Source organism: Ixodes scapularis, unplaced genomic scaffold (genome assembly GCF_016920785.2).
Source record: "Ixodes scapularis isolate PalLabHiFi unplaced genomic scaffold, ASM1692078v2 PGA_scaffold10__122_contigs__length_95168666, whole genome shotgun sequence".
NCBI lineage: Eukaryota > Metazoa > Arthropoda > Arachnida > Ixodida > Ixodidae > Ixodes > Ixodes scapularis.
In genome coordinates, this window is record NW_024609836.1 from 47,557,176 (window position 1) to 47,629,264 (window position 72,089).

The 72,089-nt window shown below is 44.9% G+C and overlaps 1 protein-coding gene across 1 annotated transcript; it reads left to right on the plus strand.

The window, feature by feature from the left end:
* Positions 1–3,104: 3,104 nt before the first annotated feature.
* LOC8042335 (potassium voltage-gated channel protein eag) lies at positions 3,105–35,011 on the plus strand. The gene is made up of 9 exons (XM_029991064.2): positions 3,105–3,136; positions 7,789–8,012; positions 15,061–15,189; positions 16,672–17,078; positions 18,524–19,076; positions 23,783–23,982; positions 24,469–24,687; positions 27,250–27,480; positions 33,812–35,011. The coding sequence occupies exons 1-9, from the start codon at positions 3,105–3,107 to the stop codon at positions 35,009–35,011; spliced, it is 3,195 nt and encodes a 1,064-aa protein (XP_029846924.2).
* The last annotated feature ends 37,078 nt before the right edge of the window (positions 35,012–72,089 follow it).

Sequence of the window (72,089 nt, forward strand, 5' to 3'; positions counted from 1 at the left end):
GCTGGAGTTAGGTTGCTTTTATATGCCTCATTATTTGTATCTCATCTGAGCTACCAAAATTTAGCCCGGGGTGCGACAACCAAAATAAATCTCCAAAACCTGTTTTTTACTACAGAAAAGAGTGAAGAATCGTGTGCCGTGTGCTACGAAACTAACGTTTTAGGGAGCTGTTCTTTTATATTTAAGTACTTTAAATTTCGACTTTGTATGAAGTATACACAGAAATGTCTTGAGACGAATTAATTTTTTTAATGTTTTTTGTCATCAAATTAGGGAAAAAAACCTATAACATATTCCACTCGTCAATCTGATCTCTCGGTAGTAGAGACTTCACGCACAGATTATGGCTTTCAGATCACTAAAATCACCTTTCTGAAATGTTTAAACAACCTTGTGCGCTATGAGTTTGATATAAAATCTTTTGGCACGCGTGAAATTGGGGAATATTTTGTTTTATCAAAACAAGCAGTCTATACTGTTGTTGATTATTCGGTAGCCTTTTTCTAATTTGCTTTAATTTTTGCCAAGTGTTTGCATTATATAATTTCTTGTCCATGTTTTTTGTAACTGCTGTGTACCTGTGGAAGTCGAGGACCAGTCAAACTGCTTGCGCAACTTTCTCCTCCACTCTCGCCGTATGTATATCGGAAATAAGCGTTATAATTATTATATTATATTATATATTATATTATGTTGTTTCTTATACTCTACCCTGGTTAGTTTAAACAAAAATACAAATATTTTAATGAACTATTTTGGTTCATAGGGTAAACCATAAAGCTTTAACTATAAATATTTGAAGTTTTTTTTTATAGGCGAGGGAGAATAAAAAACGTGTTTCTTTTTGAAAAATTAACAAAACAGTTAAAGTAAACGCGAAAATTTTTTTCTTTCATTTTAGATTTTGTTATGAACAATATATACCTCTTTCTATCTGGCATTTTTTTCACCGTCTTTACTATTCCTGTTTTGTGTATTTATTTATTTTAATATGTTTATTTTTACCCTTTGGTCGCAGTAAATACATGCAATAATGTACAATATTTTACAGCGGATAATTCTAGCCCGCCGGAAGGCATTACTGTAGTACGTGTCTTTCGAATTTGGATACACGTCCGACAAGGCACGTCAACGTTATGATAAATATTTAAAGATTTTCTGGATGCCGTAACAAAGACCCAAAAGCAAAAAGTTTTTTTTTTCAGTGGTTGCACCTTTGTGCACAGTTCCGTATAGTATTAGAGCTGACAGTAGACATTATGGTTAAGCCGTAGCTTCCACGTTTACAACAGTGCTCGAGCTCCTATGCCAGAAACGTTGCGATCCTTTTGTGAGTCAATTTAAATGTTTCAAAACACCGCGTGGAGATAGGTTCTCATTTTTATTGAAAATCTGTAAAAAATTTCAGAATAAAAAAAAAAGTTCTACAATGTAATATCTGCAACTTAGGGTCATTTCCGAGATCCAACTTTTTTTTTATTTGTAATTTTCCTCACGTACTTCTTTGCCGTGCATTGCAGACGCTCGAGTAATGTTCCGAGGTTACAAGGAAATCCTCTTTTCGAAGTACGGGCGTTTGTGTACATGCAGTTCCACGGCCAGTTCCGAGGGCACGCCGGCGTATGTCTGAGTCGCTGCCCAAACATAGATTGTTCCTGCACGGCAGTGTTTTTGTGTGACTTTATTTTTTACATACTATACTTTGCAGTGGACGTGCTGGAGGAGATAAAAATTGTATTTGTTTTTGTCTCGAATATTCATTCCAGGTTTTGACCTTCTTTGAACAAGAACACCTCTTTTGACCACTGGATGTGTGCCTGGTAGTGTAGCAGGCATTTCTGCGTCGGACACGAATTGGGTGGCGTAGTTGCGAGCCCTCTTGCAGGTCGTTTGGTAATTCGCTCAAAACTAGAGTTTGCATCTATAGTGTGGATTTGTATAAATGATACAGCATCTTGCTCTATCGAGCGTGCACAGAAGCGTTTTATTCGCATCGTTTTCGATCGTTTTTTTGGACTTAAGGTTTTTCATAGTCACGATCGGCTGCTCAAGTGACTTGGTTTACGTACCCTGTTTGACACACGGCGTTGTCGGGATATCTTGTTTTTACACAGTCTTGTCAACGGGCTTGTAGACTGTCCTGTCTTGTTAAGCGCTGTATGTTTTCACGCCGCACCACGTTCGAGCCATAATCGCTACTTTTTCTATCCATCCACGTTTTTTCAGATGTATCCCCTAATACGAATGCAGCATGACTTTAATAAGTTGGATTGTTCGCTCCTAGAAATATTAAATGACAAGTGAACTTTTCGGCGTAATCCAGGGATATATTGTTTGCAGGATCCCAGTGGTTTGTAATTTTAAGCGTTTTTTTTTGCTCTTTTGGGGTTGCTGTATTTGTATTCTCAGTACCTCTTCTTCTTTACCTCATATTGCTTGTCAAATGTCGCTATGTGTTCTACATTTGTTTTGTGAGTGCTTTCTTGGGATAGCTATGTTTTCTTACTATTTATACTTTTATTTTCGCGGCATTTGCTGTGTAGCACACAAACGGCCCTGTTCTGTTTGTGGACGCATAAAATAAAGACTATTACCATTCGCCTCCACGGGGTACAATATTTCCACCTCACAAACTATTTTTTCTTGCGTTTTTATTTATCTTTCTCGTTCTCATAATCTCTCTCTCTGTCTGTCTTTCTCTCGCTTTCTCTCCTTCTTTCTGCCGTTCTTTTAGGCCGGAATTTATTAAAGTACGTAATATATTTGTTTGAAAAAAACCCACTAATCCCAGATATTTGTCCGTTCGGTCATCTGTCCGTTCGTCTGTGCATATCCCCGCCAAATTTAGTGAGATATTTGACGTCACGTGAGGGGATTGTATCACGTAACGCCGCCACTTGAGATTGGTACGCCACGTCACATGACCATGCCACGTGACGTCAGGACGTCAGGGGAGGCATGGGCAGTGAGGTGCAAATTTGATCGTTTCCACGTGCATATCTGCGAGGAAAACCAATAAAATTTGAGCCTCACTCGGTGAGCATTCATGACCATCCGCTTACGAACTTAATAAGACCCACCTCGTGTGTATGACCTGACTGAGCATGCTCCAACGCTCTAGTTCGATAACAAACACGTTTGTTTGTTGCCTGTTCATGTTCAATCTTTTAGAGATTGCTGAAACGAGAGGTTGATTGTCGCTCTCCCGAACAAGACAACTTGAACGTTCCGGGCAGGTGGCAGAATTAAGCGGAAAAACGTCAAATCGCGCAGTCAGCGCTTTAAACTGCCTGTTTTTACTAATAGAAAAGTAAAAAAGAAATAACTTTTTGTTGCGCTTGAACGTCACCAAAGAGGACAACAGAACTTGTTGGCAAACAAACGCTTCGGTTGAAAAAGGTCTGTTTTTTTTTTTTTTTTTTTTTTTTTTTATAAAGTTGTTTTTTCGGCGGACGCGATTTAGTGTTTGTAGCGCTGCTGGGGACTTCTTATGACGCCTTTACACTTGCGGATTCGCGGGCGGATCCGCGCAGGTGGAAAGTGAATTTTCGAAAGCCGGAATACGAAATCGACTCGTCGCTGGCAGAAAATCAGGATACGGGTCCCGGACCGATTCAGATACTCCGCCAGCGACAAGTCGACCCGGCTCCCAAAATCCACTTTCCGCCTGCGTGGATCCGACCACGAATTCGCAAGTGCAAACGCGCCATTAGACCACGAACATACCACAGATGTTCACGTACCACGTACACACTAACACACGCACACACACACACGCGCACACACATATAATAATATTAATGATAATAATGATAGTTTCATTGGCTACAGAGTGATCATAAAGTTCTAAATACCCGTCACGTCTGCGTTTCTTCCACTCTAAGTAACTATATATAACAACTCACTGTTTACAAACAAGTCAGTGTTTGCCCATACCGGGCAATACGCGTGCACAGAACCAAGCATCTGCGCATGCGCAATGCCGACAGCAGCGCCACCGCAGTGCCGTGACGTCAGAGAGTGGGTTGGTCGATAGCTGACGCGTTTTTTTTTTTTCTGCCCTCGTTCTTAATCAGAGCGCGAATCTACAAAAGTAGCAATTTGGGAAGTCACAAACATCCGACTCTTTCTTCTCTCTCTCTCTCTCTATTTCGCCCTCCCCCAATGTTCTTAACCCTTATCTTTCACTCGCTAACGAGTTCCTCCTTCATTATCTCGAGAACATAGCGGAATCGTCACCAACTCCGTTACTATTCCAGTTTTTCTCGAGGTCACCTCACCTTGGGACCAAAACCAAGCATCCTAGCTTCTTCGCAACTATTCGCTCGTGATATCTCACCGTCAGCGAGGGAGCGCACCGGAACCAAAGTAAAACAGCAAACATATATGTTTTTCTTTCTCGCTCCCACACATCCACATGCTCACTTTCTTCTTTTCTTTAGTGATTTAGATTTTTTTTGTGTGTCGTGAGATGGTCAGGCGAACGTCGTACTGGCCCACGTCTAAGCGTTAGGGTACGTCTATTTCTGCGCAAGCTCCTGCGTGCGTGCGTGTGTCTCTGAATGTGCACAGAGGTGTATGTGAGTCTTTCTGTGCATGTGTGTGCGCGCAGATTCCGGCGTCCGTGTTTGCGCACTTATCTAACTTTCCCCGGCATGCGGCGTGAGTATACGCCAAGGTACGTCAGTCTTCTGTACACGTTTTATTTATTTTCCGCAACGTACGCACTTTCCCGGGAGTTCGGCGCTGCTCTTTATTGCGGAGGTATTTTCGTTCTACCAGCTTAAGTTTTTTTTCTTTTTTGTTTGTTTGTTGGTTTTTATCTGGTGTCGGGAAAAAAAGTAAACCTCACGCGAACGTATACATATTATTCTATGTCAATTTTTGTATCCATTTTGTAGTCTTGTCTCGCTTGTTTTCCTATCTAGACCCAGCTCCGTCTAAACGTCTGTTTGTTGAGAAGACACGTTTATGTGTAACTTCTTTTTTTTTCCTTACAGTTACAATATTGCGACAATTCCCTGTGTGTGGTATAAAGCGTCCGCTTACTTTATTTGCAAGAATGCGGTTGTCACGAACGCCTGTGCCCAGAAAGGGAAGAGCACAATGGCGACCCAGAAGACGTTGTGTGCAAGGTCGCCCCTCAGCGCCGAAGTCGGTCAGACATTCCGACCTACGCAGTCAGTTCTTCGGAGATGCCAACTAAGATATTAAAAAAAAAAAAAAAAAAAAAAAAAAAACGCAGTTGCCTTTTATCTTGCTTGAGGAGCGGAGGCAGTGTTTGACGTACTGACTCCCTTCGTTTTTGTTTTCTTTATTTTTCCGTAAGGTATAATTATCTTTGTTGTGTCAATTTGTATCCTAACTACGACTATGAGCTCGCACGAAGCAAGTGCTTTTTCTAAATGTATATTGAGCTGTAGGAGCGTATGTTTGTTAGCGTGGGTGGTGCGGAAGTTCATTCATTAACGGGCCCGAAAAAAACAATAATAAAGAGAGACAAAGCCGAGTTCGGTTATGATTACCCTCATTAGCGTCTGCAGAGCGAAAGCTCATTACAATTGTTTTTTCTGTTTTTTCTAGATGCGACGAAAGCGTAATTTTCTTGATTGTTTCTCCAGGGATGTTGCGCCTCATAATCAACCATTCGCGAAGGTTCTGATAAGCTGCTTCCAAAATAGAAACGCCGTTATGATCGTTCTTTTTATGACTTCATGACGTCGTAGTTACATTGCTCATACCTACTAGTGGTGACGGCTCCGCATTCTGCTCGTGTTTTTGTTCTAAAAAACGTGCACAATGCTCAACCGAACCCCTACACAATCCGTAATATTTTCTTTGTATTACGTTGAACCGAATATTGAAATATATAATACTAAAGAATAAAATTGCCGATATATTTTTGCGCTAATATATGAGAATCCGGATTATACAAGTATGGCTTCTAAAGCTGGTACACGACGACTGCATTTGAAGGTTTTCATTTCGTTGACGCTGTTTGTGGAATGTCCAAAGCTTTTGCACCATACCTTGATGCCCTGCATTATGATTTATCGCCTATAGGCTATGACAACACTGTAGATTTAAAGCAACGCACGACTATGACTTCACGCACCTGCGGCGCATGCGCGCACGCCTTACTCCCCGCAAATCTGTTTTTAGCGCTCGCGCGGGCCCGCATATCTGGTGTGGGGTGAACAGACGTGGGCTCGCTTGTAAACAGCGTATTGGCGTATAGTCCTTAGCTACACGAGAAAAAAAGTTTAACGCCAAAAAAAGTTATTAATTCAACTGGTGTCGCTGCAGTAATGCTTTTAAAGGGATGGTGAACCGAAATTTGGATTTCAAAAAAACAATGCAGGAGATGTAGGTGGGACGCTACAATCCCTGCAACACTACTAGTAAAGCGATATCTGGAATGGACGGCCGTATTTTTGGAAAAAGAGGTCGAGATTGAACCAGGCCGACGAGGCGCGTGACCATCAAGATACCTAGTTGCCTTCCTCTGTTCGCTTCACTCCCTCAAGACAGCGAGGCGGAGAAGACGCCAGGTCGTTCCCTCTCCTTCTCGGAGAAACATGACGTCAACATTTCTCCCAAATGCGCCTCCTTTTTTGAAAAATACGGTCATCCGTTCGAGATATCACTGTATGAGTGATGTTTTTGCGTTTGTAGCATCCTGTTGCACGCTTTTGCCGCGTGTTTCGGAGAATCCAAATTTCGGTTCAGCGTCTCTTTAAAAAGATTCTAAAGGGTTTCGTTGCACAACCCTCTATGAACCCTCAGGAACGTGACACCGCGTGGGGTAGAGCTGGACTCCTGCTCTAGGGTAAGATAGCTTAAACTCGTATTCCACTCTTGTCCTCTATGAGGTTGGCTGGAACTCTCCGCTGTGTATTTGTGATTTCGATACTGCTTAAACGGGAATTCTTTGTGAACTTGAGGCTGCTTCAAGCAATCGCCACTGGTTACGACCGGAGAGGCTTAAAAACGGTTGTAAGATCCTTCTTGTGACTGCTTGCGACCGGCTGCTTTGCTGCGCACATGATCGTAAAAGGCTTACAAACGGTTGTTAAGCCTCTCCGGTTGCAAGCAGTCACAAGTCTGAACCACCCTTCGGAGTTACCGCAGACATCTTGCTAAGAGACCTTGCCTCTTTAGCGGTTTCCGTTTCATTGTAGATTACGCGGTTCTGTCGACCGCTTAGATGTATCGGAAACAATGTGTTTCGCATTTCCCTTTTTGTATAGCTGCGCCTGTCGGTGTGTCATCGTTTTTTTTTTTTTTGATAATATGTTTCTCTAAAAAAACAAATTTTTGCAACCACAACAAAACATATGGTGTATAGGTGGTCGAGTGTGCTAAGGCAGCACAGCTTGGAGCACGCGGAACGAAAGCTCGCGCTGCAGGACTCGGGTATACCATGGGTTAACCCCCAACACCGCTCCGGTCCGATCTGAATGAGTACTTTGCCGGCTTGCTGTCGTGTATAACTACTGCGTGATGCACGTTAAAGACCCCCCAGGCTAGCAGGGTTACTACACTTGCTAAATTTCTTATCTGCAATGGAAACAGCGGACGCCCTTTGGGCCTGACTAACTTCCCCTTGTCTAAACATACAAACAACACAATTACTCCAGCCTTTCTGTCTATAAGGTGTTGATGCACCTTTATTTTTTTTTAAACAATAGCTTTTTGGAGTTTCAAGAACACACTGATCATAACTACTGATTCCACAACCCTGACCTATTCTTGTCTTCTTTTCTTGTAATCGGCAGCGGATTGCAGCTTCCTGTTGGCGAACGCCCAGATCGTGGACTACCCGATCGTGTACTGCTCCGAGTCGTTCTGCAAGATCTCCGGCTACAACCGGGCCGAAGTGATGCAGAAGAGCTGCCGCTGCAGCTTCATGTACGGAGAGCTCACCGACAGGCCCACCATCGCCAAACTCGAGCACTGCCTCGACTGCCACACGCAGGATCAGCTCGAGGTGCTGCTCTACAAGAAGAACCGTGAGTGGCCCCGCCCATAGCGAACAACGACGCCTCCTGCACTTGAAGCTGAAGAAACCCAATGCGTGGAAAGCCCCGAGCATTAGAGTATATCTCTGCAGCACAGGCTTGTATATGGTACTAATTACAAGTAGTCAAATTACTTGTAATCGATCACATTATAAAAAAATTAATTTCGTAATAATTTTGAGTACCCTCATTAGGAAGTGATTGCGAGCGTATTCCGATTACTTTTGGAAGTACAAAATTACTTGTAACAGTTGCTATTTTTCCCCCTCTACTTTATAATGGCGTCCTTAGCTTTTACACTTTTCTTACCGAAGAATGCTCGTCCCAAGTACTCGACAAGAAAATGGCGCACCAGAAAACGGGTGTATTGACGAGAAAAGTTAGGAGAAGTTTATCATTCGGAAATTATAGTCCAATTTATTGGAAAGAGAGAAACCCCCACCTGCAGAAAAAAGAAGTCATGTTGTTTTAAAAATCTCAAGTAACGGAAAAAAAAAAACGTTTGCTTAAAAAAACAAAAAAAAAAACGAGTAATTGTAATTGCAATTGCTTTTGTTTTTCAAGAAACGTGTATAATGTTAATGCAGCCAATTTTTCGCATAGGCCGATAAGGCTGCCAAAAGAAACTATCAAGAAGCAAGAGGTAATATCGTAATAAGCCAAGTCCTGCTTTGTTTAGTAAAATGTCAGAAACTATTGGCGAAAAGGCCGAATGTTTAGAATTTCAACGCCACCTAATATAGGCCAGAGCGGAACGCAGATCGGCGCGCTGCGTCAGCCTGTTCTCGCTCGCGTTCTCACTGACCGAACACGAGTCTTTATCCAACACCGACGCAGCACTCGTGTCCCTGGTAGTTGACTTAACAATATAGAGCTACGACTTTGTTGTTTCGTTTCATTTGATGTGCCCTTAAAACACCATTATAGCGTTTTTCATGAGGTGTTTCCACAGAAGGTGTTGATATGTCCTTCGGCTCGGGGTTTAGAAAGATGGAAGGCGATGGGGTATGGGGTTTGTGTCACTTACAATTTTCCTAAACTATTTCTCTAATGCCACACTCCCTCAGTTCTAAAATATTGCGTGACGAAGAATATCTCCGTGAAATATCCACCTCGCGCGAGGCACCAAGTCCTTTCCGCAGGAGCGTTTATGACTCTTGTTCACTTTTTTAGGAGCCGATTTTTGGTTGAAAGTTGCTTGTGCGTTAAAAATGGCGAAAGTATCAGTGCAAAGAGAGTCGTGAGTTTTATTTATTTTCATCGCAAAAATAAACTGTGCATTACCGAGCGATCAGTCTCCGTCCCAAAATGTAGTGCTAGCGACTGGTATAAGATGACAAAAAAGTCGCATCATGCCGATATTTTATTTAGAGTTTGAAGCGGATTTTAAAACGTTCTATAAGACCATTCCAGCAAAGAGTGCCTGCAAAAACAATGAGCTGATTAACGTCTCCTGCCATTTTCCCGTTTTTTTTCGCTGACATTTAAAACATTTGCTTTCGAGTTTTTTATGTTTAATAACGTGAAGTTTTAAAATTTTAAATGTGGTCCCAGCCATTCACGCTGCATTGTGTCGGATTCTGGGCTTTCTAAATACTACTTTCTTTTTACTGTGCAAAACACTTTTTTTTCCTTCAAACGCCATGTTTTTCCTTTTCTTTTCTTTTGCAAATTACGACGTTGTGTGTTAGAAGCGAATGGAGTGCTTTCGTACACACGCCCTTTTGAATAGCCATGATGACATCAAAGCAATTTTACAGCCCTACAATTTTTTTTTGTCTGGATGGATGATTGCATACAGCTGAGCCCATTTAGTTGGGTGGAGGCTTGCTTCTCCTAGCCAATATATTTATCGAAGCAAACGCGCTCTGGCATGTCCCGGCGTGAGCATCTATTTTCGGCTAATGCTTCAGTGTGGTTCCACCATTTTCCCACCCAGAGTAAGCACTCATATTTTTTCGCACACACTAACATATCTAACTTTGACAAACGGTGTCTCCACCCTGATCACAAAGATTCAGGCACCCTGACCATCAAATTGTTGTAAAATAAAAGTATCGGCGGAAGGACCGTGATACCCGGTAGCCCAGGTTTTTGAGGAAACATTTTTGTATGGGAGTTTAGGGCCTTAAAAACCACCAAAACAAGCCAAGGAAGTGCCTAACTTCGAGTTTTTTGGCTAGAACATGGTTACCTTCGCACTAATTTGCCAGACAAGCTTCAAAGTTAGGCTTGACTTTGGTTAGTTTGGCTATCATATCTGGCATCTTTGGGTATAAAATTCCAAACAAGTGCCAGGCTTCACTGCAGGTAGTCTGGCTATCATCTCACATCTTTGGCTGCAGTATGGCACTTTGGCAGTTATGTGCCGCATCAAAGAAAAGCCGTTGAAACGGTCAAGAAAAGTACTCCCGTACTAAATAACGCCTTCAAACAAAACTATATTTTGACCAAGTTAGGGCCTTAGGTCGTGGAAAAGTTATTTTAAATTCCTCACGAAAAAATAGGTAATTAAAATTGTGGCTACAAATAGTGTGTGGGTGAGTGTGTAATAGGTATGCTCAGGTTTGTGTGTGCCTATGCTTTGGTACGTTACACCTGTTTTGGTATGTGCTTACAGCTGCAGTGTGTGTGTGTGGGGGGGGGGGGGGGGGAAGGGGGGTTGGGGGTGATTGGAGAGAGAGAGAGGTATTACTTTTCCATACCGAATTCAGGAAGTGCAGCTGGGGAACGGCGATAGGCGAAATGTTCGAGAAAACGACTCCCTTATGGAACGACCTTTTTTTTAATATTTCACTCCATGAGCTCACTAAACTCGGAACCCAGCAAACATCTGGAAAAACCCAAATGAAATAAATGATTAGCTTCAATGGTTCGTCACGTACATTGTAGCTATAAAAAAGCACGATAGGTTTTCCTCGCTCGCGGACATTTTATGGATATTTTAATATTTTTTAGCTGGAAGTTTGTAGGCGATGTTGTTGTTGTTTTTTGTGTTTTTTTTAATTGCACAGACACGCATAAAAAGACATGTGCAAGTTCGTGCAAGGGTGCGTAGAGGCTACCGCGCTCATTCATCCCCGTCCCACCCGCGTCATATACGCACACACAGCCGTGCACAACCAAAGGCTCTCGAAACACGCAGGCAGGCATCGTCAAGTGCATACATCCAGACGTGAAAACACTCGGATTCCTGAGAGACCAGCTCACAAGGTCACGTGCGCCGACAAAGCCTATAATGTACAAATATAAAGAGGAATACACCCATTCACGATGCATGCACGCTTGCACGGACACGAATGCCGATTCTTGTGACCTAAAGTTGACTTCCCCGCAAATACACTCTCTATGTGGTAAAGCACGCTTGCAAGGACGCGTGTAGTCCTCTCGGGAAAACGACATTAAAAAACAAAAACACAAAAAACGTTAATGTTATGTTTGTGTTCCCTCTTACAAAAAAAAAAAAAGGCGAATTTTTTTTGAAGTTTATTTTCTGACAGGATGAAAACGTCAAGGAGGTATTTTATGCTTGGTAGAAGAGCGTGTTGGTTTAAGTCATGGATGAAGAAAGAATAAACAATTAAAACAGGGACAACACAACCACATCTTTCAACTAGCAACAGACGAGTAAACTTTCAACAGCGAGCAGCCGACTATACCCAGTAGGCGTAGGGGAGAGAAGGGGAGAGAAGGAAAGATAAAACACGCGAAGTGCAAGTCAGGGTGGTAGGTTTATCTCGGATTTTAAAAATTCAACCTCAGTTTTCGTCAGCAGGAGGGAAGGGTTTGACACGTTGTGTTTTGCTGTGGTCATGGCGAATGATTCTATGATTTCCCTGCCGAAGCTGCTGTCATGCCCCCCCAGGATTTTTGTGTCATCAAAGAGGGGATGACAACGCAAACACGAACGGGCATGTATGACTATGGGATGATAAGAATCTGGAGAGGCCTTAGAAACTTCGTTGTGATGTTCGCGGAGTCTGTGATTGGTGCATCTGCCGGTCTGTCCTATGTATTGATGGCCACAGCTCAAGGGGATGGAGTAAACTTTCTTCTCTTTGCATGGAATGAATTTCTTTTCGTGTTTGACAGTGCAGCCAATCGGAATCCGGTTGTTGTTCACTTGTTGACAGAGTTGTTTGAGACGCATGTGGCACGAGAAGACAACATTCGTGTCGAACTTTGAGGCAATGGATTTTATCCGGTGGGCTGAATTGTGTACGTAAGGAATGACGGCGAATCGGGCTTTCTTTTTTTGTGGCTGGTGACTGGCGATCAGGCCTGCGAATCATCCTTTCCATTACAGATCGGAGAAGGTCGACGGGAAACCCTGCCCTGACAAGCCTCATGTGCAGCAATTTGAAGCTATCTTCTGAAAGATGACAGCAAGATTCGTGAAGGATGAAGAAAGCAACGATTTGATGATACCGTGTCTTACCGACTTCGAATGGGCGCTGGAAAACGGTAGGACAGGTTTGGCAGACCTTTGTTGAAAGGCCCAGCAGAGTCCAGTGGCACTGACATGAAGCCGCAAATCTAGGTACTGAAGACCTTCATTCGATGGTTCTTCCTTCGTGAATGTAAGGCCTGACGAACAAGCGGAAAAAACAGCTGTAATGCTATCTGGAGAAGTTCGAGCAGGATGAATGATTAGGTAATCGTCTACAAATCTGAAAACATGGCAGCCAGGCGCGGAGATGTCCAGTTGTGCTTTTATAGCTCTGTCAACGAATAAAAGGAATAATTCACTGAGAACAGGAGCGAGACATGAACCGATGCAAACTCCCTTTTTTTGGCGGTAGATCCCTTTCTCATGTTCGACTAAGGTGGACTGGAGGTATAGATGAATCAGGTCCACGAATCCAGCAACGGAGACACCGGAGGAATTCTGAAAATCCACAGCTCCGTGCTCAAAGATGGCGTCGGAGATTGGGGCAAGCAAGGCGGTAGGGTCTACATTGAAATACATGTCTTCTACGTCAAGTGAAAAAATAGAGTGGGGCAAGGAGAAGAAATGTTGGGAACTGCTGACAGAGATTAGTTCTATTGAGTTAGACACTCTAAAGGGTTGAGGGAGGTGGATGCAGGACAGATGCTTTTGTAGAAAGAGCCCGAGCTGCTTCTGCCAACAACCCTTCTCCGACACAATACTTCGGAGGGGAACTCCGGTCTTATAAGACCGGAGTTCTGGAAATATGTCTGACATCTGGAAATATGTCGGACATCTTTCCCCATATTTTTGTAGCCTCAATACGTAAGAGTATTCTAGTTATCAACAAAGTTCTACCGTGGCTACGATGAACCACTGCTTTCGCCCATTCCGGAATCGACGACATTCCACATAGCGGCGCTCTTGTGGAAAAGGTGCATAGTCACCGACAGCCAACGTTACTAGAAGAAGTCAGTTGGGAAACTGCTACAGGAGCCTGCTTTCAAAAAGTTGCTTCGGTTCGTCCTCAAGAACCGAACTAGACGCGATCGCAACGCCGCCATTTCTGCCGCAGCGGCCACTCCGGGAACTGCATGGCTGCACGTACCGCTGCAGTCGAGTTGCGCAAGGGCCCTTTAACCGGTGACAGCAAACGTATAAAAAGCGGCGAGCGACATGACGATGCACTTTTGATGCCGCTTGATTGACTACGTCGAATCGTGGCGCCGCGGCTGCGGTCTGAATTAATGTGAAACGAAGTGTATTCGGAGCGCAAGTTCGTCTGCTTCTTATGGAGGGGTTGTGATGACGTCCGAACGCCGAGCTCTGATGGGCTCTGATTGAAGGATAGTGGGTAGACTTCAAGGCAGCTTGCTTGGAGGTCTGCCCACTATCCTTCGAATCAGAGCCCATCAGAAGTTGGCGTCGATCTGGCGTCACTGCAACCTCCGCAAAAGAAGCAGACGAGCATGCGCTCCGCATATAGGCTTGAATTCGCGAAATCGTCACGCGGTTCGGTTCTGCGAGGCGTAATCTCGGCGCATGGCTAAAACAAAGAAAGGTGTATAAAATAAGATCGAGGCAGCCTGTAGGGCAAGGTGGGCCGCCCCTGAAGCGTTGGGGGAGTGAAGGGCAAGCCATCGATTGACGTCGTCCGTGGAAGGGGGACCCGTTTTCACGTCGATTGCCCTCGTTGCCGACGTGTGATCCGCATACCAGACGACGGCACACCGACTACTACACTGTCGCTGCTCGGACACCGGCCTCATGCGTATCGTCCCACGCGCGCCCAAACCAGGGTCATGTGCCCCCCTCCCCCTCCCCCCCTGGCTCCCCCGTGGCCTCCCCCTACGCATCCTTAAAGCAACACGATACCTCACATTCGGGTTCTCAGTATACACTACATACCAATTTATCGTTTTTTCTTAGCTTGGGAAAGGGGTGGGGGCGTTGAAAAGAACAATAGCGTCACAGTTACAAGTATCTTCGAATAGATTAGCGGGCTATGCGTTCGTTGGATTTTATCTGGAGAAAGGGGGGGGGGCTTGTGTGTGTGTGTGTGTGTTTGGGGCGGGGGATTTTTAAAAAAGAGATGTAATGTCACAAACGGAGCGAGCGTACATGGTTTCGTGACGGCATGATGTCACGTGATCACGTGACGTCGTGACGTCAGGAGGCACTCGTCTCAATGGACGTCGACTCCTTCCTCTTGCGAGGCATTGTGAAAAGTGCGGCACATTCTGTAAGTTATTAGCTCCCATTATATCGTATGACGCATGCGCGTCATACGATATAATGGACGGTACGTGTACCTCACTCTCCCGTGCATGCGCATCCGTTTCAATGGAAGGACCTAAATTTTTCGGGAAAAAGGAAGACTAAAGGGGGGGGGGGGTGGGGGGAGGTGGGGGCAGAGAAGTGTTACCGTATATAAAAGTCGGAAACATCACCCAATTTGTTTTCCTTGTTACATTTACCTGACTGATATAGCTTCACGGAGAAATGCATGTTAAAAAAAAGAGACATTGTCCAATAATGTAACATTTTATTACCACTGAAGTGTCGCACGTCACGCCGCATTCGTCCGTTCCCGCTCTCTCCCGACCCCAGGAACTCCGCTATGGCTGCTCCTCCACGTGGCGCCCATCAAAAACGAAAAGGACGTGGTGGTCCTTTTCCTGCTCACATTCCGGGACATCACGGCTCTCAAGCAGCCCCTGGAAGACGACGTATCCAAAGGTGGGTCCTCGTCGTTCCCCCATTTATACCGACGCCCGTGTCACGTTATTTTCCCGCGATCATTTGGGCTGAGCGAGTAGTAAGTTTTTATACTTGCTTGGCCCGAATGTCATTTAGAATACATGTTGCCGCTCCATCGGTGATGACACTTACAAAAAGTAAGACTGTGTTTCGGCGATGAGCCGCAGTAGACGCTACGAGCCATCCCAGCCAATCCATCGCTGTGACGTGTCACGTGATCATATGCCCTGCGCTCGGCTGCATCCCTCTCTCGAAGTACACGTGAAGCTCGCACGCCATTAAATTGGCCTCAATGGCTCGTACTGTCCGCTGCGGTCATCGTTACATCAAATGGAGTATGCATGGTCTTCCTTTTGAAAATAAAATGAAATATTCTTACATAGTTTGTGTAATAAACTTATCCGAAAGTATATAAGTCATATAGGGTGGATAAAACATATATTGTCACGAATGAACAGGTGAAACAAAGAATAGCAGGGGAAACTGAAACGTTTAATGGGGCGAACTTGTGCCCAAAAATAAAAGGGGAACAGAAGAAAGCCGAGCACCGCGGGTGTCGAAGTCGGCGTGACAGCAGAGCCGAACGCTGGGGTGAAAACTGACCGCAGATCGCCACGCGGAGCCCCTTATGTACGCGCGGTCGCTTCTGGAACAATCGGCCTAGAACGTTGGGCGACTAGAACATTCGAAACTCGATCAGACGATAATGTTCTCGAACTCACAAGAACGCAATGTTGAAAGAATATATAAAAGAACATCCTACTGACTGGAATCGAACCTAGACTTTCCGCGCGACAGTCAAGCGCGGTAACCACACGGTCACGCACGCGGTCGCTCACCGACGAGCGTGGCAATACACATATATATATATATATATATATATATATATATATATATATATGTTTTTTTATTTTATGTCTTCATGCGTTTATTGGACACACTCATACACTTTTTTTCCCACTGAGGTAGTATAAGTGACAGTAAATCAGCCCCCTCACACCCATTTTTTATAAGACCTTTTCCCCTTGATTGCACATTCTTTGCATGCGCCTCATACTTCAAGCCTTCTATTCCCTGTATCTAAGGCACGCCCCTAACGATTTCATGACAGTTTTTTTGGTTTGTTTGCCCAGTGAGAGATATACTTCGTCGTCTTTCAGATTCCCACGTGATCGTAGAGCTCCTGAGATGTTTTATGTAAATGTAGCGTTTTAAATCTGAGTACTTTTGGTTAGAAGTAGTACCGGAAAGGCTCGATGATAATAAGGGAGCCATTGCATTTGTGGCCATACTTGTCCGTGTGTGAATGAGTGAACAATCGAGCGTAATAAACGTGCAGTGACCAACACCCGCACGGCTAAACTATTATTTTCAAAGTCTTTTAAGATAGAGGTTTGTGCGGGTCTCTTTCCCCCGTCTAACGCCGTGGCGCCTCCTTTTCTGCTTGCTCCCGAATCACAGCGGGGTTGAGCAAGTTCGCGAGGTTGGCGCGCTCAGTGACCAGGAGCCGGTCGGTGCTGGTGCAGTTCTCGTCCCACCTGCCGGCCATCAAGGCGGACACGTCCCGCCAGTCCCAGATCGCTCACATGATGAGCCTGAACGCCGAGGTGCTACCGCAGTATAGGCAGGAGGCGCCCAAGACACCGCCGCACATCCTGCTCCACTACTGCGCCTTCAAGGCCATCTGGGACTGGATCATCCTGTGCCTGACCTTCTACACGGCCATCATGGTGCCCTACAACGTGGCCTTCAAGAACAAGACGAGCGAGGACGTCAGTCTTCTAGTCTTGGACTCCATCGTGGACGTCATTTTCTTCATCGACATCGTGCTCAACTTCCACACCACATTCGTCGGCCCAGGAGGAGAGGTCATATGCTTGTCTCGCTCTTGTCTCTATTCAAAGCCCCTATATGTTATGGGATCCTCTCAGCCCTTCAGGCCGGTCAGCCGTTCAGACCTCTTCAACCCTTCTACCCCTCAGCCTTTCAGGCCGGTCAGTCCCTCAGCCAACCAGCCATTCAGACCCTTCAGTCTGTTACAACGAACCGTTCGTATAATGAGCAGGTTAGAGCCACTGACTAAGGTATGCGTAGAATATAACTTCATTATTTTGGTGTTTTTTTGTAGGCGCTGCCACCTTAGCAATTGGAGTCCGTTCGCACACTTTGGATAGCCTACGATCGACTGAGACCGGTTTTAAATTCGTCACACGATGCTTAAAAACCAGTTTCAGCCGGCCGTAGCCAAACAGAAGTGTGTGAACGTGCAGAGGGGGTCCAACAGGTGATCGGTATGATACAAATATGCGATCTTCTAAGTTTTAGATACGGTTTCAGGAAACTCAGAAGATAGCATTTTGCTATGTCGCCGACTTTTTTTTCAGATTTTATTGATGACGAAAGCCCGTTTACTGCAATCTCGGGTAATGTTTCAGATGACTGGAAAGCATTGGTTTTAAAGGGTCATGTAAACGATTTTTCCGCTTTCGCAAAATACTACACAGAATCACTCTCTAAAGTAATAAATAACCAAAAAAAACTCGCCTTAGTTTTCCTTTCTAAGCAGTGACAGTCGGCAAGTAAATTAAAGAAATATGAGCATCGTTTTTATTTAGCGAAAGCGTTTTTAGCGTGCTTATTTAACGAACAAGCGGCCACGTGGCCTGGTGCCTATTCTATGCCGCCAACGTTAATCATAGGTTGCGTTTACATGGATGCGACTGTAGCGTATGAAATCGAGATTTCACTGTTTCAATTCATAGTATATGAGTAGAAGAGGAAGATATAGAGAGACGAGGTGCGTGTGATTGGTCCTTGCTCGATTCGATGCGCTACGATTGCATTCATGAAGCCCAGCCATATCCACGCGCTGGTATCGGCAAAGTAGAAAACGCGTGCTGAGCTCCAGGCATGGTTAGAGTTCGGCTATTCTCATCACCGCAGTGGTTGGACACGAGCCACTACCCGAGTGTCCGTCAAAGATTTGATTGTTAGGAGCCGAAGTCGCGTGTCCAAGCAGTTTTCGTGTCCAATTCATGAGTTGCGGTCGACTGCCGTCAGGCGGGTGGCTTCGATCCCAGAATTACGCCATCAAGTTTTGTTAAGGCGACTGAGAGAAATAGACCCCTTTCATCCTCGGAATTTTACCGCTACCAAGAAGCTTCTAAATCAATGGCGGTCCGTGCGAGTGTACTTGGTCCAGACTAGGACCAGTACGCCTCTGTAAAGTCAGGAACGTTCCAAACCGAGATCGTTTCTTGGAGATGGTTTCTGATGAGTGGTTTCTTTGATGGCTCCCTTTTCCGTCGCGCAGGTGGTCTCAGACCCCAAGATCATCCGAATGAACTACCTGAAGTCCTGGTTCACCATCGACCTCCTCTCCTGCCTACCATACGACGTGTTCAACGCCTTCGACAACGGCGAAGACCAGCAAGGCATCGGCAGCCTGTTCAGTGCCCTCAAAGTGGTGCGCCTGCTGCGACTGGGACGCGTGGTCCGCAAGCTGGACCGCTACCTGGAGTACGGCGCCGCCATGCTCATCCTTCTGCTCTGCTTCTACATGCTGGTTGCCCACTGGCTGGCCTGCATTTGGTACAGCATCGGCCGCAGCGACGCCGAGAATGGGGTACAGTTCAGCTGGCTCTGGAAGCTGGCCAACGTCACGCAAAATCAGTTCAAGGTCCGCTACGTTAACGACTCCCATCTGGGCATCAAGGCGGAACTGGTCAACGGGCCGCCAAGGGGTACCATGTACGTCACGTCGCTCTACTACACCATGACCTGCATGACCAGCGTCGGTTTCGGCAACGTCGCTGCCGAGACGGACAACGAGAAAGTCTTCACCATTTGTATGATGATCATCGGAGGTGAGCAGGGTGTTTTGGTTGGCCTTCACGTTATAACTCTCGTGCAAGGTGATGGCGTGCTCTGCGTCATCAAAAATCACACACGTGCAAGTTTATAAGGGCTTTCTTAAAATGTTACGTTTCAAGGCCTCATATAAGGAACACATTCCGCGTCATATAGTACATATATTATACAATAAAGCATAAAAGACAATACCATCTATCTTGACAGCGACCTTTCCCTTCCAAGTTCTTTAATGCACCAATCGCAGTATTTCAAGAGCTGACATTTAAAGTTGTTTAGAGGACAATAAACAGTCGTTTTCGGGGAGTGAAGAACCTATATTTTTATCAGTTCAGCGAAGAAACTGACATAGCGTAATGGTCACGGGACATAAATTTCCTAGCCAAATTTAATAAGAAAAATGAATTGGTGCATAGCTCACGTGACGTCAGGTCAAGTGAGCTATGCACCAATTTTGATGTTACGTGACGTCAGGTCACGTGGCAACAAAATTTCCGCTAAATTTCGTGGGGAAATTTAGCTGGTCTATAGGTCTCGTGAAACAGACCACGTGACATCACTTTTATCTTGCCAAGTTCAGCGGAGAAACTGAATTCGTGCATAGGTCACGTGGTCTGGTCATGCGACGTCAATTATCGCGCTAGGTTTAGCGGGGAAACACAATTTGTTAATAGGCCTCGTGACGTCGGGTCATGTGACATTAATTTTCCCGCCAAATTTAGCGGAGAAACTAAATTGGCGAGTATTTCACGTGATCAGGTCACGTGACGTCAATTTTCCCACTAAATTTAGCGGAGAAATATAATTGCTGTATGGGCCTCTTGACGTTAGGTCACGTGATATAAATTTTCCAGCTAAATTGAGCGAAAAAACTGAGTTGGTGTTTAAGTCACGTGACGTCCATTTCCCCGCCAATTTAGTGGGAAATGCACGGACGCATGGACAAAATTTTGGGATAGGGAGTTCCTTTTAAAAGCATGTTATGCTTTAAAATTGAGTTAGAAGATGATTGAAAGGCAGCGAAAGGTTAACCTGAGCGCATATGGCTCTAGTAGACTCCTCTACACTGGAGGAAAGTGGCAAGGGGGAAAGATTGGTAAGATTGAATAAAATGAGGAATATAAAACAGACGATGATGATGGGCCTAGAATAATTTTATCTCACACCGTAAAGAGATCGTGCCCCCCCTGTGCCCTACAAAAAATATGCCTAATCAGTGCGTTGGTTGCCTTGACGGAGCACTGAATGAGCCCCAGCCGACGAGCACTTTCGCGACAGTAAATGGCCTATCATCCAGTCTTGAGAATGCCACCCTTAAAGGGCAACTCTGGCCTATACTTTCGATTTTGGGATTCTGACTTTTTTTAACGCAGTCAGCGTCCCTGAATTACAAGGTGTAATTTTTTTTTTTCGTGCTAATGTGCGTAGTTTTAAAGATATCGACGCCTCAAAGTTTTGTTTGGGACGCTGCCGACAAAACCGAAACTAGCCGCTCGAGGCCCCGGCAACACTGGAAGTCAGCCCCTATGTGGACGTGACGTCAGGATCGTTCTCGTTCAACGAGTACTCGGCCCAAGCGGCACCTGCCTCTTTTGCGTTAGCCGTCTAAAGAATGAAGCTCAGCTTATTTTGTTTTAATTCTGTATACATGGTAGTTATCCAGCATATGTAGCAAGGGTTAGTGCGTATACCTAAAGGCTAGCGACTGGAAACCCCGTGAACTCGTTTGGTGCCGTATTCGGCGGCCGCCGCCGTACGTGCGCTCTGCCGTACTCGTCGCTTGTATACCCAAAAGCTAGCGACTGGAAACAAGTGAACTTGTTCGGTGCCGTACTCGGAGGCTGTCGCCGTACGTGCGGTCTTCCGTACTCGTCGATAGGCCTAAATTCTCATCAGGGCTCCGTGGATGGAGCGGAGTTGCTCTACGACGCGCTGCCAGTAACGTACAGTACTGGGGGCCCTCTCGCTTTCGCGCTGCGGGTCAGTCCCGGACACGAAGCTTTGAGACTCTCCGGCGCGGGCCGCGGCGCCCGCGCCGGCCCGCGCCGGAGAGTCTCAAAGCTGGGCTGTACACGTCTGTTTTTTCGTTCTTTTTTCCTCAGGCGCGTAAAAGCAGAATTTGTGAGCTACGACACTAATTTACCACATAAGTTCGTCTAGGTGGTAAATCTAATTTGTAAAAATATCTAGAAAAAAACAACAAAACTTGCCGCACTCAAAAAAAAAAAAAGAAAAAGAAAAAAAAAAAACAGAAAGAAAGTTTTATAGGCAGACATTTTCTTCTCAAAGCTAGCCAAAGGTTTTTGTGGGTGATAGAGGAAAACAGAGAACGTTAGCAAGGTATGAAGAACACTTTATTTCCCTTATTTCTCTCAAAGAAGCGCACTTTACTCTGCTTGACCTCGCAACGGGTGGGCACCTCCGGACTGGTGGAAAAAAAGAGAACGATCCTAACGTCACGGCCCAACGTTGCTTTAGCGATCGGCAATCCGCTGGCCGCCCGCTAAGGAGCAGCGGCTCGCGGCGGGTTGCATTTTTATTATCGGCATTAGATGAGAATGCGGCGTCCCCCTGACCTAATATTTAGGCTGGGGTCGTATTTTGTGTTACTACAGCGATACCAGTAATTTATTTCATTTTGAGTTTTGGCCGAAGTTGCCCTTTAAGTATAGGGTGGTGCCAGTCACCTGCCTCGATCTAAAATGGACCGTAAAAATCGACGCCTGCACGTAACAATCTAAACTTTTCGTCAAAGGTATATTTCACAGGTCGGTTTTTTCTTGTAAAATTACAAAGCGTAGCTCTCTTTCTGTAAAAAAATAAGGCCAAGAAACTTGCCAGGGCTAGGGCGCCCGGCAACGCAGACGACAGGGGTCCAGTAGCGGGGTGTGTCTGGCGTTCGTATTGATAAATGGCGCTACCTCCTTTTCGCGACGGCTCGCGACCACCGTGGTTTATTAAAATGAATATAATCTTTTTGAAATGTACCTTCGGTTAAAAAATAAAGGCAAACAATAAAAGCAAAGCTTAAAATAAAAAAAAACGCGTCTGCATAATGGCGGCGCTTTTGCTGGTAACGGATTTCGTCTGCGTGTCGTCTGCTTTTTTTCGATGGTCGGCTGCACCTTCAGACGCTGCTCCCGACGCCATCTATCAATACGAACGCCAAACACACCCCGCCATTGGACTTTGTCGTCTCGGTCGCCGCCCGCCGTAGACCCTGGCAAGTGTTTTGGCCCTATTTTTTACAGAAAGAAAACTACGCTTTGTAATTTTACAAGAAAAAACCGACCTGTGAAATACACCTTTGACGAAAAGTTTGGATGGCTTCGTGCAGGTGTCGTTTTTTACGGTCTATCTTAGATCGAGCCTGGTGACTTGAACCACCCTATACTCGTCTCTCAGCGGTGTGAGAACATTAAAGAGGTTCTCTTAAAGGGACCATGAAGGCAGTTTCGAAGTTTTATTCGACGATTGAAATGGATCTCAGGCACGTCTCAGATACTGTTGTCCAAGTTCTAGCCCGAACAGAAGTTTGGATGCAGCACCAATTGAGCAAACAGGCGCGGTAATAATAGCGCCGGGAACGATGCCTGAGACCCCACCGAGGCGGCGGCAGAAAGGTGAACTAAAGTGCGCCGTCGAAGCGTGACGACAACGGGCTCCTCGTCTGGCGATTGGTTCAAACGATAAACGCGCTCTTGGTTTCGATTTCGGTGGTGAGATGTGATGAAAAAAGTTTATTTGAACGTTGTATAATATTTTGAAGTTGTAGTTGGAAATTAATAGGTTTCATACCGTGTATAAAAGCATAATCTGAAGCGATCCCTCCGTTTGTCACTGGTTGAACGCATCCCGCACTGCTACCTCGGGCGCGTAACAAGCATCGAGCAACCATGGACAAAAAAAGAAAAAAGAGGTACGAGCGCCGGGGGCGGCGGACTCTTGGTTTTGGTTTCGTGCGTCGTCTCGTGTTCGCTTTGCGAACTGGTGTCTCACCAATCATGCCGCGTTTATGTGCAGTAGTAGGTTGCGCGAAAGGTCGGCTAAAGACGTGCGGTCCATCGGGCGACGTTAGTTAGCATAAACTGCTGACCGATGCAGCAATGCTGCATCGGTCGCCGATCCAGAGTTCTGCGTCCTTAGCAGCATCTCCCGTTCAGTCGGCGTGAGGTCGCTGAACGCGAGCTCAAACTCGTTTGCGAGCGCGGTGTTGTCGTCCATTCCTTCCAGGTTTTCTTCACAGACCGCCGTGCACTAGAGCGAACCACGGGAACCACACTGAGTGTGCACTAAATCCTACCGATGCCGACAGTGCTCCCTGACGTCACTTCTCTTTCCAGAGGCGAAAAAGGGAAGAAATCTGAGTGTTGTTTCGGTTTCGCAAATTTATTTGCAGATACAGAAATAAGAGTCACAACGTTCTAGAAAAAATTGTGTGGCATGCCAGAACCCCAATGCTACCGAGAACACCTTCTTTTAAAAAAAAAAATTTAAATTGCCTTCGTGGTCCCTTTAAGTGAGCAGGTTGAGGAAGCCATTTTCAGACAAAGAACACGTCATTAAAACAAAAATAGTCCGAATGGTCGTTCATCTATAACAGTTGTGAGAGTTATTATTGCTAAGTGACAAATATGAATTTCGTCGCATTAACCTGGAGGTGATGTAATAGTGACATAACCCATGATCGCTTTCTGCCCAGCTTTACTGTACGCCACCATCTTCGGCCATGTAACGACCATCATCCAGCAGATGACGTCAGCAACGGCGCGCTACCACGAGATGCTAAACAACGTCCGGGAATTTATGAAACTGCACGAAGTGCCCAAGGCACTCAGTGAGAGGGTCATGGACTACGTCGTGTCTACTTGGGCAATGAGCAGGGGGATTGACACGAAAAAGGTGAGTACCTGTACCGGTGTGCCTCAAACGCGTCTCCGACTGGTGTGTTTAGCGAATCCTTAAAAGTGCGTCCCTCGATTTCCGCCTGATGACGTCATTAAAGGGCCATGCTGCTGCCTGCCGCGATTCTGGTGGTATAACAGCAGTGGAGGTGGCTGTGGCAGACGCCTGTTCTGCAGCAGATCGCTCTGCATTCTAACAGTCGACGTCAACCACAACAGACATAAGATGGTGCGCCGCGACGATAGCGATCCTTGCGTCCGTTTACCTCTTTCGCCAACATTTCTACAACTCGCCTCTAGGATCGCGACATTGAACAGCACGCCATGCCGGCTTACGTGATCCATTTGTTTGCCACTTTGGGACCACGTTCAGTGTATGGGCGAAATAGGACGGAAAGCACACCAGTTCAAGACGCGTTTTAGCCACCGCATTAGACGAGCCAACAGCAAGGACTTCACCGCGTTCCTTCTGCCACTATCCCAGGTACTGAGCTACTGTCCCAAGGACATGACGGCGGACATCTGCGTGCATCTGAACCGTAAGGTGTTCAACGAGCATCCGGCCTTCCGGCTGGCGAGCGACGGCTGCCTCCGGGCCTTGGCCATGTACTTCAGCATGGACCATTCGGCCCCCGGGGACCTGCTGTACCACACGGGGGAGAGCATCGACACGCTCTCCTTTGTCGTCGCCGGATCCCTCGAGGTACCTAACATAAACACATTTCTATCTTCCTCGCACTTCTACGGTCACCGCCGTCATTAGTGAGGTTTCACTGCGGAACCCGGCGTGTGTTTCGTGTAAGACGTGTCATGACATCAGAGTGTCACCTGACGTCATGAAAAAAAAAAATGTTTCGCTAAGTTTAGCGGAGAGATCAGAGTTAGTTGCTGAACAATTGTTCGTTAAACTTAGCGGAGGAATTTTTCCTAATGTAACTTAATGTCACGTGGCCACCGTGACATCATATGACACGGACGTCACGTGAAAGTGTAACGTAACGCGAGTACCATGACGTCACGTGACACTCTGATATCACGTGACATTATGACGTGACATCAAGATATGCGGAGCTACTGTTAAGACTCTGTACAACCGTGATAAAAAATCTTATCGAAACAACGTTGAAGACAATGTTTCTAAGCGTCCCCAGGATTTTTGGCGTTTAGTTAAAAAGCGCACGTCCAATAGGCAGGTACTGACGTCACTGAAGATGGATGGAAAATATTCCACAGACCCCAAAACTGTGAAGTCACTTCGCCGATTTTTTTTTTTGTTTCTTCCATCTACTCATCGGCTACTGTTAATAGCTCAGACGTCTCACATGCTGTTCAAGACAACGCTCTACCTCCTCTTATCAGTCTTGACGAGGTTGTAGGGGGAAATTCGTCAGCTCCAATCTAAAAGGTCATGCGGCCTTGATGCCATACCAAACTTTATTGTTAAGGGGTGCGTGGACATTCTAGCTCCGGTGTTTCAATGCATATTTAATTAGTCAGTGAAGCAATCAGTTTTCTCACTTGCATGGAAAAACGGCTTAGTAATTCCACCTTTCAAATCTGTTAACACAACAAATGTTCGGAACTAGAGACCGATATCTTTGCTCGCTGTTTTTTCGAAGGTGTTCGTAAATGTAATCCATGATGATTTGACAGATCGTTTTACGCGCGTAATACCTGATACGCCACACGGTTTCATGCGCGGTCGTTCTGTTGAGACGAATCTTGTGTTTCTTAAATGATGTTGCACCCACTTTTTTTTCTCGAGGACAAACTAATGCTGTGTATTTTTGCTGTAGTAAGGCATTCGACCATGTGAGTAATAAGCTATTGTTACATAAACTTTCTGTGTACGGTCTTAGTGATGATTATTGTTTTTCGTTAGACAGTTATCTTTCTGGAAGAGCGAATGGTCTCAGCTGTGCTCATGCAAAGTCACCCTTCTTTCTTGTACCATCTGGAGTACCCCAGGGGTCCAACCTTGGGCCTCTTTGTTTTAATGTATTCCTCAAGGACATCCAAGGCGTCGTTCATCATTCACGTCTCTTGCAGTTTGCAGATGATCTCAAAATCTACAAAAACTTATTGACATTAAGTGACTCTATTCTACCTGAAGAAGATGTTAACGCCATATGTCAGTGGTGTCTACAAAATGGTCTTACAGTCAACTTCGAAAAAAACAATGTTATATTTTTTCCGCGCAAGAATACTTCTACTTACTTTGTGTACAGCTTAGAAAGAGCGGCTATTATTTTTGTACTCTGTGCAAAAGACCCTGGAGTTTTGATTGACTCAAAACGTATTTTTAACTCGCATGTGTCGCATGTTGTGAGCTCTCGTTTACAACTTCTTGGTGTAATCTCACGATTTATCAAAAGGTTTTCAAGTGTATATCTTTAATGTGTGCTTTACCGGAGCATAGATCTACCTAAGCATAATTTTTGGTCAGTGATCTGGAGCAGTTTTAGTACGACCGCTTCAAAACATCTAGAACGTATATAGAAAAGGTTAGCTAGAATTTATCATTTTAGATGTTCACATGACTCATACGTGTAACTTGAAGTACTGAAATCATTACTGATATGTGAACTTGCAACAAGACAATGTTTGCGCGACATTGTATTTTTCTTTAAATGTAAACACAGTTACTTCGTCATTAGCTCATTAGTTTCATTTGTTCTTTTCCATGTACCTGAAAGAAAGGTTCGAAATCACCGCACGTTCCTCGTTGGCCCGACAAACTTATGTCATCATCGGGTCGTATTCAAAACTATTTAAACCATCTACTCATCTGATAGAAACTTTTTCAATACAAATTTGTGCCGATTTAAAATGTGCTTGCGCCATGTATGCGGTTAATGCATATACGTAGTCACTGCTCAGTATTTTGTTTTATTTTTTTGTTTGCATTTCTTACCTTTCTTATTCTTTATTTATTTGTACTCTTGTTTTACTACTAACGAGCGCACCGGTGCTTAGGCTTCGGCTGTTACTGCGCACAATAAATAAAACTATTATTATTATTATTATCGTAATTTCATGGCACGCGATGCCATTAGGTCGCGTGATGGTTAGTATACATTCTGTGTTTACTGTGTGTAGCGCCTCGGCTGTCGACGCAGTTCAATTGCAGGACAGGGAACCGAGAATATTTTTTTTCAATGGACTCCAGAAATTTGGAGCATACCTTGGCTGCCCTACGTCCTCATAAGGGGCTGTCTCGGGAACTGGTGACTGCGGGAGATAAACCGCCTGTTTCTCCGCGTAGGTGATCCAGGACGACGAAGTGGTGGCCATCCTGGGCAAGGGGGACGTGTTCGGCGACGCCTTCTGGAAGGAACCGACCATCGGGCAGTCGTGTGCCAACGTGCGGGCGCTCACCTACTGCGACCTGCACTCCATCAAGCGGGACAAGCTGCTCGAGGTGCTCAACTTCTACCACGCCTTCGCCAACTCCTTCGCGCGCAACCTCCTGCTCACCTACAATCTAAGGCACAGGGTGAGTACGTCCTAGTGGTCGTCATCTTCGTGCGAGAGATGTGTGTGCAGCGATAATAGTGCCGCTAGATCTTTGTGTGACCTAACGTCATCGTGGCACGCTTCTTTCACAGCGATAGCTCTCATGGGGACTTCCCAGATGCATTCGCGGTGTCGGCGTTGTGCCAGGCAAACATTCCGTTTCACGCGCGCTCACACGTGCGGACCGTGAGGCCAGGCAAAGCACGCCACTCGACGTTTGCAGGAATAGTCCAGTTGCGCCATTTGCGAGCTTCTGATAAATTCCCGCTTGCCTGGGCCTTGCTCAGCCCAAGGGAAATAATTGCGCCAAACTATTTTAAGTCGAACAAATCTGCGAACGAATTGGTTTTTGGAAAAGTTTTTGTTTTCAGTTGGCAACTGTGGGAATCTAGATGGGTTCGGCCATCCCAATCCAATCTAGGTTTCCGGTTCCGCAGCACTGTTTCACAAAGTTCGTAGCACTTTTAACTACATTCTGTACCGCACCGCAGTTTTAACAGTTTTAGTTGCATTTCGAAGCGCACTAATGAAGATTAGCAGGCACAAGTAATATTTTTTTCTGCGTGCTTACGATTCGAAGTGTGACACCGTTTTATACCAATTTGCTAGAAGCACATGGTTCTCATTTCGTTAGCATGCTCAGTCGGGACTGCTTGGTTGCGAAGTGTTGCCTTTTTTCACGTCAAATGATCTAAATCCTTGATCGTACAACTCGTTAAAATGTCTTTACAGTAGGAAATACCCAGAATATAATTATTGATTATTTGATGGATTCACGTGACAAGACTTTGCATACTGCTAATTTATTCCTCTACCTAGAGCAGGGGTCGCGAAACCCCGGCTCGCGGACACGCTCCGTCCAGCCCGCAGATGGCCGCGGTCTTTCCAGTGATGTCCGGCTCGCGGCCAGGCATCACTGGAAAGACCGCGGGAAAGGAGGCCCTTTCCAAAGTTCGCTCTGCAAAAGTTGGAAAAGGAGGAAGGAGCTTCCACTTTACTCTGAACCTGTCATCGACTATAGTACAGCATAACAGCTAAATTTCGGTTCTTAATTGGAATCACTTAACTGGTCGCATGAATGCATGCCGGTATCACTAATAGGGAACTGCACCAAAATGCTCCAAACTTACGTGTGTGCTGCTCCAAAGCTGCTCTAAAAAGCGACTTTTTTATACAAATCTGCCCCATAACGATATGTTTTCTGCTCTAAAGATTGCTTCAAACTTAAAGCTGGCTGGACCACCACTGCTCTTGCTAAACGGCAACGGCTTCTACTTCTACGATTGCCGGGAGACGTTAGCACACTCCGTTCACCCTTATGCTGAGACTGCAACCAATGCTGAAAGCACGAGAGCTCGAGGTCGCTGCTTTTAAGCGTTCTCCCGCAGAACGTGTATATGCTCACTCTATACTCTGTTTCACCTTATGTTGTACCGCAGGAAAGGCTATAAGCGCGAGCTCCTTGCTCCTGGGGCAGATCTCGGCAGCACAACCTCTCGTGCAGTAAGGACAGCTGCCAACGCTATGAGCTCGCGCTTCTAGCCTTCGCTGTGGTACAACATAAGGTGAAACGGAGTATAGAAATGCACGTCTCAAAGCCAGAAGCGCGGGCTTGCTCCAGCGCTTGTAGTTTTGGCTGCAGTATCAGCTTAAGGTTGAAAGGAGTATACAGCTTTCTTAGCGTAGAACTCGATATGCTTTACTATGAGATGTAAAGCAAGCCACCACAATAGAGATCGGTGGCTATTGGCGACGGGCGCGACCAAGAGCGTCGCATCGGTCGACTTTCCATAATTGGCCAAACGCTCACTCTTTAGTGGGATCAATTCTACTTTCCTTAATGGAAATAAGAAGAATGTTTGACTATCAACTTTGACGGTGTTGTGTTTGGAAGAGGTGACTTCAAGCTTCCACCGTGCTTCTTACACACCGTCGAAACTGTCGCTGGCGATCAATGATCCTAACTGTGATGTCACAGAAAGGAACCATAAGAGGAAGTCACCGAAACATCCCGTCGTTTTTCCTGCCGTTCTCAGTCACGTGGGTTCCGTATTTGGTAGGCGGGATGGAAAAATAATAACACAATTCAACCTGAAATATGCGAGAAAATGTAGGTGAGGCAAAACTAGAATCTGTGATAATCACGCATTTTTTTAAAACCCTTCCAGCGGCGTGGAATGATCAAAACAATGTTTTACCGCATGCCAGAATTGACGAAATTGAAGATGGTTGAGCCCTTTTGACTTGAAGAAGGGCGTCCGCCTGAAACGTCGTGTATACCTTCCTGTCCACGTACTTTTTCGAGTAGCACAACGATATAATTGTGATTTCGTGTTTTAGCTCGGTGTGCTCGGCAGCGCCCCCATTCTCTTGGATACTCCCTCGTAGAAAAGGTGTAGAGGCTCTGCTTGCAGAGCTAAAGTATCGCGCTCATTTTCATTTCACCGCCCACTCCGTATTGGCAAAAAAGCGGTCAATTGCACCGAGCTGGATCCAACCTTAGTGCAAAAAAAGCGACTTTACATGCGCCAAATTTCAAACTGAGTATGTTTCTCGCTTTACGTTGTGAAATATACATCCTACACTAAAATCAAATGAACTGGAAAGTTCTTGGTTCATTGAACATTATGTGTAGCCACTGGGTACAGTATAATCACGTTGTCTTATAACGCGAGCGTTATTTTAAAACATGTTTCCAAAGTCTGGGAAGCAGACGACACGGAGGACGATCGCGCCGCTCGCGTCTGTGGCTCTCGCGGAGTGATACGCGACAGGCACATCAGCGGACCTCGGACCAGACAACAACACGCGCCTACTGCTCGTGAAGGGACGACGTTTTCGTCGACTTCTACGTTCTACCGAGGACATCGAGAGAAACAGGAGACAATAGTTGGGAATATGGCGGAAGCGCGGCGTGTCGTCGGACTATATCTTGTCTTTTGCGCTCGCCGCAGCACGCCGCCTCACAGCCACGTAACCCGCGCCTCCGGGTCTTTTATAGAAGTGACGGTTGCTTCCGGCAGTGCAACTTGGATCTGACATGGCCACCCTGCAGCAACATTGTGATACTTTGCTCCGCCAGTGGAACATATGCAGTTATTTTAGCGCACACCAGCTCGGAGCATGTCGAGCGAAAGCTCGCCCTGCAGAACTCAGGAACCGTAGGCTCAATAGGGGGTATTCACTGGCCGCCATAGTTGTGTGTGTGACTGCTGAGCGCGTGCTGACAGCGAGCTTCCATGGTTCTTTTGCAACTTGCATTTGCCGGGCTTAGCAGCCTATTAATATGAGCTCGGTCTGAGCATGCGCTCTGTATATCGCCCTCAAATATGGTGCCCAGTGACTACCTCCTATAATCCGTTCGCCCTTAATTTGAGACTAGAAGCTCCGCCTTTAGCGCGTGCTTTCTGCCCTTGCTAACACAGGTGTGAACGCGCTGGCACACGCAACCAAAGCGCTGAAGGCCGAGCTTCTAGTCTCGGCTTAAAGGTGAGCGGAGTACACACCTTTACCGGAAGAGCGCTTCTATCTTGAATATCGTCACTTCTGGTACGCGATAAAACATCGTTTTGATCTCTCTACGCCGCTGGAAATTGTTTACGGGAAATGTCTGATTGTCATGCATTCTTGGGTTGCCTCACCTATATTTTCTTGCATATTCCAAGTTGAAATGTTTTATTATTTCTTCAGCGCGCATACCAGCTACGGAACCCACTTGACTGAGAACGTCAGGAAACAGAAAAAGTCTATATAGACAATTTCCAGAAGTCACGTGCCGATTGAAAAAAAATATTTGATCCACTGTCATAGCCTCCTATATACTGTCAAAGCCTGGCAGATCGCTACGAGAAGCGGCTGCCGAAATGGTAAAGGTGGAGCGGCAGACAACGGATGAGAGCAGAGCCACGTGACTAGCGCCCCGCAGCGGCGCGACGCCAAAACGCATTTCCCTCGAGCGAACAAGTGTGTTTCGGGTCCTCGCCGCTGCAAGAGCTGCGTGCTGACGCCCAGGTTTCCTGAGAAATGACTCTTTGATGTTCTGTGCTACCAGATCCACGCGCTCTAAATCTACGACCGGGTACTCTATAGCTCCGTCGTCGAACTGCCAGGCTTTGTGAGTATAGAGAAGGCTATGGCGCTGCAAAATGCTGGAACAACCGACTCAGCGGAACGTGCAAGCTCCGCTGAGTCGGTTGTCGGTTGGAGCACAAGTCGAAGCAGGTAGCTTTGACATGTGCTTCCGCTTTACGAAGGTTCGTGCAGCCGGGGTGCAATCGAAAGTAGGAAGCTCGCCCTTGTGTCCACCATTGTGCAGGGGTTCTACAGCTTCCAACAGAGGGCATACTTTCGAAATGTGTCTATCCCCACCTCTTTCCATTTCATCTGGATGAGCATCGTAGTGGCGTGCGGTCGTGTACCACTACCTCGTGGTGGACGTTAAAGACCCACGGCTAGCGGTTGTATAGCACTGGCTAAATTTATAATCTACAGCTGGGACACCACACGCCTATTGGGGTTGACTAACTTCCGGCTGTATGAACATAAACACAACTTTAAGCCACCACTCGTAGCCGTACCTCTCTCGACTAAGGCAGGAATGTGAACTCGTGCGGGCGGTGTTCCCGTTCTTACATACTTCAGTGGGCACAAAGCTGTGTTGTGTGTGATCGAGTAAATAAAAAGGGAATATAGATAAAAGTAGGTGTTGCTACGCCCAATAGCAGCTATCGTTGTTACTTTTTCGCACACTGTGGCGAGGAGCACCGCCTGGGACGCATTTTTTTTGTACGGCGAATAGTCCATTCATGCGCTTAAGTTGAATGGAAGTTGAATGGGTCTTGACATCTGTCCATCGACACATTCGGCTGAGGTATTAAATGAAGTCATACTGAATATACAAAAGACGAACGACACGGAGGTGGAAACACGACGCTGTATCGGCATGAAAGTGTCGTGTTGTCTCTCACGGTCTTCTTTGTCTCTATTTGTTATCCAACAGGAATAGGACCAAATATAACCCCGTCGCCAGGGTCTTATTTCAAAACGCCGTGTTTGTTTGCGCATCAAGTTTTTCTACCACGTGGAGTATTAATTGTTTAGAAGGACGAAAACAAGAATCGGTTTTCTAAGTTTGTACGCCTTGATGCATGCCTAAGTATATTCATGTAGGATCCTTACTGAGGCCAAGATATAGACGTGCTTAAACAGCGAAATTGTTTTTGTTTTTTTACTGGTTTAGTGTGTATGTGCACTAACGGTAATGTTGAACAATGGAGAATATTTCTTTCTCTTTAGAATGCTCCACGTCAGAACCACTCAGGCTTTTTTGTTGGACGGCAACGGGCAGAAAGTGCGCAAATCGTTTCTTGCCGTCCCATTAAAGTCTTCTCTATATGCCGCGAACACCACCCAAGAGCTGACCTGACCCTGTAGAAGGATCAGTGTCACGCATGCCGTCGGTCCGGAAGAAGATCGCCGGGTCCTTGACCGCGGCATCCCTGACCCGCATCGGGAGAATCTCGGCGTCGGCCTTGGACCACCACCTGTGTCTGCGACTCAGACCGCACGCGACACTCTTCAGGCGCCTCTATTATGCATCGACAAGGGCGGTGCCTTCGCGGGCTTGCCTCTCCGTGTTCGTGCTTTTGTTCCATGGTTTCATGCTTTGTTTTATGGTTGTACCTTTGTTTCCCTCTCGCGGCTTTTTTCTGATTTGTTTTATTTCTGCTGGGAACTATCATCGTGCATGCGGACGTAAGCTAGGGGAGCGTTCGATGGTTTGATAATGGTCGATGCGCTTGCCTCTTGGCCAGCCTTTTTTGTGTGTGGATGATTAGGTGACGCAGAAGGTAGAGGCGATTTCTACTGGTGGTGCTGATGTATGTTATTACGCAAGGAAAACTTAAGGAAAAGAACAATGACGACAGACGCGCAAAGCATTTACAGTTGTAAGCACACCGAGATATGCGTAGACCCTTTTCTTCCTGCTCGCCAGATTTGAGCAGCCATCACTGACCTTCTGTTGTCTCACCATATGTCCTATCACTGAAACGGATAATGACGAATTACGGGAAAGGCCGCGTCGGGGCAACGACAGTGGCATGTCTAAAATATCAATAACAGGTCACACAACAACAGAGATGAAGTAAAAGGGACAGATTGAAAATAATAAAAAATATGAATGTCAGTTGTGGCAGCGCCCAAGCACCTCTGTTGAAAAGCGTCCGTAACACTCTGGCGACTCGTGCTAGACTTGCGTGTGTCTGGTAAGTGGGTTCCTTACATACGTCAACTTATTTTTCACCCTGCAGCTCATATTCCGCAAGGTATCGGACGTGAAGCGCGAGAAAGAACTCGCTGAGCGACGCAAGCACGAGCCGCTCCAGGAACTCTCCCAGGACCACCTGGTGCGCAAGATCTTCTCCAAGTTTCGCAAAAACGGCGGGAGTGCCGGCGGCGACCACCGGTCTCCAGCATCCCCGCTAGCCGCCCTCCCTTCCCCAGACGTCGAGAAGGGAGGTCTTGTACGTCCCACCTCCCAGGCGCCTGCTGCCGCCGCCGCCAGCCACGAGCCCGTCCAAACGGCCAGGGTAGTTCACATCTCCGAGGCACCTCCGTCTCATGCGCCAAAGCTGTCCCGCTGGGCGACGCTGCGTTCAGACTCAACAGCCGGTGGCGATAACAAGGAGAACCAGCAGGCCGATAACGTCCCACCCAAGCCAACTGTCCCAGCCGTTCTCCCAGTCAAGGAACCCGTGGCCGTGGCAGTTCCGCCGCGGCCGCCGGTGCCAGCAGCGACGTCCAACGGGGCAGTGTCCTTGCGCGGATTCTCCAAGTGGGCCAAGTCCATGGGCTCCAAGCACGAAACTATCGAGGAGGGGCCCGAAACAGAATCGACAAGCCCCAAGGGAGAGTCGGATGAGACCCCGTCGCAACCATCGGGGACACGCCACGTCGTGCAACAGACGCATCAGATCCAGACGCAGCCCCCTCAGAGACCCCCTCCCCTGCCCCCGCTGGAACCACCGCACGGCGCGGACAGTGCGCTCTCCCCGAGGGGTTCCGGCAGGGACTACCAGCACCTCCTCGCCAATTTGATGGACATGCGCGTAGATCTCAAGATGGAGATCCAGCGGTTACACACCAAGGTGTCTCGCATCGATGATCACCTGATGGAACTTCTCAAAAGTGTGTCCTCGTCGCCGCCTTCGTCGTCCTTGACCCCCAGGGCGGAAGGTCCCTCGGAGGACGCCTCGAAGCACTGCAAGCTCGCGCGAGACACCGGTGACAAGGGACGCGGCCACTCGCTCAAGAGAAAGTCTAGCCACAAGGCGGCACGGACCGCCGACAAGGAGGGCTCCAAGCCGGCCCAAGACGCCAAGTCCCCCGTTACAGACTCTGCAGTGCGTGCTATGCTTGAAAGCGAAATCGCCGAACAGGAGTCTGAAATGGCCGCGTCGTCGGCACCGCCTGTTACAGGGGACTCTCCCGAACAGGACAAGCAGCAATAGCGTTACGCCCCCCGTTCTTACATATGTTTGTCCTTTTACATGAGACTCCCTCTTCACGCCCATTCCGTGCCTGGTTCTCCCTGTTTAACGCTGACCAATCGCCGACGGCAGGGAGGTTTTGAAAGACGTATCACGACGTTGTCGTGGTCGAACTCTATAGGCAATCTACGCGCGGGTACAGAATACCTCAAAGGGATTGGTGGGACATTGGACGGACCGTGTAATCTATTCTTGCGGTGCATCCTGCTGTAATTCAGTACAAAGGCGTAGCTGGACTCAAATTTAGAAAAACAATGTCAACACATTGAGGGCAAAACGCCAAGAAAATGAGCACAAAGCAGGTGACGCAAAACACTGCGTATGGTGAAATCAAACATACCTTCTCCATCAATCTCTTTTTTTAAAGGTGAATTAGAACGAACTAATCCAATTAGTCATTATAATGTAAACGCATCGCTACCAAACTAAAACACGAAAAAGGAAGGTTTACTTGAAAAGAAAAGAAAACATTGTGCACAATTCAGAGTAGACCACGCAAATGAAGACGTTTTACAGAGCTTTATACTCATGCTAATTAAGTTAGATGTTTTCACGTCTGTAATAAAAATAACACGTTTTTGTTTGGTCTTATTTTTTAATGAAAGCAAGAAAAAATAAAATATAGTGACATCTCATGCATAAGGATTATATGCCAACTGACTTCACAGTCTCGTGCAATTTTCGTTCTAACCTACGGCTTATACTTAGAGCAATGCTTTCTCTTTGTTCTTTTTACAATTTTGTTGCACAGAATGGTGCTAAAGTACAATAGCATACCTTTGGAAATTGATTCGTGGGAACTGTCCAAACTCTTATAGATCCCTTTGCGGTTCATGTACGCGGCCGATTTCTAGATGAAAACTTGCGGTTCGGTTGTCTGTGTTCATCAACCTGCGCACTTTGACTGTCGGGCGACACATGTGAACCAACCGGGCCTGTCTGGAGCCACTGAACTGGCTGCACTTAGAGTATCGCCACTCCATTCCCCGATTTTCTCGCGGGCGCCGGATTTTTATGATTAGTCTAGAGCGTGCCAATTATCGATGGGTATACGATTAGACAATGCGACTTCCTGGGCTAGAGATCAATCGTCGCGAAGCTCAGGCGGTATCGTTTTGTTCTCTTGCCGACTGGTTTCACATTCCTGGAGGACGTAAACTTCTTCCCTATAATTTCAAACGAGGATGCAGATAACTGTTATCATTGGTTTTAGGCGCCGAATAGGCTTAGGAGGGTGAGGGGAGGAATCTTACTTTTAGTTTTTATGCTAGGTGGCTAAAGCTACCGCACGTTTTAAAGGGTAGAGCCATTGGCATCCATCCATCCAACGGATGAGGCGTCGGTACTCTGCAGCGTAGCCCATTTAGTGGCTCTAGTCACGTCGCATCGTCTTCTAGTTGGTTTGAGTAGTTTGGGGGCCCGACAGCCGAACCTTGCGAGGCTGAGATTAGGGTCGGACTTGGGTGTCGGCTTGAAGGTCGACAATCTATTTGCATTAGACGATGCTTACATAAGTGGGACTTTTTAGGATATAGCTGGTGACTACTTCAATTCGAAAGTGCGCCGAGATCATTCCAGTGGCGCGCTCATGGCACGATTGCTTTCCAATCATGTATTTCTTAAAGTGACCATTGAGTTGTTTTTTTACTTTTATTTTTGTTAATTATCTGTTTGTTTCCTTGTTATAACGAGATGCTCGCACATCGCCCTCCAGCACAACGGTTTGTAGCTAGGCAAGAAATGCGTAACGCAAGACACCTATTTTTTGCGACATGCAGTTTCCCGAATGGTGGCAGGTCTTTTCTGGCCTAATTGGTGAAATAGTGCATCATAAGACCACACGACGAAACCGTTTTTATCACAACCCGACTCGTATCTTTCGACAACAAAAGATTGTTCTGAACTGCTGTCGCTGAAACAAGTTTGAAGCATTATTGGCATGCGCTAAGCAATTCCCAAAGAAAGGGGATGGGAGTTAAAGAATACTTCTCGTTGAAAATACAAGAGTCAAGTTACCTAGTAATGTTAGAACTACCTTCGAGATCCTGATTCTGTATATAATGAATTGCGCATTTGAACACATAAATCTCTGGTTGAGGTTATGAAAATATGTCTACCAATTAAAAATACTTCACTTCATCAGGAACACGAGATAAAAAGAAATGCTTTACTCGATAACAAAATGATTAGATGAACGATCCGCACACTCAACCTTGCAACAACTTTTTTGTCACGTGATCCGTGCGGTATCATTGTAATTCCTTTAGTCGGTCTCGGATATTCCAAAGCGTTTCTCGTGCGCGCAACGTTTACTGCCACCACGTTAATGTTGACTTGCCAACAACCTGTTGCACACAAAAAACAAAAAAACAAACCTCCACCCTGGGAAACACTTGCTGCTTGTCTGCCACTCTCGTGGCGTGCGTCTGTCGCGCTCATAGCACAAGGTATAGCTGGCCTGAGAACCAATCATGCTCTTTCCACTGTGATTCTATATTTGAAAAACCAAAACCCTGGTGGGTTTGGAAGTTGTTTACATTATTGAGATTTCCCACATTGCACATTGTCCTCCTTCGGGCACCATTCAGCCTCGCACAGCACTACCGACGTATGCAAACGTTTTTAGGTCTAACGCAGACACGGTGAACGAAGCACGTCTTCGACTGGTGATTAGCGTCCTACACCGCCCATGCATCAAAAGTCGTCCCGAAGTGGCACTAAACGACGTCACAGGAGCTGGCGTGTCATGCTGTGTCGGATGTCGCGATCCTCGAAGTTGATCCTAGAAATTCCGGCAAAAAAGGCGAGCAAACGTCAGTGTCACTGCATGTCGTCGTGGCGTCCCAACTCGTCGCTGCAGAAGCTTTCGTGAACCGTCAAGCTGAGAGCGAGCCACAGCAGGACAGACGTTTTTTCGTGTCAGCTAAAGTCACTGGACCCTTGGAAAGTAGCGCCATTGCCTTCCCTGCCTGCTAGTCGAACACAAACAAATTTGTCGTGCAAGTTCGTCTGCTTCTTGCACGCGGGTTGCGATGATGTCAGGACGCCGGGCCCTTATTAATGCCAAAGCATGAACTGTCCCATGGAGTGAGGCTGGCGTTGTCTGTAGCCGTCTGTAGCAGCGAAACGGCAGTCGAATTCCCGTTGGCCAGCAAAACTGCAGTTAAATTCCCATTGGCCAAAAGCACAGCAACGCAGATGCATTGTCACAGAAGCCGTGGAGCCCTCGGGGTTCGCCGCGCCTGCGCAGTGGGGAGCATGATATCACCGCCAGAGCGCCGTGTGAAAATGGAAGAGTTGGCGCGTTGCTTGTAGTAATGCGCTGCGTGTAGGAATGCGAAAGCGTTCCTACATGTAAGCCAACTTAACTGTCCTCGTTAGTCTTTTGGCTCCTTGAAAAAAAAATTATGGTTAGACCTCATGGCATCTATCATTAAGGTCTACCCACTACCCTTTCTATCAAAGCCAACAAGAGCTCGGCGGTGTCCTGGACTCGCCGTAACCCCTGCGCAAGAAGCAGACGACTTGGCCAACGCACACCAACATACAGACAACCAAACCTCGCAAGGTGATTGGCTGATCGGTCTCAGTTGCCATGGCAATAGCCATTTCGGTCCATTGAAAATTTTCGAAGCTTAGAAAGGGTCGTTCTGAACCAGTCGCGTCAAGATCGCTATGAAGCGTTGTCGCACCGAAAGCGTTCCTTGCCATATATAAGCGTATTTGTCATTGTGTACGCAATCAACATCTCAATCACGCAATGATTGAGATGTTCATTGCGTAAAAGATCATCATTGTGAGAGATCAATCGTGATCTCTTACAGTGATGTTGCTTTTTATGCGTATTTCAAGACAGACAATTGTTTTAAAGCCTCCAAGTACTGAAGTTGCATGTAGTGGCGATACGAAGATGTATGCTTTTTTTCGCTTGTGTGTGTAGATACCAAAATCTTGGTATACAGGAAACGTCACCATCGAGTTAGATCGGCTTATCAAGCATGAAGAGGTCAAAAAGAAATTTCCCATGGCGAGAACCCAAAATGGCGACCATTCGGAGAACTTGGCGCTACTTTTCCAGGATCCAGTTTCTTCAGTATCAGCATCCGCTGCTGTACCACCGCAAGGATCGGGACAGGCAACAGCTTGACCCTTTCACGACGTCATCCGGCGGAAAGCGAGGGACCACATTTGAGGACGCGGAAGACACACCAGTCGGGGCCGCGTTTCATGCACCAGTAGTCAAAGCACAAACCAGAGTCGGCTGTTAGATATGAAAGCGATGCTGGTCCGTTTTTGTTCTGGGTGCTTCTGTCACACATAATCTCGAAAATACCTACAAAACAGCTGTAAAAGCACAGCTAGAGTTAACGGTTTGCAACCCTGGGCATGTCGGTCGACCATGGTGTAGCTTTTTATCACCTGTATTGAAATGGACTTCCCTTTTCAGGGAGAGTTCCGCGCATGCGCAAGCACTCGCCACGCATCGGCAAAAGCTCGAACTACGATTAGCGTACGGAAGGGGAGCTGCGCTACCACTTCTGCCTCCTCCGCGACTTAGGTTCGCGGAAGAGGAAGGAGAGGTAGAGCAAATCCCCTCGCAGGCGCCAATCGCACTTGAGGTTTTCGCGGCTTGGTGTCGCCTGTATGCGAAAAAAGATTCATTCGACGGTAATCGAATGACTTCGCGGGAAGGGGGGGCACCAGTTGAGCCATTGCTTAGCGCTCATTGTCAAAATGTACAAGATGTAGCCCTTTCAGAGCTTACAGGTGAAAAATTCGAAATCACTGGGATGTGGACGCATGCGAGGTGTCTAATATTCCGGAGTAGAAAGCCTCTGCGATTGCCCCGAACGTGTTCTATAGACCAGTCGAGAAAGATTTCGGCACGCAAAAGGCGTTTATAGGATGGGCCTATACTCGGACGTTTCCACAGTATGTTCGTGGCAGAATGCGCACTTTCCAATTAATTCGGAGCGTAAGTTCGTCTGCTTCTTCAGCAGGGGTTGCGGTAGACCTCAAGGCAGCTAGCAGTGAGGTCTACCCACTATCCTCCCACCAGAGCCAATCACAGCTGGGCGTTTTGAAGTCAGTGCAACCCCTGTGCAAGAAGAACTAGCGCTTCGCATAGCTTCGAGTATCAGCAGACCGTGGTGAAACCAGCATGAAAGTTTAAAGGGCAGAATGGAAGCGAGTCGATGGCACAAACTATTAACTCGCATCAAGAGATGCTGTGGCGCTTATCAAAACTATAGGCTATGATCTGGCGGTAAATCCAGAGTCCCAGATTCAGAAATAGACGAAAACATTAAGGTACAAAAGAGATGTGTTGGTATATATTCTACTTGGTAGGAAGGCGTGCTCAAAATGAGCGAGTAACAGAAAGTGTCGGCTCGTGTGATCGTACAGGTTCAATGAGTATGTGCAAACTAAAAAAAACGCAGGAGTAAATAACTTACTTATTCACGTTGTGAATGCATCTACGCCTATTGGTAGCTTGAAGTGGGACTTTGTGGAGATATACCAAGAGGAATGGTGTATGTGGAACTTGGCTCGCACTGATACAGACTATAACTTTTAAAATAGGGGGAAAAGTAATTGAATAGTGTCATCTAGGCATGCCTGCAAACGGGTTTAGCAGTGTGCTCGAAGGTCTGACTGACAATACTTCTGGGCGAACCGTTAATCCTGGCTATTGTTTTCGAAAACAAGGCGCGGCAAAGTTTTTAATTCTGCCTTTGTGCGCTTCACTGCGGGACCCTGCGTGAAGGTGCAAAGGGGACATGCAATTGAACATGAGTATCTCTGCACGTGATTGCGAATTTGTATGTGCGTGCGTGTGTGTGTGTGTTTGTGCGTGTTCGCCTTTGTTCCTTGGCACTTATGCGTCCATGTACCGGCAAACGCGTGTCCTCAAGGCCTTCCAGGAAGCCCGCGCGCCTGCTTCGTGGCGTTAGAGTGTATAGGCGAGCGTGCGGAAGACAGACACATAACCTGTTGGACTCTGCGCTTGGCTGGGACGGTGCCCCTGGTGTTAGCAGCTTGCCCCAGACGCACACGAGCCCACGCACGGCCTACGAGCAGTGACGTAGCTGATGTCACGAAACAAAGCGCGTAGGCCTTGAGTGTTTAGAAGTGTGTGTGTGTGTGTGTGCGTGCACCTGCACTCATACGCGCGCCAGTACATACTGCGGCAACTGCTAAAGTGTAGATGCTGTGTTAACGCACCTGACTTATTTTGCACAAAGTAGGCGAAATGCTCTTGCGTTGGTGCTACTGACATATGCCTACCGCGTGTCATCTAAACCCAAATTTTATGCGATATGTGTAGCATATGCGCACCCAGGGGACCTAACTGTGCAGTCGTGTAGTTTCTCTCCAGACCACTTAAGGCTATAGGTTAAAAGCTTTAGCGCTTTTCTAAATGCCTTTGTGTTTCCCGATTGACTCCGCTGTGAGAACAAGATTAATGTCGTAAACGAAAGATGTTAGATGCTCTCAATTGTATTTTAGCTTAAAGCAAAGCTGAATCACAGACGAGCTTTTTTGAAGACATTCAAAATCCGCACGACTTATTCTGGGTAATATAAAACTATTTTCGGCGACAAAATAAAAACAATAGAAATCAAAAAGGATATGTAATGTACATTCAAGTAATTTTGAGCATGCGTGGTACAAACGTGTTTGAGCGTTTGAACCAACCCTACTCCTGGAAAAGCGAAAGTTTGACTTCTCCTTGCAGACGTCATAGACACCACTACAAAAGTGGCGTCGAAATGCAGGTCACTCTATGCAGCTTCTTAGCTTGGCGCTCGAATATACCTCTGTATGCTTGTCGTCGTGCTCGGAATTCACGCTCAAAGGAGAGCAGTATAACGAAACGAAATTAGCAACGCTGACAACAATTGACACCGTGTTTGCGAATGAAAAAAAAAAAATCAAATCTACGCTTGAAGACACGCTAAAATGCAATATAGTCACCTGACAGCTTAAGAAATGCAGGGCTTGGCGAATCACGAACATCTCATTATGCCTGTCAGCCACTCAGATCGCAGCATTCGACGATTAGGACGCCGACGAACCAATGGTGACGTCGGCGGAACCTAAACACAATAAGCCAATCCCTGCGTTTCTTAAGACGGGATCACACTGCTCACATCTCATACAAAAGACAGTCTGCAAATACGATTCACCGCGATATTCGAGGTTGGAATGCCGCGCACCTAAGTTCTCTCCCTAAGCTCATTCCCATGCGGCATTTGAAGCACGAATGTCGCGGCGACTCGCGTTCGAATTTGTATGCAGACTGTCTTTTGCATGATGTAAAAGCAGTGTGACTCCAGCTTTAGGCTGTCTGCGACTAAAGCGCGACTACAAATTATTTTCTTGACTTTATTTGTTCCTCACCTGCACCAAACACTGGTGCGCACTGCAATGCAGCCATATATGTCAACGTTCTTTTTCTAAGCTATTCTTTCTAGTCTGTACATAATATCTCCCGACCAGAAAAGAAAGTGCACTTACGAGAACACCGATGTTGCAAGACGGATCTCTTGTGCATCGAAACGAGACGAGAAAAAAAAAATACACGAAGGAAAGAAAAAGCTCGGTTTCGATGGTTTCCTTTCGCTTTTGCCTTCCACCTGGTGCGAAATCTCTCTCACTTGTTCATGAACTCTGACCACATTTCGGGTTTTCAACTACCCTTGGTTGTTTTGTACTTTTGTTCAAGCATCCGTTAATTTACTCTGTTGCCTCGTTTCGACAATCTGACATTAAAGATTACCAAACATGTGCTGAGACTCGTAATCCCCAGTCAGTTTTTGTTTTATATAGGCAACCCATGGGCTGCTACATCAGGCATGCCAAGTTGTCCGCCTTAATCAACACTGTCAGTTCACCACCCTCCACTGTTGATCTTGGAACTAGGTTGACGGTAGAACGCAACCTTCGCCAACTTCATCAACATGCCTCAAGATTACTAAAAAAACAATACTGATTAGCGTATATGCGCGCCGCTAACTGGGTTAACGGGCTCAATAGAAAGAGCGAAAAAACAAACATGATTACCATGAGCATCTCGGAACTGTATACCACGCTTAAAGATAGATATGGGTTCCCTCTTTTGCGCCGAGTGGATCTGAAAAGTGAAGTAACATCGCTATAGAACAAAATAGAACACAGCAGTTGGACGACGCTGGACCAATCAACCCCGCTCTCCTTGGGGCCAGAAATGTCGACATTCAATATTCAATAAGAGCGATACATCGCCGACTTTTCGATCTACAAAAACTAACTACATTTTTTGAATAACCGGAATTGACTTTCTCTCCGCCATGATACTTAGTATCTCTAAATTCAAAATAGGTATTGAGAAAACGACAAGTGAATGTGATACCAAAACCGACATTCAAGCTTTGCAATTTACCAGGCTTTTAGTGGCGTGACGGCAATGGCAGGCAGCCTTAAAGGTCAAGCAAGCAATTTAGAAAACAATATGTCGCACTTTTTTTAGATGGCAGCTCTTAGGCGCCCGTTTCCGCGTAGAGCGGCTTCGCCGTTAACTACCCGCTAAATTTAGCGGGAAATTGAACTGGTGTTAAGGTCACGCTTTATTCTTAATAACTTTCATCGCACCGCAAGCGTGAACTCCATGAAAACTAGCCCATCGTTGCCTAACCTCAATTTACGTCGCAAAATAACTCGCCTATATCTCTTTCATAAGATATACCATACTAACTTATTACTTCAGAACCAACTGCTGAATCATCCGTCCTATATTTTGTCAGGCGTTGATCATATGTATAAAGTAGACATTCTAATATGTAACACTAACGCACTCCGAGAGTCATTCATCACGATAACTTCAGTGGATTGGAACCACCTTCCCGCCTTTATCGCAACAATTGTTCCTGACCACTTACTTAGAACTGCCATTAATAATCTATACTGCTCAGATCGATCTGCAAAGTGTATTACTGCGACTAACCCCCACTCCCCTCTGTAATGCCGATGGCCTTGAGGGTATTTTAAATAAATAAATTGTCCCGCTAAATTTAGCTGAAAAACTGAATTTGTTTTTGGGTGACGTGACATGAAGTCATGTGACGTCATTTTCCCAGCTAAATTTAGTGGGGAACCTGTAAGCGGAAGGAAGGGTATGCAGGAGGAGGAGGATAAGAGGAGGAGATAGGAGGAGGAGGGCAGGAGGAGGAGGAGGAGACGACGAGGGCAGGAGGAAAAAATGAGGAGGGGAGAAGGGAGGTGGAGCGGAGGAGGAGGGGAGGTTATGGAGGGTCATACCCTTTCCTCCGTACTCTCTCCTCCTCCTCCTCATTAGCTGCGCTCTAATTTCGCATTACAGATATTTGTAAACGTCTTTCTTTTTTAATGCATAAAATTCAAAAGGTCTGCAAGGGTCTGCAACGTAGCCTTGTAGCCTCGATAAAGCGTGCATTGTGCAGTGTGAAGTCGCCAATACTAGAGTGCTACGCCATCTCTGAAGCAATTTGGCCAATGACGTGCTCGCATTTTCGCCCTATTCTTACCAAATAATGACCAAACTTCCTACATATTCGGCTCGTTCCTCTGCGTCTACAGAGCGTCTCTCATCGGCAGATGGTAAGTAAAATCTAAAAGTAAAACAATAGTAAACTAGTTTGTTGATATTGACTTCCTTATTGGGCGATTGCGTCGCGTATGGAGTATTCACTGGAAGTCATATTTGTGGGAGCTGTTTTGAGCGCACGCTCAGAGCGAGCTCGCATTAATAGGTTGCTAAGACTGGCGATTCTGATTGTGAGGAATGCATGGTGCAAAAAAACTGCGGAAGCTCGCCAACAGCAAGCGCTTAACAGTCGCGCACACATGCCAGTGAATAGTCCCTATACTTAACGGGGAATGCACCCTTTTCAAAAGTCCGCGCCATCACCTGTCCGCCATTGCTTGCTCACCTCCCCTTAGCGTTCGTTGGACGCGAGGGCTACGTCAGCGTTCGCCGAGGACTCGGATCCAATCTTGCGCTTCGCGTACATGGATGGATGGATTGATGCTAACGGCCATACCCTTCATATGTGGCGGCAGCTTGCGCCACCTAGCCCAGTTGTAGGTCATTCAATTCTCCAAGCAATGGCGACCGCCAATGTTACTTGGAGAACTTTCGAAAAGAGTCTATTTCCTTCTAGGTCTACAATGCACTTCATAAATAAGAAAAGGTGATATAAAAAAATCGTTTCCGAGCGTCTTTTTTTTCCAGGTTTTTCTTACCCACTTTTTCAAATGGAGAAAAAATTACAAGCTTAAAAAAACGCAGGGTATGGAGAGTTCCTTGCATCTCATTATCGCTCTTCAGCCAGGGAGTTTGCGGCACTGGCCCGTAAGAAGGCAGAAGAAGCAGTCAGGAGGCAGGAAGTGTAAACATAATAAACAACACACCGCGTTGTATAAGGACTTATCGAAAATGCAGAAAGAGCAGACAAAAAGCACAAGGTCACCGCGTATGCCTGCGTTTGATTGCCATAGCCGGTGGTCACAAACGCACTAGAAGACGACGAGCGCCTGGTACGTTGCACTTTGGTGCTGACCGTTTGGCCAACACCTGCTAGAAACTAAAGCCTGCACGCGCTTCGCTTTGTTACCTGAGCTACGTCAGTGCGCCCAGGCCAAGCGAGGAAAGCCCAGCAGAGGGTTTTCACCGTCGGGTATCTATGACAATGCTGTCGCAGCACTCCGAATGGCCCGGGGAAGCTTTTTATTTTTTATTCCTTCGTCATCTTCGTAGCGTTTGGTCCAACGAGGTAGAGGGGCTTAGGGTGAGAAACTGGTATCCCGTTCACCAGGAAAAAGTGACCCCCTTCCCCATTCTGGATGGTGCCATGTTGTACAATTTTCACCACTAGGCACGTGACCGTACCAAACCCTGGTATTTTTATGCAAAACGGAGCCGAGGTTTGTATTGCGATCGCTGTAAGAAACATAATAAACTATTTTTAATACTGTTACCTCAGAGATCATTGTGTAGCTCCGTTAAAATCCAAAATACAGCGCCGCGGCCCACGGCATCTAGCGAAGCCATTGCGACGCTGCCTGAGCTTTTGTCGTAAAAGCACATTTCGGACTTAAAACAAACGAAACATAACTTATCTGGACGGTATTGTTATTCAAGATCAATAAGCAATTATCTCTGTGCGGTGATTTGTTAAAATCTTGACGTAAAACTATAAGGTCACGTGTCTGGTAGTCAAAAATGTGCAACATGGCGGCGACCGGTTGGGGGTCACTTTCAGCTGCCAGCTTATCGCTCTAAGCCCCTTTACGTCATGGGTTCGGTCTGGGCGTCAAAGATGTAATTGTGTTATAGACCTTTGCAAACATCACCTTCTGCGTGCTTCCATTTTTGTCTGCTGAGCTGTGGAATGCCTTCTGAGCATGCGCTCTTGCACTGCTGTGCGGCATATAAGACGCTGTGCGTTCGTTTACAGCTCAGTGACTCAGCATTTTTCGCCCGGGTGATAAGAAATGGAAAGGTCTATAGATTGTATCGACTAAATCTCATAACAAATAGTAAAAAAAAAATATAGCGCGACGTGACGACGCAATTTTTAGACGGCAGGCGGCTCGACAGCAAAGAAAAGTCGGACAGGTGCTCTATCCGGCAACTTGGAACGCCGTTGGAAATGCGTAGAGAAGACGCCTGCGTATGCACTGCGTCCGTCGGCGACCAGAATCTCTAGTGTCTTCGTGTGTCGTGTGTGCGAATGTGAGGATTAATGCTTTATACGCGTTGTGTGCTGAGGTGTCAAGGAAACTATGCCGGAGAATAGAAGGTTCACATATTCTCCTTCTCACCTGACGAGCAACGACGTACTCAGTGGCCGGAGAAAGTATTTCAAGTTGCGAGGTTTTCGAAGGTATGTTGGTCTGACAATGGATTGTCTTATCCTTGCACTCTTGTACTTCAGAATTTTCAATGTGCCCAGAAGGACGACGGTATGTATAGTAAACAACTCCAATTACAAAATGTTTTGAAATATTTTGTTGGTTTTAGCAAGCAAGTAACATGCTTTATGCTCTAGCTTTGCATTTGACATCACCAACCATTATTTAGGAGCGTTATCGTCCAAGACTCCTATTCTGATCGACGTAACTCGATGCCTCGCCTCTGTGAATGTGAAAACATTCAAGTGCGAATGCGGCAGAGAACATTTGGTTTTGGAGAAGATACTTCGTCACGATAGGGTGGTTAATCATCTGACAGGTACTTTAAATTAAGGGAGACTGCATCTTTCAGCACAACTGGTCGTCAGTGTGGTTATGCACGTTGAACTTGTTCTGAATAAGCTTATGTCGACCCAGCACATGGCTCAGTTCTTACGGTTACGTGATAAATGAAAAGTTGTTAGGGACCTGACACTAGGTACTTTGCCAGAGTTCGAAGAGTTGGACGCTTGTGCAAGGGAGTCAACAAATAGTTTTCTCAACAATGTCTGCAAATAGAAAAATGACCTCATAGGCAGGATGGAAAGTCTGCTTCAGCCAAAAAGCAAAATGTCTGTTTTCCCAAAAGGTTAGCATTGTTTTAAAAATAAAGTGTGAAGAAAACATGACATTTCTGTAGACCGACATACTAAAACCCGAAACGGAGGCAAAAAGGGAAGTTATCTCATAAGACGAACTCTGCATTTAATCACGTATATTTATAACATGAGGGCCTTTTGACACGTAGTCAATAAGTCACATTTTGTGTCATTTTCTTGTTTCACTTTATCAAAACTACTTTTAATAATGCAACACATTCCATTTTTATTAAGCGAAGGCGTCGGTTATTTTTGTACATTTTAAATACAGAACTGGTCGTCCAACTTGGGGTGGGAGGTCGAGAGCGTGATGTTACTTTTATCTTTCAGTAAACTACCTGGAAAGCACTAGCCGTAAAATACTCTGTCACATAATTTTTAGTTGTGTGGTAAGCATTGACGTCAAAAAATATGTTTCAAATTAAAATATTTATGATTGCGGAGCAGCGTTTTTTTTTTTGTTTTTGTTTTTTTGCGAAAAGGATTAAGTTTAATATTTGTAGAAAGGGCGCAGTCGCTAATATTTATCGTGAGTGTTTTCAGTCGTCGTAACTTAATAGACGAGCTGTATATGTTAGTTGTTATATGATGTTTTAATCTTAAAAAACTCCAATTTTGATTGATTGCGTCATCGGCATGCAGGGGTGAGTGACATTCGTACAAAGTCACGTGCCGATTATTAAAAGATCGGAACCCCTGCACAATGGCGGAAAAAGTGCATTGCATCGAGGTACAGTGGGCTGCAATATGAAAGACCCACTGGGAGCGAGTGGCCGAGGCGGTCGGCGGCGGGGGCGCTGCGAGTGCTCCGGGTAATTCAATTCTGCTTCCAGGGGAAGACGGTTATTCGGGGCTCAGTTAAAGCGCAACGCGCGTATCAGTTTGTGTTGCGCCCCGAGTGAGCGTCCTCCCCTCGAAGCAGAATGGAATTACCCGGAGCACTCGCAGCGCCCCCACCAGCCGCCGCCTTGGCCACGCGCTCCCAGTGGGTCTTTCATATTGCAGCGCACTGTACGTGCAAGTCATTCCATAAGATAGCGAACCTCGGAGCGCGGCCAACACTACAAGCCGACGAGTCAATTAAAACGCGTCTAAAGTGCAAACGTCACTGCGCTCATCACATTTTTCTGTGGGTGTACTTTTTTCAGCTGTGCCGTGTTGTTGAGGTTTTAGTCCGCCCTTGTGCTGGAATTTCACAGCTGCCAAGAGAGGGCAGTGTTTCGAAAGTGGTCTATACTCAGCACTTCTTCAGGGGTAACTGGGTAACTGTGGCGGCGACGGACGCTGAGGAGTACTGTTTTTGTTTTCACCGAAAACGGAAACGCTGTTGTAGGTAATGATATCCCGTTCAAGTTTGGTAAAACGAGTGGCGTCATCTTAAGGGGAATTTCCTCAACTCTCAGACGGCCCGCGGCCGCCGCGATCATTGGACCCGAATGTTGAGCTGGAATATCCGAGCGCCGTTTGGAATTGTGGCGCAACTCTCCTGTCAAATCGCTCGCTCACATTGCCTACCCAAAGTTGCTTTTTCGCCATTGCGCCATTATTGAGGCGCCATTATCAAGGCACCTCCTGTTCAATGCCCTGGGACTATACTCCCTCCGACATTACGTCCGATCGCAACCAATGCTACAATCCAATGCGGAGTACAAGTTCGTTTGCTTGTTTCGCAGGGGTTTCGGTGACGTCAGAAAGCCGAGCTCTGATTGGCTCTGATTGAAAAATAGTGGGTAGACCTCAAGGCAGCTTGCCTTGACGTCTACCCACTATACTTCAATCAGGGCCAGTCGCAGCTCGGCGTCTTTCTGACGTCACCGCCACTCCTGCACAGGAAGCAGAAAACTTGCTCTCCGCATATAGACCGCGGACCAGGGTGTAAGATAGACAGGTGGGGAAACGAGAGCCAAGAGAGCGACTGGATTGTGTCCCCCTCGGGTTTCTCTTTTTCTGTGGCGCCATCTATGTGGAGCACCGCGAACTCTCACTCCAGGTGGGCGACCGGTGGCGACCGGCTAAAGTGACGGAGATGATTTCTCTTGGATTTTCAATAGAGGACTGTCGTGCTCTCGGTTTATTTTGCGCACTCTCCCCATAGAGTTCCAATCAAATCCAATTCCGACTTTTTTTCCTCTCGCCGCAGCGCCCTCTGTCCGAAATCGGGGGTACCCGGAAGCAGACGAGTACACAATCCGGTCACGGCGCTGCGGTAGGCTACTATGGGCCGTTTCCCCACCTGTCTATCTTACACCCTGCCGCGGACGCATGCAGCAGGTCTAGTATTCCGCAGCAGAGAGCTACTGCGCATAATCAAAATGCGTTTCCCAGCCTCGTAGGCAAAGAAAGCAGCGAACAGAAGGCGATTTTTGGAATGGTCCATAGAAAGCTCATAAAAATCAGATTTGATGGTAACAGTTTTTTTTTTTTCGCATTGAAATTATTCGTCTGTCAGAGCCCAACACACTAAAACATGGCGATACGTTTGAAACGAAGAGGGCCATACAGAGTGATTTACACCGTCGTTTGCCGAAGCTTTGTTATCTGGAATTGTGGAAGGAGGCGATTGTAAGTATTCCGAGTCAGACCATCCAACGCGTCAAAAACATCCTTCGAGTCAAAACATCCATTCGCGGATGTTTTGACTCGGACGTTTTGACGTGCTGGATGTTCTGACTCGGAGGGATGTTTTGACTCGGACATTTTGACACATTGGATGTTCTGACTCAGACGAATGTTCTGACTCGTTGAACGTTTTAACACGGTCCAGGTTCTGATTTAGATATGCGAAGCTTGCTTGTGGGGTGTCAGATCTATTTAACCTGAAAGGACTGTCGTTTTCTGTAACCAACTTTCAAGCATACGGTAAGCAAAGACCATACTGTGGAGCACCACACGAGTTCTTATTTTTACGTGTGGTCCCAACCTACTTGGCGGTCTTCCCCTCCTAGAAAAAGGCTTCACTCCGAAGAGTTCGTGTGAAGGCAGCAATCACACCGGCTGTCCGCGCTAGAGGAGGTTATAGCACGACGTCCACATGCTGCCTTTTCTGTCCCACCCCAGCCCGAAAGAAAGGTCTCGAGCGCCTCCTTCGGACGTGCCTGGGCCTTCGAGCGACCCCTCAGCGCCATATTAGCCATGTGGCATTCATCTTAACTGGCCGCCAGACTTTCAACGTTAGACACATGGCCCGCATCACTGTTCCCTTCTGAACTTCTTTCAAGAAACGGGAATGCACTTTTACACTTGAATTTATACTGCATGACAAACCGAGTTAAACTTTGTTTCTTCTTAACGTCGTGCTATATTTTGTATATGTTTTAAAGAAATCATGAATTCTTTTTTTTTTTGCAATAAATTGATATTTTACTGTTCGCATATTCGCGACTCCAACGCCCTATAGGTGGCGGGGCGGTAGTTCCAAGATGGCGGAAGAGACGGGGATAGATTCTCCAGGATATCCCGCGCGCGCCTGCTCGCGCTGACGCTGTTCAGCGCGCTAAAAATTATTTATTGGTCTACAAATGCGAAGCGGTTATGAAGAGATCATATTACAGGTGACGTAGATGCTGATGCACGTTAGAAAAACGAGCATGCTGTTATTTAAAAGTTGCAGAAACCTCAAATTGCCAAGCTTTGGGGTGAGCGAGCGCGTTTTAGGCACCGGCCAGGTTACTGTTTGTGGCAGAATATTTTTGAGGGCGATGAATATATGTTTGCGGCTTTGCCTGGCCATTAGTTCTCTAAAAAAAAAGCCGAGAACGCTGACCGTCGAGCTTCGGAAGAGCAGTGTTCACAGTTTGTGTGTCTTCGCGTCACAGGCTCACAACTCGCTTCTCGCCGTCTCGGTGTTAGTGTATTGCAACACGCACTCAAACTGCTCTATAGTTATTGATAGAAAGTTTGTTACCGCAACCTACCGTGCGGTGTAGCATTACAACCGCAAGCTCGCGCTGTGCCTTTGAAGTACAATTTTTAGTGCGCGCCAGGAGCGTTGCCGTGCTCATCATTCTAAAAAAAGAAAAAAAAATATATGTTGTAGCCCTTACACTTCTTGGCACATATACGACACTCCAAAACTTCAGTTCGCCGTGCAGCCCATCGACGTCAAACTGACGGCCCCAACTCTTCCGAGAGGCTTGACGACGGTGCATTATAAGATATTAAAAAGCTAAAGTGCGCATCAAAGAGTACCGAAAAAGAAAAAACACGAGGTTTTGCAGTAGGGCCAAGAAAACCCCGATTATTATTTTCTTAGAGTCATTCACACTTTCTTGGGTTATTTTAAAAAGTTGCACAACTCGGCTAACAAGTCGCTCGTAAAAGTTGGTAGCACTGGTTGAACGTCAGTGCGCTGTACGTCCAGACGAAGTTTAGGGGTGTAATACGCTCTGCAAAAACTGCCTATTAACATAACCGGCGTGTTTAGGGGTTTTATTTATCGCTTTATCAAAAATAAATATTTTAGTATACCGTACATTTTTTGCACCGCGTTATTTGCAACACTGCGGTCCCTCTGGCCAAAACTGCGCATTCTAAGCTCTCGTCACAAACGGCTGCCTAACACAGAACCGCTTAAAATGCTTCTAGCCTTTCTTTATTTGCTTTGTAATCACCTGAAAGCAAGTACGGATATTCTGTCTTTTTGAAGTGCTTGGAATGAATGGTCATGTTCCTTGTAACGGCCTTAAAACGCGCAGCCATTACCGATTCGTATTGCTCGACATACCCGTTGCGCGACGAGTTTTCTCCTACTTATGGCAAAGAATAGACTTTCCGTAGACCGTACTATAGAGTTCTTCATTATTAGCGGGAGCGTTTTTCGTCACGTTGAGTACAGATTGAGCTGGCGGCCATGCACAAGACCAGAAATCCGCAGCGTATGCGATACACGAAAAGTCCCTAATAAGATTAGACATCCCGGTCCATCGTGCAAGGCTGTTGCAAGGCGGAGAACAAGATTTCCTTTTTTGACGCGTTCACTTTTTTCGTTAAAACGGCTTCACGCACCAATGCCGACAGTCCCTGCCACCGTTTCCGCGCCGCCGCCGCCGGCGCCGCCGCCGCCGCCGCCGTCCCCACTCCTCTGGTTCTCCGTTCGTCCGCGGGAGGGCGAGCGGCGGCGGTGCAAGAAACCTAGTACACGAGGGTATAAAGCCAAAGGCCTTTTTTTCGGCTAGAAAATTTTAAAATATAGCTGACTCTTACATACCTTCTTTCCCTTAGAGAGCTCTCCGTCTTTTAACTGTGATGTATTCTCGGCGCCCAAACACATTAGCTGAACCCAGCTCACGTGTTGGACACGAGCACTGCGTCACTCGGTCGTTTACGCTCGTCAACAAACCGTCGGCAAATATTTGAATTCGCGTTCGTGTCCAACGAGTCCCGTGACTGCACTCTTTGGACGCCTTTCATGAAATGTCAGATTCCATGGTGTGAGTAAAAATCACGATGGACGCTTGGAGTAATCACATTCGGTGCCCATGCAGGTCACGACCACGGGATTTATAATTTCGCGTTTGAGTCGAGGGTTAAAGCTAAGAAGGTAGAAGCTGAAAATTACTTTAATTTACCTTTAAAATATTCATTACATTTGCTTCGGTCGAATATGTTTTAAATTTCCACGACATGAATGCACTTCACGCTAACATTATCGTTCTGATATCTGAATATTCATACCTACAGTACAAAATATATACGCAACTTTTGTTTCGAAATAAACAGGTAAAGTATTGCTGCGTGCGTGGCGGAGTCCGGATCGCGCGTGCTAAACCTTTACAGAAAAATAGCTGGAGCAATTGAATTATTTTTAATCAAGGTATTAAAGGAGTAGTATCTCCAAAGCTTTAAAAATAAAATATTTTGCTTGAATATGCTTGATTCGCTCACACCGTCTCCTTTGCATCGCATAAGTGCAGAAAATATTTTGAAGTCAGATGCTCTTAAACACCTTCTGAAATACATGGTTAAGGTCGGGTCAAGTGACTTCTTCCTTTGCCTCCACCTCGAAGTGCTGCCGGTTAAGACGTGAATGGCAAAGGAAAGTTTTTGTACCTTGGTCAACAATTTGCGTACTTTGCCCGTTGCCAGAAAATTCAGAACACGTGTTTTTGTACTGCGCGAATGAAAAGCGGTTTTGGGCCGAACTCAGAGCGGTATTACAGACAGACCTCTACATGAGTTGGAAAGAAGTTAAGTTTCTCGAATTCGAGTCCTGTCTGAACAGCAGAGCCTGGGAAGTTCTCGCCCTCCTAGCACTGCAGGCCCTGTGAAAATCGAGGACTGATGAATTGCATGTTGTAGAAGGGGGCGAAGCCAGCATGGCAGCACTCCGATGACGGTGTCATGTACGTCGACACCCTGATCTCTGCAACACTAGAACCAGGGTTGGAATGATGTCTAATGTGGTAATCGTGTCTGCAGAGGCGGGATGTTCGGATGATGGCCGCGCACGCCACAAAAAATGTGGCAGGGCACCGTGCTTGCCAGGAGCGAATGGGTTTTGCGTTCTGAATGTTAGTCTTTTACCTTGTTGTGTGGTAATAGAGTTTGCTCGTATATACTGCTGCCAAAAGTTCCCTTTCTTATTGCTCTGTGAAGCCGACACAAGCACACCCTTTGTGAAACCGACAAATTTTATGAATGTAGACATCCTATATTTTAAATAAAACCCTGGCCATACAACCAAAAGAAGAAACAAAAGCCGCGGGCGTGGCGGAGGCTTGCAACGAGCGCGGCTGCCTTTCAGGGGAACGCGGATGGAATCTCGCTCGACCTGTTTATTCTTTTGTAATTTCGTGCCGTGTAAAAAATTCCAGCTCATGTTCTCGTAAAAAAAAAAAAATACCTGAAGTGACCGCGTGTAAAAGAGCAGCGGGAAATCCGTCGCCAACGCAAGGTGCGTGGCTCTCTTCTTTGTACTTCGAAGCCACAAGTTTGCCTCATTAAACCTTAATTTTCAGTTTTACAGTCGCTTACCATTTTACGTCCGTGACAATATAATACTTAACGGCAACCTTGGCTTACAAACAGTTTCAAAAATCCTACACTGCAAAACAAATTCAGCCAGAAATGAACTTTATAACATGCGCGTGGCATTACTAAACGTAGTTATAATGAAGCCACAGTAAAATTTTTATTTAAGTAACAATCTCAGACTAAGGGCGAGATTGTAAAAAAAGATATTATTTATTTATATTGAGACATACATTGTTTCACCAACAATAAAATATCATATTTCGAAACGATGTAGAATAATTATTCCGTGTTCATTCGGCATTTCAAGTGCGGTTTAGCAAACAATTTTATTTCAGCGAGAACAAATGTCTTTTACAAGTGTCCATAGGAGTGACAATGTGAGAATGCAAAAGAAGTCGAGCCGCAGATGAGAAATTGCGTTCTATTTACCCGGCAGGTAGGAAGCGCGTCTTCTCTTACAGACCATTATCTTTTTTTTTTTTTCAAGTCATATCAATAGCGTTTTGAGGGCTGAAAACACATTCAAAGCCTTTTTGAATAATATTACACGAAAAATAAATTTTCATCTACTTTTCGACGATCCCACTAATGACCGTGCCATCGGGCCGCGATTCAGCGGTTTTGAGTTTATCTTAGGGCTTCTTCCGTGACGGTCGGCCCCAAGGCTGCAAAAGACGAAAATGTCCACAACACGTTTAGAAGATGCGTCAATATTAGAATTAAATAACATTGTTGATGTCTGAAAACAAATATTCCATACTTCCTGCGGAACTCATAAAAAAATCAATTAGGCGTCCCTGTTCAGAACGCGTGAGGTCGGACTGGCCTTCGGGATTGGACGGCAGCAGTTGCAGTGGTTCGAACTAGCACAAATGAGTATTCCTTTTTCCTAACTAAATTAATGATGCAATATGAATTACGTTCCACAGCTTTTAAAAATGACGACACCATTTTGGACCGTATTTGAATGTCATAAATTATCTTTGTCACTTGTAAAAATGACGACACCATCCTGGAGCGTATTTCAATGTCATAAATTATCTTTGTGACTTGTTAGCTTTGTTTTTCAAATGTGTTTTGTTTCTGAACTTTCGTCCTACGATCTGCTTCACACTTGTGATCTGGTGCTCAATATTTTAGTTAAGTTTTGCTCAACCCGATTGTTATTTTCATATGTCTGAAGTTTGTACCTTAAAAAGGATAGTGATATTTTGTGTGTTATCTTTTTGTGTGTGTTTTTGTGTTCTGGCTTTGCCGCTTAATATACTGTGTATTTTATACACGTGTATCCAAAGTGTTGTTTTGTTTTGTTGCTTATGTACCTCTTGTGCTTGCAGTTTAGCAATAATGCACCCTCTCCCCCACCCGGGTGGGTGCACTGTTGTTAAATTAAATTAGTAAAACAATATAATGCATTTGGCCAGCGCAGTCGGTTTTGTTTGTTTTATTTATTCACACCAAAACCTACACCGTAGAGTATTTAGGTCTCTCAACTCTCCTTGTTTTAGAAATATTTTCAACCCAAAAGCACGCTATAATGTTGGGATTTGGTGTTCCGCACGACTAATGTTCTTTCAATGTGTTTTAATGCATTTTTGTGTTAGTAAGTTATCGACAGGTTTTTTCTTCTTATTTTTACAGCGCTTTTTCCGTTTGGGAAGTTCCGGCTTACTCGCACCTTAAGACCTCGAAGAAATACGCGCATCGAGGAACTGAAAATGAAAACGGTCCGACCACGAACTTAAAGGTAGATACGGTGATAAAAGGTATACACCACCCTTCTGTTATTAACAAGCCATAATGATATAAAATCGTTAATAATAATTGTAATGTGTTTGATCAGACAACCGGAAGTTAGTCAGCCTCAGTGGGCGTCTGGTGTCTCAGCTGAAGATGAGAAATTTAGCCAGTGCAATACAACCGCCAGCCTGTGGTTCCTAGCGTGCACCACGCAGTAGTGATTTGAAAGGGGGACTCAAATGTAACAGTAATAAATTTCTCGACGGTCGGCCGTTCGTAGTACGAGCTTCCGCCACTAGCAGCGCTTAGGGGCGCCGCTTCCGAGTCGGTATGCCGACTGGCGTCGTCTGTTAAAGTTCTAGCGAAATGTTGTAACTTTTTCCCCAGACGCTTGAAAATGCAACCTCGTTTTTTTTTTTCTTGTTTGATTTCAGGGATTTTCTAAGTCCACAAAACGATTACATTTTAGAGTTTTCTTCTTTTTCTTTTGTTATAGCGGGCGAACAGAAGAAAAAAAAAAGTCGCACGGGAAGAGGTCCGCGGAATAGGGAGGGACAAATGGTGTCATGCATTTTTGTTAAAAATTCTTGCACTGACAGGCCGGTGTGTGCTGGGGAATCGTCATGAAGGAACCACGACTCCCCCACTTTCCCACGAGTACGGGGGTTCATGCCTCACGGAATTGTGCAAGCGTCGCAAAACTCCCAGGTAGAGCTTTAGTGGGGACAAGAAGATTTGTATTTGTGCTGTTCTCCTTGTCCGGCTCTTCGGAGTTAAAATAATGTCTACACTCAAACAGCTCGCCTGCACCCTTGCTTGAACTTCAGGTAAAACACCTGACTACCGGGCTCTTAGGGCTCACCGGGCACTTCCGTTTCAGGAGCTCGGTCCTCCGCTGATCGAAGGATTGGACGTTTTGCAGCTGCCCGACCGAAATATGCTGGAAAATAGGCAACGTGTTGAGATAAATGAGTCGAATATAATATTTATAGGTCATAAGAATAAAGGTAAATACTCAGACAAAATATCTGTGAGGACATTAAATAAGCATGAGCTCAGTTGTGCATGATTGAACGCTCCGCGACCACACTTGCGCCTTAGAATAGCTGAAACAAAAATGTGCTAGTATATAAAATGCACTCAGAATCAAAGTGCTTGCAACGATATAAATGTATCACAACACTGTAAACGACTTTGTCGTACGAAACCGAAAGATAGACATAACAGACAACACGTACGACACAGGTTTTCAACTAACAGCAAAACGTTTCGTTGAAAGCCCGTGCCGTCCACATAAAACCTTGTCCCAAAGAATTTAATTAAATAAATAACTTTTATTTTTATTTTAGGAGGCCAGGTTTTAAACGTACCTCCACTTCGCAGAGATAATTCCCACAGAAGCACCAAACTTTTTGATTCAGTAAAATGTGAGTTAAAGGTGTAGATAAAAACGGCAGAAGGTCCAAGTGTATTTTTTTTATTAAAAAAACGTTCCTAACATTTCTTTTTTAATATGAAACATTGTTCCGTGTTCAGTATTAAATATTTATATTCTAGTAAAACTGAACGCAATGAGCGTAAGTGTTTAGACAGATGCTTTACGTTGAAATTAGAATGGGTCTTCATTAAAATATTCATTTTTATTAATTAATTAATTTATTTATTTATTCCCTCAGGGCCCGAATGCATTAAAAGGGGAGTGGAGATACATACCTAATTTCACACATGTATAAACAGTAATTAGGCATGTAAGCATAATATCCAAACAGAACATTGATAATCCAAACAGAACTTTCTTAAAGGGGCACTGACACATCAAAATCATATATTTTTTTTATTATCCGAAGCGATGCCGGGACATTACCCTCAAAACTCGAAACTTGGGAAATCAGTATTTGTGAAGTAAAAAACCAATTTCCAAATGCCGAATTTGAAGTTCCCGCGCGATCCGCGCCAGTGCAGTAAATCAAAATTCTGCAGACTCCTGCGACTCGACTTTCTTTCGGACCCCCGCTCCACGCTATGAAGCAAAGCGCCGTTGCCACCGCGACCCGAAGCGAGGAGGAGGTGAGCAGGCGGGATAGAAGGGCGAGGGCGCGGGAACTTGTACCGGTTTCTTCCCCGACTCGCCGATCATCCTCTGCTCGAGCGCCGCCAAGTTTTCCGAGGGAGGATACAAATGCAGAAAGCGACATCACACCGAACTCTGATTTTTAGTATTTCAAAAAGAGGGGCCGTAGTGCGTTCGCAATTGCGTTAAAAAACATGTTTTACGAATGCCGTTACTAAATGTGATAAAATGACACCTACAAAGCTTCTAAATTTTCTGATTTCTGACGTCACCGATCAAAAGAAGCAAGGAGGTAAATGGCGGGGACTTTTGGCGCGCGCGCGCGGGGAATTTTTTTTTCGCGATGCGGTTCTTTTTTTTTTTTTTTGTGTGTGTCTTTGACGACAATTTGCATCGTTTTAGACAATTAAAAAAATGCGACCTTTTAGGTGTCAATGCCCCTTTAATCAAACCCAAAAATGTATCCACTAAGTGCAGCTTTGAATAGGGCGCTGTCGGCTATGATGTCGATAGGTGCGAGAAGGCAATTCCAGTCCGGCGATCTCATGGGTACGAAAGGCTGATAAAAGTATGAGGTGCGACAGTAGGGGATGCCAACTTTATTCTGGTGATCAATACTCGATGAGACTTAAGATGGTTGTGTTAATATATGCTGACGGAGGCTTTGATTATGGAGGTAGATTTTAGGAAATTAACACAGGCGAGATATTTTTCTAGGCAGGGAGAGGTCAGGCAAGCTTAGGGTGGTTTTCATTGCTGTTACACTGGATGGGCGATAATAGTTACGTAGTATGAACTAAACAGAACAATTTTGAGCAGCTTCTAGTGATAATGCAAGCGTTGCACCCGGGTTCCAAAGAGCAGAAGAATACTCAAGTTGACTGCGGATTAGTGTTTTGTATTTGTACATAAGTAGTTTTAAGGACATTGGGGCTTGTGAGAAGTTTCTTTTCAGGAAGCCTAGCATGCGGTTAGCATTCTTAATTATATATTCAATAGGAATGTTCCTTGAGAGGTTGTTAGCGATATAAACCCCAAGATAATTATATGAAGAAACAGATTCCAGTGCGACAGTCTTTATATGGTACGATGGGCAGGTGTGATTTTGACGTGCTACTTTCATGGTTTTGCACTTGCTAATATTGAGTTCCATTTGCCATTGACACTAAATTTGAAACACTGTCAAGGTCAAATTGAAGTGGAAGATCATCAGAATCGTTAGTTACTTTAGAATGGATGACACAGCCGTCTGCGAAAAGACCAGCTGAGAATGAGATATGCGAAGGGAGGTCAATAATATATATTAAAAACAAAAGAAGGCCAAGTACTGAACCTTGGGGGACACCAGAAGCCACAGGAGAGGGATGCGAGTTAGCGCCATTAACATGAACAAATTGAAAATGGTTAGATAAAACAGACTTGATCCAAGTCAAAACACGAAAGTCAATCTTCAGAGTAGCAACTTCTGCTAAACCTTGTCATATGCTTTAGAAAAATCTAAAAAGATACAGTGCTCCGATAATGAACAATCAAAGAAATCAACAATCAAGGGACATATGAAGGTGACGCGTAAGTATTAATAGCTGGGTTTTACTCGAGAATAGTTTTTTGAAGCCATGTTGAGCAGAAGAAAATAATGTATGGAAACTAAACAAATTAACCAGATTAGAATATATTACATGTTCTAGAATTTTTCAAGGGACACTCGTTAAGGAAACTGGGCGAAAATTACTTCGGCTGGATTTGCCCCCACCTTTGCGGATAGGAATCACCTTCTCCACTTTCCAGTCTTCTGGACGCATACCAAGCTCGAGTGACTGACGAAATAGTTTTGTTAGAATAACAGAGGAATTCATAGTAGTGCTTTTTAAGAAACTTCGATTTAACATTGTCTATTCTACATGAGAACGATAACTTAAGGTTGGCGATGATATTCACGATACCGGCACATTCCATATCAATTGAATTCATTACACAAACATTGTGTTGAGGAATATCCGGATAGGCAGAATTGGTTAAATTCGAAAATGGCTTTGCAAATAATTCGTTTAGCACAGATGCACACTCTTTCGCCGGTACGATTTCCCTATCGTTGTTTAGCACCCAGTCAGGTCTCTCCGAAAGGTTTATGATGTTTCAATACTGTCGAGGGTTGTTGCGCAACATGGTGGGTAGGGTGCATTCGAAAAAAACGGAGCTTGGCCTGAGCAATATACTTTTTTATGTATTGCTGCAACAGAATAATATGCCGCCGAACGGTGCTCTGAGGTGGGAAGCACTGATAACGTTGCTGCACGGAACATTTTTCCTGAGCGTCTTGTTGAACCACGAGAGTGAGTGTAGATACGTATTGTCCGTACAGGAACAAAACTATTTGTAAGGGAAGCAACGTTTTCTTTAAATAACATCCAGATAGCTTCAGCAGAACACTCGGAAAAATCGCACAGATAATCACTTAAAAAGACTCAATTCACGATTAATGGCTCCAAAATCTGCTCCAGCGTAGTCAAATACCCATTTGATTTGCACTGGAGAGCGACATTCTGGAACATTAAAAACAAAATAGAGCAGTGAATGATTACTGAGAACTGGCAGGTACGTAAGAGAAGATATAAGCCTGCATGAAGTGGTTAGCAATAGGTCCAGCACCCTGGCCGAAGAACTAGTAATGCTTGTGTGCTGCGTAACATCCTGAGTGATGTTAAAATCCGGGCACAAATTTAAATTTAAATTAATATAAGGTATGAGTTTTAGGAAAGGAGGCTGTTTCCCGATCTTCAAAACGCGAGCCGAATTCTAAGCATGATGCACATGAATGCAATTAAAAAGGCCTTTATAGCGCCGACTATTCAGTCGGAGGATTTGATAATGAGGAACATGTTGAATCTGCATTTACCACTTAACCATGATTGAATAGGTCGCATCAGCAAAAGGTGCTGCAAATGTTGCAGAAAAATACAAAATAATCGCCTCATAAATTAAAGGGCTCGCGTGAGATAGTTCAGCCGTAGCTATTTTATATACGTAAAGTTGCTGCTCTATGTATTTTTATTTATCAATTTATTACTAAGAGTTGACGGCTCGCAAATACTTTATTTTGTCCTTCAGGCAAACTATTGTCTAATGTGGAATGTGAGGTTAATTTTGCTAGTTCCATTTCCTTGTGGTCGTTTTTTTAAATTTGATATTGCTAATTGTTACACAAATTGCGCTTATCAGAAACTGCACGAAGCGCAATTAACCAGGAAGACCCATCCCTAGGTCTTTTGTTGGTGGGTTGAGGGCAGCCATCTCAATAAAGACGAGTGAATCATCGATGTGAATTGAACTGTTTGCTCTTTCATGCTTGCCTTTCTAGTGGAGTGCGAAAAAAGATTGATGTTTCATTTTAGCTACTCTCCATTGGATTTTAAAATGTCAAGGTTTACCACAGCGAAGGCTGCAGCGCTTACACCCTGCTTAAATATTCAAGCCTATTGCCCCAGCTCCATCATTGCAGGAGCAATTGCTATAGCTATGAGCTAGTGCTTTTGGGAATTCGCTGCGATCTAGGGATGGGCAGCATTTCAAATAGACATGTTGCAACAAGTATCGAAACTACATTGAGTATTCGCAAAAAATTACGTAACAATTTTGTATATCCAACAAAACGTGAGGGTGGAAGTGAACTGATATAAGTTCGTAAGTGTAGGGTTACCCGACACTGACGAAATAAAAACGACAGAAAGAAGGAAAGAAGTTTCCAAATTGTATATTGATTTAAGTGAGATGACCAGACTTCGCGTGGCGAGGTCTTGGTTCGTGGCTTGTATTTTGAGAAACGCAACAAGAGTAACTCACCGTCTATTACCGTGTTAATTGCTCTGTCTAGGCTTCGTCGATAAATCGAACCTTCTGGAGTTGTCCCAACGAGAGCTGCTGTAAAATAGGCAAGTTGATTAAGATAAATAGAGCGGATCTGTTCTTTAAAAGTAATGAGAATAAATGCCAATTTTCAAAGAAAATTGTTGTGGGGACAATAATTAATTGTCAGCTCATTTGTGCAAGCTTGACCACTCCGGAATCCACAATTGTGCCCTAGAATAGCTGAAACAAAAATATGCTTTGTAGAAAATGTACTCAGAAATTAAGTGCTTGCAACGCAATAAATGTATCAAAATACTGTAAACGACTTCATTTTACGAAAACGAAAGAGAAACATAAAAGACAACACAGACGACACGGGTTTTCAACTGGCAACAAAAAGTTTGGCTGAAAGACCCTGTCGTACAGATAGAACCGTGTATCAAAAAATATAATCCAAGAGAAAACTTTATTTTTCTATGGAATTTTTGATGCAGTAAAATGTGAGTCAAAGCTGTAGATATAAGCGGCAGAAAGTACCAGCTGTATTCTTGTTTTTTTGTTTAACGTTGTTGACGTTCTTTTTTAATATAAAATATTGTTCCGTGTTCAGCGTTAATTATTTACATCCTAGCAAAATTGAACGCAATGAGCGGGAATGTTTAGACACATGCTTTACGTTGAATATACGATGGGCCTCCATTAAAATATCATAATATTTATTTATTTATTTATGTATTCCCTTAGGGGCCCGAATGCATTATAAAGGGGGTGGACATATAGACCTAATTGCAGACAAGTATAAACAGTAATTAGACATGTAAGCATAAAATCCAAACAGAACATTGTTAATTCAAACAAAACTTTCTTAACCTAGCCCAAAAAGAGTATCCACTAAATGCACCTTGGATTCGACGCCATCGGCTATGCTGGCAATAGGTGCGAGAAGGCGATTCCAGTCCGGCGATCTCATGGGTACGAAAGGCTGATAAAAGTGTGAGGTGCGACAGTGGGGGAGGCCAACTTTATTCTGATCATAAATACGCGATGAGACTTAAGATGGTTGTGTTAATATATGCCGACGGAGGCTTTGAATATGATGGTAGACCTTACGAAATAAACACAGGTTGGGTATTTTTTTATAAAGGGAGAGGTCAAGCAAGCTTAGGATGGTTTTTATTTCTGTTACACCGGTAATGAGAAACATGTTGAATCTGCATTTACCACTTAACCATGATCGAATAGGTCGCATCAGCAAAAAGATGCTGCGAATGTTGCAGAAAGATACAGAATAATCGCCTCATAAATTAAAGGGCTCACATGAGATGGTTCATCCGTAGATGTTTGATATACGTAAAGTTGCTGCTCTATGTAATTTTTATTTATAAATTTTATACTAAGAGTTGATGTGTCGCAAATACTTTATTTTGTCCTTCAGGCAAACTATTGCTTAATGTGAAATATGGGGTTGATTTTGCTAGTTCCGTTTCGTTGTGGTCTTTTTTAATGTGATATTGCTAATTGTTATCCAGATTGTGCTCATCGGAAACTGCGCGAAGTGCATTTAACCAGGAAGACACATCCCCAGGTCTTTTTTAGGTACGTAGAGGGCAGCCATCTCAATTAGGAACGAGTGAATCATCGATGTGAGTGGAAGTGTCTGCTCGTTCATGCATGCCTTTCTAGCGGAGAGCAAAAAAAGATTGATGTTTCATTTTAGCCACTCTCCGTTGGATTTTAAGATGTCAAGGTTTACCCCCGCGAAGGCTGCAGCGCTAACACTATTGCCCCAGCTCCAGCACTGCAGGAGAAAGTGCCATAGCTATGACCTCGTGCTTTTGGAAATTTGCTGCGACCCAGGGATGAGCAGCATTTCAATTAGACATGTTGCAACAGGTATTTAAAATACATTGAGTAATTGCAAAAAAATACGTAAAAATTTTGTATATTCAACAAAACGTGTGGACGGAAGTGAACTGGTATGAGTTTATAATTGTAGGGTTACCCGACACTTTGGTGACGACATAAAAACGACTGGAAGAAGAAAAGACGTCTCCAAATTGTATATTGATTTAGGGGAGTGACCAGACGTCGTGAGGCAACGTCTTGGTTTGTGGCTGGTATTCTGAGAAACGCAGCAAAAGTATCTCACCATGCTGTACCGTTTGATGGCCTCGGCGTTCCGCCGGATAATCAATCGAACCTTCTGGAGCTGCCCCAACGAGAGCGGCTGTAAAATAGGCAAGGTGCTTCGATAAATAGAGCGAATATGATATACAGACAAAATTGTTGTAAGGGCAGCAATTAATTGTGAGCTCAGATCTACGCGCTTGAACACTCCGCGATTCACACTTGTGCCTTAGAATAGGTGAAAAAAAATATATGCTAGTACAAAAGATGAATTCAGAACTAAAGTGAATGCAATTCAATAAATGTATCAAAACACTGATAAAAAAAATTTTTTGTTTGTTTTTTCACATTCGTATTTTTAGTGCTTCTCTTGTTGAGTAATATTAGGCCTGTAGTTAAATTATTGGGAATACTCACCTATTATAAAAAACAGGGCGAAAGATGCCATTCCAATCTTGTTCATTTTGTTTTTTGGTCTGAAAAAATCAAATGCCCACCTGGGTTATTTGTCACATAACTTGTCACAGTCATCGAGAAGTTCTAGACTAGGTACATATTTCAACTCGATTTTTACCTTTATGAATACTTTGTAGTGTCCCTCCCGGCCCCCTTAACGCCGCAGCGCTAACGCCCAATGACGGTTTACTGACGGCTGCATGCAGTAATTTATTTTATAAATCATATCACATCACGTCATAACGTATTATATCATGGCATATCATATAAGATTTTGGGGTGACGTTTTACTTCAATCTATTTACTTTCTGGAGTAAAGAAGTAATGACTTCTGTTGGTCAGTTTTTGATTACAGAAACCAGTAAAGTATTTTCGTTAGCTTCTTGACAGATTAACGAGTACAGATACTTAGTTACTTCAAGGGAGGAATCTGTGCAACACATGGCACCCTCTTTGGTTTTCTCCGTTCGAGCCTGTGCCGTTCACGGCAAAAAGTGACAATAAGAATATAAAAACGTTCCCCCTGAATGCGTTAGAAAGCTAAGCCTTATTAACGATGATCAGCGACTCGAAGTACCGGAAGGTGGCTAGTACTACAGAAAAACGACACCTCCAGAATAACGAGACAGTAACCCGTGAGTTTTTATCTGACTTACTGATGCGTTCTTATATGCATTCTCAGTAACAAATTGCCTACTTAGATACGTTTCGTGAGAGTAACAAGGAAAGGATACAGAATACGAAACTAAAGTTTCGTATTCTGTATCATATCATAGTTGAACCGTCATGTGACGATATATAGCCAACCTCCAGACAAATGTGGAAAAAGTGCCTAAACATACCACGTGTTGAGGAAGTCGAAGAGAAGAAAGAAGAAGGCACGAGGAATTGAAGTACTGATCGAGACTTTAGAAAGAGGAAGATGAGGGTGTTGTTCTTTTTACCATTAAACCCAACGGTCACATAGACCTTCTGATGCTAAAGTCCACCGTCTCACTGATAGATCTTTAAGAATTCCACATGGTGCCGAAACCCGGGAGAGAGCTTCAAGTCATCGTATCGTGCTCAACAAGACGTTGCGAAGGCAAGTGAAACGGAAATCTTATTGATCACAAAGATCCAAACGACGGAAGCATTACGACCGGAAGAAGCAACGCGAAGACAAGCTCTCCGGCTTAGAGATCTACAAAGATGGAAACGTTTATCGAAGACCAGTTCAAAAGCTGCATCTACTTGAAATCCATTCACCTTTGCTTGCTCGGGAGGATGTTGAGGAAGTCGAAGAGAAGAAAGAAGAAGGCACGAGGAATTGAAGTACTGATCGACACTTTAGAAAGAGGAAGATGAGGGTGTTGTTCTTTTTACCATTAAACCCAACGGTCACATAGACCTTCTGATGCTAAAGTCCACCGTCTCACTGATAGATCTTTAAGAATTCCACACCACGTATTCTTAAGGGTCACTTAAGTTTGCTCTAAAAGACAAAAATTAGGTATTCCACCGGGTAAGTGTGGGCCGAAGCAAAAAGTGTGCCGGTTTGGCAAGCGAAAAAAAAAAAAAATAAACAAGGCTTGAGTGTTGCCCATTTTTTTCTGAGGGTCGCGATAAAAAGGCCGATCTTTCTAGACACGGCCCTTTCTAATTCAAAACTCAGAAACTATTAGATAAATAGATGAGTAAGTATTGGGTTTTACTGCCCGGTTACAGATGGTATTCGTCTACGTACTGTAGTCGCGAGCCCTTCTAACCACCAATCCCTTACTTAATTTTATTTTTCTAATTTCCAAACATCCCATGTAACTTTCGGATCAGATAGAGCATTGAGTCGAACTTAGTGTTCTGAAATTGGTGTACATCCTGCTAACCGCGGGCGGTTCATATACTGGTGCTCCCTGAACTTTCAATGATTGGGTTTCCTTATCCCAAAGGTCACCATGTGGTCTTATTATATTGTAGATCTCAATTATCCCCCTTATCTAAACCAAGAACATCACACGACCACTTTGGTAAAGCCTGGCGAGGGGTGACAACTATACTTTGTGTCGCACTAAGCCGAACCACAGCCAAAGGCGCGAACCGACGGAGGTAATGAAGCAGTGCTAACAGTACATCGTCATGACGCTCGTCCTACTTTATGCGTATGCTCATCCCGGCTAAACCAACCGCGCCTACTGAATGCGACGTGATTTCTTTTTTTATGCGGGATTGGTCGAGGCGGTCATAGTGAAAGCGCAGACACGACGAGAGCCATGACAATGCAATTTTTGGGTCGCTGCACGAGTGACTCAGTCAGATAGTAAGCGTCGGCTTTGCTCGAACTTAGCGTGAAATGGAGAATTGTGTACCATATAGCTGAGGAAGCCGGGGTTTAAAAGTAACAGTCCCAATATTCTACATTTCCGGCACTAGTTTGAATTCCGCATATGACGTCGTCTGCTTGCAACTTACCAAAAGCCTGCCACTAGGACCGGAACGAAGCTGCGAATCTGAAATTGGAGGGCGTCTTTTTATATCCGATTGCACCCTCCCTTGGCATATACGAGCAGGCCACCCCATGATGCAATTTGTCGATCAGAATCCCGGAACCATCGTTGCGAAACGCCAACCCACGCGGGAGGCTTACAACTGCTTTGTACAAGTAAGAAAGTATAAAGTTGTAATAAAATTTCGTGGATGATGAAGCTATTTGCGAAAGTACAATGTACAAGGGGAAATATAACAATCATAAAAAAGAAAATGTACTATGCCCCAGCTTGCAACTTGGAGCTCAATCGAAAGTCGTAAAAAAATTTATGGCTTTTGTTATATCGGAACTTTTTTTCTTCAACATGTGACTTGCATGTTGAAAGAAAATGATTTCGACTTAACAAAAGTCATAAATGATTCTGCGACATTCGAATGCGCCTCATGCCTCCAGCTGTGGTAGGATGCATTCAATATTTTACTGTTTTTCGGTCTATTTGCCATGTACGGCGTGCCCCAAATAACTGTACAGTGTGTATTCACAGCGGTGTTGGCGGAAACTCGTTACTTTTCTCAATAATTTTGTAACGTACTTGTTACATTTTCAAAACACTTATAAGTTACGTAGTGACGTTACTTATCTTTAGCAACATGTAACCTAGCTACGCTACTCATTACATATTCATGCAAAGTCTTAAAACAATTACATCTTAATTTTCGTTCTGGCTCTACGCGCCCAGCTATATAAAGTCATGAGCTTTTTGCAGTTTTTTTTTACGTTTTTTTCCTTGTGAGTATTTAGCTGAAACAGTAAAAAATATAAGGTAAGAATGTTCACTTTCTGGATGATCGTTATGTCTCTTGAAATATGGCGCTTAGGCGTACATGTAACGTCAAAAGAGTAAAACGTGTTAGTTCATAATTTAAAAAAAATGTAACACAAAGTTAACGGGCGTTACTTTGTAACGGTACTGTTAACGGTAACGCGTTCCTTTTATTTCGCGGCGTTCCTGGCCAGCACAAGTTCGTCTTCAGCAACATAATCCCCTCGTCATCATCGCAAGATTGGACCGACACCTGGAGCCGGTTTATCTATGAAGACACGCCCCTCTTCCCCGAACCGTTCTTCCTGCAAATCGACACGTTAAGCCTGGCCCCGCCTCATCACCGTCAACTGCAGTCTTGAAACGTATAACAACACGACTGTCAACGGATCTCTCTAGTGGGCATAGCGACAAGGCCTCCAACTCGATGTTTCTGAATACAATTTCTGTGTCTTTGCAGGTTAGTAAATTTAATGATAGATGCCTTGTTCTGCTGCTGTGCTCAAGCATTTTTTTTTTTATTTGTCCGATTGTACAAAGTTTTTCCTGTTTTTTGTGTGGGACGTTAAGACTAATCCGGGTCCTCTTACGGAAGCTCAGAAGCAACTTATGCTGCAGAGTTTGGCTATTGTACCCAACTTCAAGCAGGTCAGGCTGCGCTTCTATATGAATTAAAGATCATTTAAGCCAATCGGAACTCTCTAGATGTAAAAATGGGAGAGCTGACGACGAGACTCACGACTGTCGAGGTTAATATGGCCCCGTTGCCGCAGTGACGGATTGATATGGACAGTTTTAACGCCTTTACTAATCGGTTTGCTGCACAAGTCAGAAGACTGTCCTCGCAGTGTGATAATTTCGAGAGTCAGTCTCGGAGGTCGAATTAGATTTTTTTTAGGAATTGGGGACTCTGCTGGCGAAACATGATCTGTCTCGGAGGCTAAAGTTGTCTCACTTTGCAAGGAGGTTATGGGAGTGGAAATGAATTCTTCGTGCTTGGAACGTGCTCATAGGCTGGGTGTATTTAGGCCAAATCATAGCAGGTCTTTGATTGCGAAGTTTCTGTCGTTTAAGCTGAAACAGAATGTTTTATTCCTAGGGTCCAGGCTTAAGGACACTGGTTTCCCACTTAGCGAAGATTTCTCACCTGAGATCCGCAATGAACGTAAGCTTCTTGAATTAGCAAATGCCAAAAATGTCAAATTTGGGCTTACGTATATTCGTCTACATATTGGTGATTAGACCTATTACGTTGATGCAACCACCCAGTCCGTTAAAAGTAACGCTACTTAACAATCACAGACATTTGAATTTTACACGACTTTCTGTTTTAATAATCTTGTAATTCTAAATGTTAATTGTCGAAGCGTTCGAAACAAAGCAGGCGACATCGCTGCTTTGATTTTTATCACTAATGCTAGTATTGTTATCGGGTCTTAATCGTGGCTTGAAGAATCTACCTCCGATCTGGAAGTTTTTCCGCCCAATTTCACTGTGGATCGCAAAGATAGGAATGGTTCCGGTGGCGGTGTCTTCTTGCTCATTCATGAAAGTTTAAAGAGCTGCAAGGTTGATTTGAGTGGCTTATCATGTGAAACTGTCTGGTGCCTCCTCTATCTTGAAAATGACGATTATCTTACTGTAGGCAGCCACTGGCATGGCATCAATTGGTAGGGAGAAGCAGTCTGGCATTATACACCAACCCCTCAAAGACACATTGCGACCTGAGTGAACGGACAGCCCTTCTGAAACTTAGCGCTGTGTCTTTGGAAGAGGCAGGTGCCCAGTGACAATTTTCAATCTTGGCCCTCAAAAGTTGCTTTTTATTCATTACATCTTATTCCTCAAGAGGTCGAAGATTGATCCCAAAACGGAGGAATGTTACTCCCTTGCCACTAAAAAGTTGCTCCCCGAAAGTGTCAAAACGACCTTTAAACTGGAGGAAGGCAACACACTAATTCACAAATTTTCCTCAAAGGGACGTTATTGATCCCCATGAAATGGCAAAAGTTACTCCCTCTTGGTAAAACAGGGGACCATAGTTGAATCATAAGGGGAGCAAAATTCGTCCGTTGCAACTATAACTCCTCCCTATAGGGTGGCGAAAGTTACTCACTCTTGGTAAAATAAGGGATCATAGTGATCCATTAAGGAAACAAAATTTGACCTTTCCAACTATAACTTTTCTCCCTCAGATTCTCAACAGTGCCTTGAAAATAGAGTAAAGTTACTCCCGGATTTCAAAATTTACCTCTCAAAAAGGTCATTATTAGTCCCCATAGGGTGGCAAAAGTTACGCCCTTTTTGTAAGAACAGAATTTTAAAGCACCATACTTCATGCCTTAAGAGAGTAATTTTAGTCCTTAGGGTTTTTCATAGGAGGCAAAATTGTTAATTAGGTGACAAAATAGTTAGTCCCAAAAGGGTTCAATTCAAAAGGAGTAAAACTCAAAATGAACTAACGTAAGTGACGCTTTTGCCATTTCAGGAGATTAATCTCAGTGACACACCAATTCCCCTTCCAAAAGGACGAAGTACTCTTTTTTTTTTTAAGAGTTGATGTGCCAAATAAAAGCCCAGTTTGGACTCGAGGTATATGGGCAATAATGACAGCAATATTCTTTCTCTATTCTTTTTTTTGCGCTTGGGGGAATAGATGACGTAGTACACGCCATCTATTGTTAAACAAACTTGTATATGTGGGCATTCAACGATAAAATCATTAACTGGATTGCTGACTATCTTTCAGATCGCGAGCAAACTGCGGTACTCCATAGTAAAATATCTTCACCAATGATTGTTACCTCGGAGTACCACAGGGAAGTGTGTTAGGGCTCTTGCTACTTCTTATATTCATCGACAGTATAATTGTGAAAACACAAATCTCATATTACGTTATTCGCGGACGACAGTATAGTATATAGAATTATTGAAAATGGCGTGGACGCCAGTGTTCTTCAAAACGATTTAAAAGTGCTCGAAGACTGGTGTGGCCTTTGGGAGACGAGCTTAAATATCGCCAAGTGTAAACACATGTGTTCTTCTCGCTGGACATCTTCCCCGACCGAATATAAAATGAAAAATGTGATACTAAACCATGCAGAAATGTATAAGTACCTTGCTCTTAGGCCGGTTACCGAAGAGCAAGTTGATAAGGTTTCTATAACTCTTTTATTAAAAATTGCCGGTATATTGCCTAACAATAAAAAAGACAGCGTCATTTTATTGCAACATTTAGTGATCGTATACAAAAGGGGTCACTGCTATCACCATATAACCAGCATTTTGCTGCTTATACTTTCAATGCCTTGTTTTGATAGGCAAAATGAACACTTCTACTCATGTCAGTGGTGCTATGCGACTTCAGTTACATTAATCTCCGCGTGTCGCTCGGTTACGGCCCGCATTAGGAGTGGAGCTCGCTGCCTTTTGTGGTGCATTGGGTGCGTATGCGCGAGTGGCGCTCCTTTTTGTCTCTTTAAACAAATCAGTAACTACACCACCTAGGTTCAAATATATTTCACGCGAAGTTGTTCAGAGCTCGAACAGTTTATTGATGCCACATGGATAAACATACAAAAATCTTGCGTCTGAAAAGTCAGAACAGAATGGTTCGGCTCACACTTCGAATGAAGTCCTCTATGGTTTTCACGCCCTGGCTGTACTGGCGGAGAGATTCTACAGGTAAAAGTATAATACTAATAATTATATACGATATCTTTCGAGTGAAACGCTTATTAATATTTATATATAACGAAGCGGTCTGAAAGAGCAGAGTGAATTACTTACCGTTCGAAAATTGCCGACCGGAAGAAAATGTGGCACTTTCACGCGTCATTCGCTAACTGAAGCTGACTCGTGTGGTCAACCATGAATGCGTGTGTTGTCGCTTATCTCACAAAGGAAATGAGAAAGCGCCCCCCTCCCTCCCCCCCCCCCCCCCACCCCTTTACCTCCTTTTTCCGTTA

What these genes read in the sequence shown, in the direction of transcription:
- LOC8042335 (XM_029991064.2), top strand. Translation starts at nt 3,105, where the DNA reads ATGCTCCAACGCTCTAGTTCGATAACAAACAC. An exon ending in GGAAGACGACGTATCCAAAG is followed by an intron (nt 15,190 to 16,671) that starts GTGGGTCCTCGT and finishes CCCGAATCACAG; the next exon opens with CGGGGTTGAGCAAGTTCGCG. An exon ending in CCTACAATCTAAGGCACAGG is followed by an intron (nt 27,481 to 33,811) that starts GTGAGTACGTCC and finishes TTCACCCTGCAG; the next exon opens with CTCATATTCCGCAAGGTATC.